The sequence below is a fragment of the Epinephelus lanceolatus genome, chromosome 12 (genome assembly GCF_041903045.1).
Source record: "Epinephelus lanceolatus isolate andai-2023 chromosome 12, ASM4190304v1, whole genome shotgun sequence".
In the NCBI taxonomy this organism is placed as follows: Eukaryota; Metazoa; Chordata; class Actinopteri; order Perciformes; family Serranidae; genus Epinephelus; species Epinephelus lanceolatus.
In genome coordinates this window covers 28,414,030-28,469,226 of record NC_135745.1, presented here as the reverse complement: position 1 = coordinate 28,469,226, position 55,197 = coordinate 28,414,030, and the positions used below count along the sequence as shown (strand labels likewise).

At 41.1% G+C, this 55,197-nt stretch overlaps 4 protein-coding genes across 4 annotated transcripts; 2 read left to right on the top strand and 2 right to left on the bottom strand.

The window, feature by feature from the left end:
* Positions 1 to 8,275: 8,275 nt before the first annotated feature.
* pif1 (PIF1 5'-to-3' DNA helicase homolog (S. cerevisiae)) lies at positions 8,276 to 22,459 on the top strand. Its single transcript, XM_033650403.2, has 13 exons — positions 8,276 to 8,410; positions 8,617 to 9,177; positions 9,295 to 9,418; positions 12,095 to 12,220; positions 12,905 to 13,058; positions 14,189 to 14,303; positions 16,006 to 16,112; positions 16,382 to 16,521; positions 16,892 to 16,998; positions 17,099 to 17,186; positions 18,402 to 18,547; positions 21,588 to 21,779; positions 22,127 to 22,459. Exons 2-13 carry the CDS (start codon positions 8,629 to 8,631, stop codon positions 22,175 to 22,177), a joined length of 1,899 nt encoding a protein of 632 aa, XP_033506294.2. The 5' UTR covers positions 8,276 to 8,410; positions 8,617 to 8,628; the 3' UTR covers positions 22,178 to 22,459.
* A 1,683-nt stretch (positions 22,460 to 24,142) lies between these two features.
* On the bottom strand, positions 24,143 to 27,289 carry LOC117271885 (cytochrome b-c1 complex subunit 6, mitochondrial-like). Its single transcript, XM_033650408.2, has 4 exons — positions 27,145 to 27,289; positions 26,662 to 26,739; positions 24,750 to 24,911; positions 24,143 to 24,564 (listed from the first exon to the last, which is right to left on the bottom strand). Exons 1-4 carry the CDS (start codon positions 27,190 to 27,192, stop codon positions 24,532 to 24,534), a joined length of 321 nt encoding a protein of 106 aa, XP_033506299.1. The 5' UTR covers positions 27,193 to 27,289; the 3' UTR covers positions 24,143 to 24,531.
* A 155-nt stretch (positions 27,290 to 27,444) lies between these two features.
* Positions 27,445 to 36,026, top strand: nsun4 (NOP2/Sun RNA methyltransferase 4). Its single transcript, XM_033650404.2, has 8 exons — positions 27,445 to 27,562; positions 29,584 to 29,803; positions 29,884 to 30,055; positions 30,378 to 30,532; positions 30,638 to 30,798; positions 30,884 to 31,008; positions 31,148 to 31,280; positions 32,761 to 36,026. The coding sequence occupies exons 1-8, from the start codon at positions 27,470 to 27,472 to the stop codon at positions 32,902 to 32,904; spliced, it is 1,203 nt and encodes a 400-aa protein (XP_033506295.1). The 5' UTR covers positions 27,445 to 27,469; the 3' UTR covers positions 32,905 to 36,026.
* Positions 36,027 to 45,206: 9,180 nt separating this feature from the next.
* On the bottom strand, positions 45,207 to 53,971 carry LOC117271884 (diencephalon/mesencephalon homeobox protein 1-A). The gene is made up of 5 exons (XM_033650407.2): positions 53,721 to 53,971; positions 49,875 to 50,044; positions 49,449 to 49,627; positions 47,507 to 47,909; positions 45,207 to 47,395 (listed from the first exon to the last, which is right to left on the bottom strand). Exons 2-5 carry the CDS (start codon positions 50,026 to 50,028, stop codon positions 46,956 to 46,958), a joined length of 1,176 nt encoding a protein of 391 aa, XP_033506298.1. The 5' UTR covers positions 50,029 to 50,044; positions 53,721 to 53,971; the 3' UTR covers positions 45,207 to 46,955.
* Positions 53,972 to 55,197: the final 1,226 nt, after the last annotated feature.

The window sequence follows — 55,197 nt, the reverse complement described above, 5'->3', positions numbered from 1 at the left end:
TGAATCATCTTCAAACTGCTCATGAGTAAAAAAGGATGGATGTAGGTTCAGTCGGAGAGTCTCTGCTGCTCAGAGAGGATTTATAGAGTCCGCAGGGCTGGAGGTGAATATTAAGTCTGACAGATCAGAGATATTGCTTAAGGCTTGAAGGGACAGTTCACCTCAAAATTGAAAATACATTTTGTTTTTTTTTACCTGTAGTGCTATTTATAGATCTGGATTGTTTTAGTGTGAGTTGCTGAGTGATGGAGCTCTTGGCCATAGAGGTATCTGCCTTCTCTCTGGTATAATGGAACTAGATGGTGTTCGACTTGTGTTGCTCAAAGCGCCAAAATACAGCAATGTCTCTTTCCAGAAATCATGACCTGGTTACTCAAGGTAATCCACATGTTATTGTGACGAGTTTCATGTAGGAACTACTTTCTTTCTACCCAACTACAACCATCAACTGTATCACCATGCAGAATTGTGCATCCACTGCTAGCTCACCTAGCACCTGAGCTAGCTAATGTTACAACACAGCTGAGGAGGACGCCATTAGTGTTTACATCTTGGGCTGTCACGAGCCTCTCGTCCATGCATGCTTCCTCCTGCAGGGTGATACACTCGGTAAGTGTAGCTCAGTAGAAATAAAATAGTTCCTCCATGAAACTACTCACAACAAGGTCTGTGGATTATCTTGAGTAACTGCATCATCATTTCTTGAAAGAGACTTTCCTATTGAGTTTGGGTCCAACAACTAAAAACTTTCACCCAGGAGGCCGGTGTTTGCTTCCCGTAAGACTGTAAAGCCAAACCCTGTTCTTTTTTTCTAAATCCAACTATGTGTGTGTTGGCAAAACGTAACCATGTGCATGTGTTCTTGAAGGAAAAAAAACATCAGTTTGTGACGTTGTTTGACGTAATGCATTTATTTTGAGAGGGACTTCATGCAAATGGTATGTTTTCTGTGAAAACGTGAGCGTATTTTGAAAGAAGACAATGCATGTAAGAGGCAGAACTTGACACAGCGTCCCAGAACGCCAACAACCAACACACCCAGGGTACCTTTCGCATTGAACCTGGATGTGGAAAGTCCATGACCAAATGTGGATATGTGACAAGGTCGGAGTGAGAATGTTCCCCAGAGGAACATGAATGAATGCATCCTTTAGATTCAGATGAACTCGAGAGTCATGTTCACTGTCTTCTCATTTAACTCTCTGCAGTAAGTGTAATTCCCTGATGCCAAACCATTCCTTTAATCAGCTGAGTAAATTGTCTCTGTAATGATGAAGCTGCTAGATTAACCCTAGCCTTGTTGTCAAGCTATCCTCAGTAGTAATATGTCAAAGCTTTACTGTCCATGTTGCTGGTAATCCTCCCACAATGCTTTGCACCTGCAGGAAATACTAATACCTGTCTGGCTGAGTGGCTTTAATGGGCACAGGAGATTGAGCAGCTTACCTCTGTCTTTTTCAGGAAACGAACTGAGCAGTAATTTATATGTATTGTCTGTAACTATGTGCTTTTCGATGTCACAGTGCTTGCCAGCGATATTGATCATTCCCATGTGTTTTCTGAGTCATGGAGTCTTGTGTGAGTTCGGTCACCCTTACAGCTTTTTCTTCAGGAACAAATGGGAATATTAAATGTGAGGGATCGTTTGTTTTAGTTCTTTAAATTCACTTGATTGATTTTGGTCTCAGACTGCATCCTCTATTGATACATCTTCTTGTCTTGTAATTTTTTTGTAGCTGTGATGAAGTGACGTCTGTCTCTGGCGACCTCTCATCCACAGTATCTCTATCCATCCTAATTTATGGACCTTCCATCCCTTTACAGATACATCCCTTCCCTCAGAGGATGTAATTGCCCGAGATGGTCCAGGATGTAAGGAAAGGATTGGCTTATTACTGTACCGGCCGCAGTGTCACAGGGTGCATTTGCAGACTCAGATAAAAACAGAGTGAGTCATAAGTCGTATTGTTCCTTTTCTGAAATAATGAGCCACTATTCTTTTAAAGGATCTTCTTCAGGCGCTAATATGCTTCAAGATATAGCATGTAGGAGAAAATATGAATTAGTATTATAATCCATTATAATTATAATCCATTCTTGCTCTATGCACTAAGCCACCGATGCCCCAGGACTGAACATTTAAGTGTTTACTCATGAGAAAACCAAAGAATTAGTACATCATGACAATTTATAGTGTCTGACAAACAAGCAGTATCAGTTAGCACACCTACAGCATCCCAATACACATTAAAAGGTGTTTCCCGTCACTTAAGCTACTGTTTTCCTGTTTGTCAGACAACCAGCTCCAAGAACAATTGCTTCTCCTCACATAACTGCAGCTGATGATGTCAGGTCACGCACACTATACTCATTGGTAACCTGTCCATCTACGTAGTGGTACAGCCACCTCTTCAACTACCACTACACCACTGATTGCTATGCTTCCACAATGCCAGCATCTTGATATAAGTGACAACCGTCGTTGTAGTAGTAGTCCAGCTCACAGAAAGTAGACTGTGGGTATAAGCATTTCACTGGCCGTCTATCTCAGACAGTGAGACACTTCCTGTATGTTACTGTTTTCAGACCAACCTCAACACTGTGTTTTAGTGCTGTGCGTGAAACAACTTCCCAGCTAGCAACCTACATGTGAAAACATCTTCTAATGTTTTATGTAGTGTTTTCTTTTGCTGTTTTCTTTTGGGGGGAGTTAGCCAGGTTATTGCCAGAGCTTGCAAACATTGTGTGGGTCCTCAGATCAGGCTCCAAATATTGCTCAAATTTTCCTCGATCATGGAAATAACACATTAGAATATTAAATTTAGGCGGTGTTCCCCTTTCATCTCTGCTCAGAGCGCCATTATTCCACTATATTTTTGCACAGCAAATAGTTGTTTGCCACTACATTAATGTTCTGATTGTAAAGTAATTGATAATTGTAGCTGTTAAACGAATGCATCAGAGTGTAAAGTACAATATTTCCCTCTGAAATGTAGCAAAGCAAAAGTGCAAAGTAGCATAAAATTGAAATACTCAAGCAAAGTTCAGGCACCTGAAAGTTATACACTTGAGTAATTGTAGAGTTATTTCCCACTACTGCAAAAGAGCAAGTTGATTGAAGCTGAGAAAATAACTTGCGGCTGTTGTCTCCGCCTGAGGTGTGGAACGTGTGTTCTTTCATATGTATGTGATGTCCTTATCGAGCCACCTGCATCTTCACTTCTTATTCAAAAAAACAGATTATAGCTGCTTCTTATATAAAGAATATCTGGCATTTAAAGAGCATGATTGAGGGAAACTCAAACCAGAGAAAAGAAAGGATCACCCTACATCGAGTGAGTCATAGACTTAACTCATTTGATTTAATTAACAAACTCTGGAACATGAAGAGTTTGCTGAAATACAAGAGTTGGTTTACAACTTCCAGATCCTCTCCCTCTGCATAAATAATTCAAACTGAACCACACACAGACCACATTACTTGGTCTGCAGCTGCTCTTTCTGCCTTAGAGTGCACATTAAAGAGCGACACATAATTATCTGCTGGAATGGGAGGTAGCTATGTGGACATTAGTCAGGGGGCACGTGTGTGTGTGTGGGTGGATGTAGAGGTGAACGGTTGGGTGGATGTGCCCTTTACTTTGACAGGGTACAAGTAAGGACTGTAAGCTCTACCGCACAAAGACACGTCCTGGCAAAGGTACTGCGAGAGAGAAGAAGAGACGTAGGCAAAGAAGAAAAATAAAATGAATAAAAAAATTATGCAAATGCTGCTCTTATACAACATCATTTCAGCACCTTTGCTCTGCGTTCAAGGCCAGAATGAAACCTTCATTAGCTTGTGCAAGATGGGCCGGCAGACTAACTCAATACACTGTAGGAAACCGGTTCAGCCTTGGATTTATGTCAACAGCGCAATATCAACACCCACAATACTCAACACAAAAAAAGTGCATTCATCTTGAGAGTCATTGTTGTTTAATAATATGATGTCAACATATATTGCCCTCAGGTCATCAGTATTCACCGTCTGGCCATGATGTGTGTTAAAGGTCAGGTGGAAGTTGCAGATGCACCATAAAACAGATCTCACTCAGCTTTAATGAAAATGTATTCAAATGCTGAGACATGTTGTGCTTTATGTATTCCTTTTAATATCCCTTCCGGTAACACACATTAGATGGAGCTTTCCATTATGCTGGGAAATCAGTGTTGCTGCTGTTCACTTTCTGTCTGTCTGGAATACAGAGTACTAAAAGTTGTTGTGGTTTTGACAAAGCCATGTGATGTGTTGTGCTCATAGTCACCGCACAGGCTGGAGTATCTGCGCTAAGATCAAAAGCTAATGTTTACTATAAATGTACCCTCTGCTCAGATCACACAAGCACAGTCAACTTAAAGCCCACATACTGAAACTGGCAGCCCGCAGGGGAGCGAACCACCTCGGATTTCAACTCAAATTGAACTGTTGTGCGAGAATGGCCTGACGCAGGATGTGTTGCTTTTCATAACAGTAGTGTTCTATCCACATGAGTAATCCCCGAGATGGAAAGTTTTTAGTGCGTTAGAGGAGCAGTGTGTAAGATTAAGGGGGATATGTCGGCAGAAATGTAATAAGATACAGTAAGTATGTTTTCTTCAGTGTAAATAGAGCCATTTACACTTTTTACCGTCTATCACTGTAGTTAGCAGCCCCTCTGCGACAAAAGCGTCATAAAAACATCAATTTTGTAACATGAAACTGGTTTACTCAGTGCTCCTACTGGTTTAAATCACCCGGCGTGTTTGTTTTTGGAGAGACCACTGTGGATAATGCAGCTCCAGTAAAAACCTCCTGAACATCCGGATTGTAAATTGTGAGAAAAGAAAAGGTGAGCATACATTAGCAGTTGCTGAGCTAGCGGCTCACCGCTGACATGCCAAACCATCCGTTTGTTTACCTCTGCAGATAATTCAGCTCCTGTTAAAAACCTCCTGAATAATGAACACTGAAGTAATTCTAACAGAGAAAAGTGGCTGCAATCTGCAATCCTCACAGCTAGATGCCACTAAATCCCCCTAAACCTTGCACATGGGACCTTTAAAGGAGCAGTGTGTAGGATTTAGTGGCATCTAGCAGTGAGGGCTGCAGATTGCAACCAGCTGAAACTTCTCCCATGTGCCAAGCATGAACTCCTGGTTAGGATTCCTTCAGTGTTCACTGTTCAGGAGGTTTTTACCAGGAGCTGTACTATCCAAAGGGGTCTGTTACTTCCCAAAACAAACAGACCAGGGGTCTCATTTATAAAACAGTGCATAGGATCCATACTAAAAATGTATGTACAGACAAAAGCCAAAAATTAAATGCGCCAAAAAAAGGTTTAACTATTTCTACTATCAGGCTTCCACCTCGTCATCTGTGTCGCCAATTCCCTGTTTCCAAAATGTTCGTAAGCATGGGTCAAAGTTTCTCCCATCAAGTCTGTTTCTATAGATCAGAACTTTTGCGTGGGAAGTGGCGTACGCCTCTTTTCAGGCCTCATTTTGTGAGTACGCAATGTTTATAAATGAGACCCCAGGTGATTTAAACTGGTTAAACACTGAATAAAACAGTTTCAGGTTACAAATTAGTGTTTCTTTGATACTGTTTGACTTGTTGCAGACAGGCCACTAGCCCAGCACCTGCTAATGTGTGCTCACGTATTTTCTCTGATAACTTAAGATCTGGACATTCAAGAGGTTTTCACTTTCACTGAACAGTTCCCTGTTCAAATCTGTGTTTAGCCAGCACTGTTTGGCAGAAAGGCTGCTAACTACATTGGCTGACACAAAAACTGTGAATGGCCCTGTCTAGAGCCAGTATTTGGTTTGTCCATTCTGGGCTACTGTAGAAACATGGCGGTGCAACATGGACCAGGTGTAGATATAAATGACTCATTCTGAGGCAATAACAACCCAACAATTCTTATTTTCAGGTGATTATGAGCTAAAGATGCACACTAATATGATATTTAATTTCTCCCCCTAATCCTTACACACTGGACCTTTAAAATGGCCTCCTACAGGCAGAAAGATCACCAGTGGACATAATCCCATCTGTGAATAGACCATCTCTTGCATTTAAAATCACAAAAACAATTGAACTTTTTCTAATGTTAAAATTAAAGTACAAGGGCTGCATTTATAGCTGTTTTAGGGGACAGGCTCACAAGCTGAAGATGTGGAGTCTAATTAGCGAATGACTCAGCAAGCCAGAACTCTGGGGTATTACGCCTGACTTGTGTTTTTCACTTTAACACATAATTTCCTTGCAAGAAGTTTCACGTCACCCACCAAAACCTTTACAAATATCAAGGCAGTGATGATATTTTAAAAAGACTGAGGAAGGTAGAGATCGTGTTTTTCCTTATTACAGTAATCACCTTGCCCTCATTAATTTTTCTTCCCCATCACCTTGAGACTGGTGATTAGAGTGTGTGTGAGATTCTTTAGTCTCACACACTGATCTGTGACAGTTATTGTCCCCCCAGCTGACAGATCAGGGTGTTACTCACCTGAAAATTTATTGGGTGCAGTCAGCCTTGTCTAATGACAGCTGCTTGACTGGTGACGTTCATTTTCCCGTCTCATCAGTTTCTGGGAAGCTTCACACAGTTGCACAGAAAGTGCAGATATGTGAAAATGATGAATGGTTTGTTGCTATGCTGGATGCATGTGTGTGTGTGTGTGTGTGTGTGTGTGTGTGTGTGTAAGTGGGTGTATCAATGAAAGATAATGACGTCGTGATGAAGCAAATCAATGAAGGAGAACCCGCTCGTTGATATTTGATTGTTTGTTTGCAGCCCATTTTGCATCATAATCTCCATAATTAATTTTCATGATCACAGCAGAATACAGCTGCAGACCTTGGACTTAAGAGAATAAAAGCCACATTATTTCACCTATAGCACTGTTACTGAAGGCCCGTTAAGAAGATCCTGTTTTCTTCCATTTCTCCTGAGGGGAAAGAGTTGACCTCTAACAATTTACATAAGGTTACCTCAACAAGCACATTCTTACTAAAAATGAGATTTCATTTTGAGGTGAATAATTGTGTGTTTTGTAAATGGAAAATTGAGTTTGGAACATGTGAGTTGACAGTGAGGACAGTCAAATTTAGTGTTTGTGCTGATGACAAGAACCTGGACTTTGTTCTCAATATTGTGTTTTTATCATGGAAGGTTTTTTTTTTAATATATAAATGTAGATGATGACATGGTGGTGCAGTGGTTAGCATTGTCGCCTCACAGCAAGATCGTTCCTGGTTAAAACCCGGGGTGGGGGAGCCCTTCTGTGTGGGTTTTCGTCCTCCCACAGTCCAAAGACATGCAGGTTAATTGGTGACTCTAAATTTTCCATAGGTGTGATGTGAGTGTGAATGGTTGTCTGTCTCTACAGTATGTGTCAGCCCTGTGATAGTTTTATTCTTATTTCTGACGTTGTGGTGGTTGATTTTGATGTTGCCCAACCTGAGGCAGAAAATGATTTTACAAAAAGAAGGAAAAATAAATATGACAGAGATGGGTTTGCCTTTTTCAAGGGCATATTTTGCAAATGGCACTGTTTTTAAATTAATGAGAGTTCTCTGAAAACAGGTATATTTTTTAAGGTGCACTGTCTGTATTTACACCTGTTGTTTGTATTTATGAGGGAGATGAAACAACACATCAATGATTTCTGTCACAAATGCTTTCAAAACAATGAACGTATTCAGTAGTTTTACAGTTTTTATGTGAACCATGAATCACTCAGGTCTTTATCTCTGCTGTATTTCACCTTGTATTTGTTTTGCTTTCATTGTCTTTTTCTGCTTGGCACTGGTTTCGTTTTCTCAGTGATTCATTTGCATGTGTATGAATTTGATGATTGATGATGATGATGACACCGTATGTCTACAGTTTGAAACAAAAAGTTCACTACTTCCGGTTATTTATTTAGAGCTTTATTTCTTATAATAAAGACATATTAAAAACTCAAGGACGTTTAGCAGCACATTAATTTCAAGAGACGAACCCTTAATTACGCCTTTTCTCCAAGTACATGACGTGTTGTTTAAAAAAAAACACGTAAAAAATAAAGTATGTTTTTAAGGCTGGAGTTTAACGCTGGAGGGACTACTTCCGGATAGCCATGTGTTTTTCACACAAATATGATGTCACCAGTCATAATAGCAGCGATTGGTCAGTGCAGCAACGGGGCGTCTATTCTTGCGCTCTCATTGGCTGCGATGTTAAATCCCCTCCTCCTGATTGGTCCGCAGCTTCGCTCAGCTATTGGCTGAATTCACGCCCGAGAATTTGAAAATCGGTGCTCGCCTTCACACAGAAGGGACCAGCTGCTCGGGGAGAGGAAGAAAGACAAAGATTAGGACGTAATCTGTTTAAAAACAAAGGTAAGAGGTGAAATAAAAGTTTTTACGTAGCTAACACACATTTAAAGTTTGTTTGGATCACGCGGTGAAGTTAAATTGTGCACAAGATCACGGTGTTTGTGTCGATTGGATGAAGCACAGCTGCGGTGATGTTATATTGTTGTAGTTCAGGGAGTTTTTAAGCAAACAGCTGTTCATTAATAAATTTGAACGCCTGTATTTGGCAGGAAGTCGCAGCCATGTTATCCGGGGATGACGGTGCCGAGCTGCAGTGCTGTGTGACGGTGGAGCAGTTGAACCTCTCCGGTCAGGCCACCCGGAGGCAGGTCATCCGTAAAGCCTCTGTGATCCTGGGCCGGAATGAGTTCCAGGAGATCATCCTCCGGGTCAGCGACGGGAAAGTCCCTCAAAACTACCCCCTTAAAGACTTCAAACTTTTCACCAAGTTCGCCAGAGACGGGAAGTGCACCATCAAACTGCTCCCTGAGAACATCCAACTGCTCATCTCCAACTGCCCCTCTGACCGGCTGCACCTCTTCCTCAAAACCCTGAGCATCAAACACCAGGCCCGGCTGAGCTGCAAGCCTCTGAGCGGCAGAGAGAAGCTCAAAGCCGGCCTGCCCCGCAGCTTCGAGGCCATCAGCCCCCTGCAGCAAAAGGATATCCAGAAAGTCAATGAGCTGAGGAGTAAAGAGGCGCCTAAAGGCCTGGCAGACCGCACCAATAAGACTGTGGCAGGGACAGGACAGCAGGTCAAAAGGTCGAGGAGTGAAACTAACTTCAGCCCAGTGAGTTGAATACACTCAAAAAAACATTTTAAAAGTGTTTTTATCTGTAGCACACTGCTGAGTCGACCACCATCTTTGTATCCGGTCTGTTAAGTGGCTGTGTATTGATTGTTTCAGGTGAAGGCCAACCCAAGCAAAAAGCCCATCCTGTCTCTGCCATCACGGAGGCTGAATAAAGAGCAGGCGGCTGTTCTGAGTGCTGTGCTGACTGGGAAGAACGTCTTCTTCACTGGAAGTGCAGGTAATAAATCAAATTGTGTTTTGACAAAGCCAAACACTGTTCATCTGCACACACTGCGATGCCACACAGCTGGTTCGATGTCAGCAAAGTTTCCCTTTATATTCATTGTCTTGTGTGTCGATCAGCAGTGATGTGGTGGTTCACTTTTACACTGTGATCTGTAGCCTATAGTTCAGCTTTAGCTTCTAACTATCTTTGTCTTTTTAACCTGTTGTTGCTGCTGAGTCAGTTTGACATCCTGGATATATCCTTCAAACACAGACTGTAGACCCCTCTGTCTGCTTCTCTCTGGAATCACTGTTTCATTTTTCCAAAAATATGACCACCACAAAGGGGCGTGGCTTAGCGAGAGGTCAATTAGTTATGAGCAGCTGGTACATAGAGAAACAAACAAAGGAGCTAAAACGTTGACCAAAACCCATAAATAATTAATGCTGGGAAACACCCTTTCATAACACCATAAAAGATCAGATAACAATATATTAATAATAGTGGAGCCCAGGTATGGTTGAAACACCTTTTGGCTCAGCGCCTGTCACTCAAATTTTGACGCAGTACTCTCATTTGTCTACCATCAAATGTCAATGTTTTCACCTTCTCCACCTGCGTCACAGAAACTTTTAACTGATGTCAAAGACAAGGAGTTCCATTGTTATTACATAGGAGTACAACAAAATTAGTTGTGACACTCAAGTGATGCATTTCAACAGATAACATAAAAACACAAGACATTAAATAGATAATTATGAAAGTATTTAAAGTTCAGCAAAGGGCTGAGTGGGTGGCAGAATGGCAGTGGTAAATATTATTTGATTTTTGTTTTATTTAGTGTGCTGATGGCAGTGGGGAAAAGAAACTGACTCGGAGTCTGGTGGTGCGTGTTCTGGCAGCTCTGTAGCGTCTGCCAGATGGCAACAGTTTTAAGAGTTGGTGACCAGGATGAGAGGGGTCGTAAATAAAGTTTTTGCTCTGCTGATGTAGCATGAAGGGATGAGTTCTGCAAAACAGGTCGTGCACCAACGTGCTTAACAGACACAGACACATGAGTACAAATACAAGCACAGAGACATAAAAGTGCACAGATGAGTCGGACAACATCAAAATAAAACAAGTTTAAACCCAGGTAACCAGATTGAATGAATAGAAGAACAGGTCAAACACAATTAAAAGCCAGAGAATAAAAAATGGGTTTTAAGGTGCGTCATAAAAGCATCAACAGACTCAGCCTGTCTAATGGCGGCGCTGTAGAGAGAGCCTTGTCCCCGGCCTTTCTTCTCCATGAATGGGGCACAGCCAACACACCACGGTGGGTGGATCTGAGTGGTCTGTGGTGGCGTACAGGGTAGAGCTCTGAGATGAATGTAGGGGCGAGAGCATGGAGAGATTTATAGACAGTTAGACGGATTTTGAAGTGTATCCTGAAATGAACGGGGTGGCGGTGTGAGGATGGAAGGATCTGGGCGATGTGGTCTCATTTCTTGGATCTTGTTAATAACCCGGCAGCAGCATTTTGATTTTGTTGTAAATGGGATATGGTAGCCTGTCATAGCAAACTCCTCCCGTGTGCTGTATTCAGAATACAAAGTGCTCCCATCAGGGATCCTGTTTAATACAGGAGGAGAAACCTGAATAGGTATAAAATCTTTCCTCCCTCCTCTAAACTCAGATGGTGTTGCATTTATGTGACTGCACTTTATGTTTGCACTTGCCTGCTCTGCACTTAATGTCTTGTGTCTTATGTGGCAGCCTTTATGTCCAAGACAAATGTCCCGAGGGACAAAAAGTAATCTTGAATCTTTAAATTCACACGCAACATCCTGACACAAAGAAGCTGCTTTCAGGACCATTTGTCTAAAACAGATACTCTTGCAATATTACTGTCTGACTGACTTATGTTATGTCTCTCTGATGCTGTCATTTAGGTAACATGTTTCAGGCATTTTGTCTTTAATATTTCCTCAATAGATCTGATTTAAATCTCCTTTTTGTGACACGTTTATGGTGTTTTTCCTTGTGAAGGTGTCTATGTTGAAAGATATAGGCTACTTTGCAGGAATTTCCTTAAGACCAATGTATAGACTCATAGAAGTAAGTCTGTCACACCATATTGGCCTGTGTGAAATGCTGCAACAATCAAGTACAAAAGGCCACAGACGAGACGATAATAAAGTCCCAATGTCCTCAAACAAAAACTTCCTAATTAACAGTGTCTCAGCTTGTTACTGTTGCTGAAATTGGTCAAATTTGTTGCCGTATCAAACAACAAACATTATTAATCCTAAATAAACAAGCTTCAACCCTAACATGTGATCAGGTTTTGAACTTTGTCCACTTTTGTGTCAGGATCAGCTGCAGACTGACTTGGCAGAGATGGCTGCCATCTTGTTTTTACATGGATTAGTGTGTTGTGCTCGTACTACCACTAGATGGCACAAGAAGTGTCCACAAACAAGGACAACAGGTCTAAGCTGAGCAGAATGAATTACATGGTGCAGCAAAGCCAAAATGTGATGTCCTCGTATGAGGCTGTAGGGTCTCAGGAGGATAAAGTGAGGTGACACGCTGATCTGAGGTTGGATTTTACTTTCACTTTCACTGGCAAGCGTGTTTGCAAACATTAACCATCAATCCTGAATGGTATACCCTTTCAAGCTCTTTTGAATGTGTGTTTTCCAGGTACAGGAAAGTCCTTCCTACTGAAGAGAATCATGGGGTCTCTTCCTCCAAAGAGCACCTTCGCCACCGCCAGCACAGGAGTGGCCGCGTGTCACATCGGAGGAACGACGTTACACAACTTTGCTGGTCAGTCTCCAAGGAGACGGAAATTGTTTGTTACAAAACACTGACACAAATGTGTCTGTAAATAACACATAATTAGTGGGGAGAGATGTGCAGAGGGTTTTTATCCTCAACATCAACAAGACATATTGAGTGGTACCCAAATAATTAGTCAATTTGCTGTTTTCAATAACGGCCTCTCCTGAAATTAGTCATTGCTGACGGACACAAAGCATGAGGCATAATCTTTATCAGTAGAGAGGCAAATAACACGTCTTTTCATTACCAATTAAATCTGCAGATTATACTCTTTTAATTAAAGTGACACTTTGCCAATGTGGCATCTTCAAGCTGCTTGTTTCATTCAACTGTATTCAGTTTACAATGATACAAAACGGTTGAAACTGGACTATCAAAACACAATTGTGTTCACAGTCCTGTTCCTTTGGTTGTGCTTACTTTGTCAAAGTAGAGCTGCAGCCTTTGACGGCGCTATAATGTCTGTGTGATGGCGTTTTTCAGGTTATGAATCTTTAATATAATCAAAGCAGAGGTGTCAGATGTCTCTCCACATTAACAGATGTCTTTTAATTAAATCTTAATAAACAGTAGAGGCCGTGCATTGAGTGTTTGCATTAGGTGTTATGCATTTATGTTCCCTCAGACCATCTGTCTTCCCATCCTCCTGTCCCCGCACGCTCTCTCCAGGTATCGGCTCCGGCTCGGCCCCGCTGGAGCAGTGCATCGAGCTGGCTCAGAGGCCCGGGGTGCTGCAGCACTGGACCAGCTGTCGACACCTCATCATTGATGAGGTCTCCATGGTGGAGGCTCAGTTCTTTGACAAGCTTGAGGCAGTGGCCAGGTGAGACGACCATGTAAAAATAAAATCACTTCATGCTGCCACAGTATATCATAATAGAAATCTTTAGTGAAGCAGATTGTAGATTATTTTTCCATGTTTTGTGTCTAAGTGACAAATGGAGACGACAGTTTTTGAAATTGGTCCAGGATTGAAGAGACAGCAGCGAAACAGCCTGCTATATAAACACAAGCATCATCAGTTTATGTCCACTAAAAGTGTTTGTTTTTGCCACTGACAGGCTCAGATTGTTATTTCAAGTGTCTGACAACATTATGAAAAGGATCCCTACAGAGACAGATCTTTTTCTTAAAGAGTAAGATCCTTTTTGTTTAACCAGAAACGGCTCCATAATCGCTGTCACCACATCCACCAGACTCCATTGAAATAAACAGTAATTTTAGCGTGTATAGAGCCAGCATATTTTCACATCTAACTGGGTGAATTTCATTTTTATTTCAACCAAACCAGAGTTGGTGATTGTTGGTACAGTGGAAAGATGAACCACGGCGTTTTTTGTGAATTTCATTTTGTTTCTGCTGACTATGAATAAAGTGTGTTTTATGATGTGTAAACAACTATTCATTTATAATTCGTAAAAACAAAACTGTATGTTGAAAGGTTAAAGAAAAATAAGTTTCAGCTGTGTGTTGAAGAGTGAACAGAGAATGGCAGACGTCAAGGTTTTAAATGGTCTGTAATAACCTGCTCATAATGTTTGATGCTCAAAATTCAAAGTTTCCAAACACACTGTGGGGACACTTAAGATTTACACACCCCTGTCAGAGACTCCCATCACCTCCTAAATTTCACTGTGATGCTACAGTGACAGTGTTTGAGCACAGTGTGACTTCAAGCAGGAAGGATTTTAACACAATTTGATATGAATTTCAGTGTGCTTGTGTCTTATGGTTTATGGCTCCAGTTAGATTGGACCATATCCTGGGTTTTAAAGCTCAGCGTTGTCTGATGTGAGCTATATTTTGTGACACACTGCATTGCAGATTTGATATGAGATTATAAAAAAAAAGCATGGCTGTCAGATAATCAAAAATAATTCAGCCATGTATACTTTATAATCACTGCAGGCATTTTTTGTGACACACATGACGCTCTTTGTGATGCTCTTGTAGGTCGGTGAGGAGGTCGACTCAGCCGTTTGGAGGCATCCAGCTGATCGTGTGTGGCGACTTCCTCCAGCTGCCTCCTGTTTCTAAGGGGAGGGAAAAGGCCAGCTTCTGCTTCCAGGTCAGATCATCCTGGATCTTAGAGCTCCTCCATGTTTATGCCATTGTTTTGGTAATGCTGTGGTCAATGAGCTGACAGGGCATTAGAGCGATTGGGTCATTAACACTGAAGTGTTCTTTCAAGTCTATGGTGTATTTTGAGTTATAGTTGGAGATGGAAATTGTAATATTTTGTGTACTCACTCATGTAAATTGTAGTAAAGACTGATAGACCATTTGACACTTCCACAGTCACAATACAAGACTGCTTATCTATTATTTCCGTGCATGTGCTGAGAGAATGATCAGAGTTTATGAGTCAGTACTGTTCTGAGTCATCTACTCACTTCCTGAAGAGCACAAAAGAAATACTTTTCTCCTAAATTATTATTTATCAGTTACTCACCCCATATTGCATTGAATTCATTAAGAAAACGTTGCTTTTTTCCCCACATGCCTCCACAGTGAATGAATAATCTAAAAATAGAAAATTCTTAATTAATAAAGTAAAAGGGGTCTGCATTTAACAACAGCTGAACTTTATCAAAACATCTGCTTACAAACTCCAACAAAACTCGTGCAGTATAATCCAAGTCTCAATTATCCAGTCGTATGCTCAGTATTTCCCAGACAGACATTTTCGACAAGGAACTGAACGGTAAATTTACCTCACTGAACACAGGAGCTGCTGGTGTATGCTGCCTCAGTCTATTAATCAGGATTTATACTTGTGTGTCAGCTCCATGCAGAGCCTCTGCCATAGCCTACACATGTGACCTACGCCGCTGGGAGCATTTATGCTTGTGTGGTGGTGTGTCTGTGTCACTCTGCAGTTACACCTCCAAAACACTAGTCAGCAGCGGAGGTTTCTGTGAAGTGCTGTAAAGTGTAGTTGATTCAAAACACACATTAAACACACATTAAACACACATTAAACGTGGCTTAATAGAGACCGTTTCAAACACAAGTACACAAATCAGCTTCACTATAACTCGCAGCATTCACAGACAAACACTTGTCTTTATCTGGACACATTTTCCCCACAAATACAACATGCTAACGTTATTAGCACAAGCCTATGGCATTTTACATTATATAAATTAACCTAGCGAAGATGTCCCCTATGCATATGAAGCCAGGAACAACAGCAACATTTAACAAAGGTAACGTTACAAAATTCAGCTCCATTATAACTCACAAGGTTCACTGACAAAACAACTGTCTTATACTAAACACGTTTTTACAAACAAATATAACATGCTAACGTTATTAGCACAAGCCTATGGCATTTTACATTGTATAAATTAGCCTAGCAACTAGTGAGATTTCCTCTGCTCATATGAAGCCAGGATAAATCACACACAAGACTTAAAATGTTATTTTTGTGGAGGCTTTATTGGCTTCACTATTTATTGTTTTTTTTATCTGTGAAATTAAAGTAAATAAAAGCTTTGTTTCAACTGGGAGGGAAATGGGTTCAGCTTACAGAAACAGACAGGAGGTCTGCGTCACCACGACGTGTAGTTACATTTCTGGGGAGGTGCATGTCAGGCTACGGCGTCTTATTTATCCAGTCATTGGATTCTTTGTTCACTGTGAAAAACAAAGTTTTCTTTACAAATTTTATGTAAAACAGGGTGAGTAATTGATATACAAATTAACAATTTATAGGTGGGATTTTCCTTTAATGGATGTTATTGAAAAAGACCTCTTCCCTTTTTCAGGCTAGGAGTTGGCGTAAGGTCATCCAGGTCAACATGGAGCTAATGGAGGTGCGGAGGCAAACTGACCAGTCATTCATCTCCCTCCTGCAGGCAGTGAGGGTGGGCAGGTAAAGTAATGGGTTCTGTCCTTGTTTTTCGAGCCATGTCATTGACAAAGTGTGTTTTATTACAGCTAATGTGATCCTCACACACACGTATTAGTCCAAATGTAGAGCATCATGTGTTGTCTAGTTAAGAGCGTTGCATAAATGCCTTTAGAGCTGTTTGAGGCTTTTTAGGCCTAGCAGGTCATTTTTTTACTCTACAGAACATTTATTCTCTGCTGCAAAAATGGCTTTGCTAAATGAAATGTTCTGTCTCGATTAACACCATTTAGGGTGACAGAGGAAGTCACTGCTAAGCTGATGGAAAGCGCCTACCATAACATCGAGAGGGACGGTATTCTAGCGACCAGGCTGTGCACGCACAAGGACGACGTGGAGCTCACAAATGAGAACAAACTCCAGCAGCTGCCGGGTCTGAATTCTTCCATTTCCTTTTTTCCTCTTCAACTTGAAACAGGTGTTTCTTCATCTTGATCCAGGTGAAAATAGGCAGGACGGTTGACTGTGTTGAAACCTATTTTCAGTCTCAGCCAGACACCCCTTACTTTCTGACTCCTGCTGTATTCTGTTTAGATATACTTCTATTTTTGTAAGCCGTAACTGCGTCAGTAAACTGTGAGGAGTGTTTTTAACCAGCAGTTTAAACATTTTTTAGATTATTTTTTGGGCAGTTAAGTCTGAACTAACAACATTTGTGATGATTTTTAACCATTTCCTTGTTTGTGGTTTCATACTCAGATATGTTAGGGTTCTTATATAGTGAATCTCTCCTTGTCCTGCAGGGTCAGTGCGTGCGTTTGAGGCTCTGGACAGCGACCCAGCCCTGGTGAGGACGATAGATGCTCACAGTCCTGTCAGCAGGCTGATCCAGCTCAAAGTGGGAGCTCAGGTGAATGTACTTTTTATTCTCCACAATCTACTGCAGTTTAGCATGCAGCAGTGAACCTGTGATATGTGTTTGGGTGAAGACCTTTTTTGTGCTTTTTAAGGTCATGCTAACAAAGAACCTGGATGTTGCCCGAGGACTGGTGAACGGAGCACGAGGGGTTGTGGTGTCTTTTGAGACTGGAAAACATGGTCAGTATCTCTTTTTATCAAATTATCTCGATACATATTGTAGACATATTTGCTCGGAGGAGCCATATTTTATACAAAATCATAAAAATGTAGTTGTAAATACACCCTGAGAATTGCAGAGGATGCAATGGTCACAGAAGGATATTTTATGAAAGACGAACTTAAAGGGTAACATTGGTATTGTTCAGGCTGGACCCTATTTTCCCACACTTTTGTGTCTAAGTGAGTAATGGAAACAACAGTTTTTGAAAATGGTCCAGTATTGAGTGAGAGCACTGCGGACGGCAGATGCAAAACAGGCTGCAGTGTAACCACTTGGGGCATTTGTTCACCTCTAGTGTACATTCCTTAAAGTACTGTTTTTTTGTCACTAACAGGCTCAAATTGTTATTTTAAGTGTCTGACAACATTACGGAAAGGATCCCTACAGAGATAGACCTTTTGTTCAAGAGTAAGATCTTTTTAGTATAACGAGAAACAGCCCCCAAATTACTTTCACCAAAGCCACCAGACTCCATTTAAATAAACAGTAATTTCATTATTGTGACACACAGTTCATATAAAGCTGAAAGAAGCAAAATGAAACTCACAAAAGCCATCTTGGTTCATCTTTTCACTGTTCCAACATTTACCAACTCTGGTTTGCTTGAAATAAACTCTTAATTCAGCAGTCAGGTGTAAAAAACATGCTGGCTCTATACATGCTAGAATTACTGTTTATTTAAATGGAGTCTGGTGGGTTTGGCTATTGAGCTTTCAGGGCTGTTTCTAGTTAAACAAAAAGGATCTTGCTCTTTAACAAAAGGTCTATCTCTGTAGGGATCCTTTCCATAATGTTGTCAGACACTTAAAATAACAATATGAGCCTGTCAGTGGCAAAAGCAAGCACTCTTCAGAACAAAAATTGATGTTGCACTCATGCCCTGAGTGTTTACATTGCAGGCTGTTCCTCTGCTGTCTGCTGTGGCAGCCTTGCTCAACTGGACCAATTTCAAAAACTGTCTCCCACACTCAATTGGACACAAAAACACAGGCAAATAGTGTCCAGGTTGAAAAATAGCAAAGTTACCCTTTAAGGTCTTTCATGTTGTATCGGTAGGTCAGGCAGAAACAAAATGTCATATTCCTTTAAAATGCCACAGATTATGTCTTTTCAGTAATGATGGTGGTAAATTTCAGTCCATCCATGCACTGACTCATCCTCTGTTGCCTCAGGACTCCCACGTGTGCGTTTCCTGTGTGGTGTCACAGAGGTGCTGAAGCCCGAGCGCTGGGTGTTTAAGTCCGGCGGTGGGATCCACCTGAGTCGACAACAGCTGCCACTCAAGCTGGCCTGGGCCATCTCCATCCACAAGAGCCAGGTGAGTACAGGTTCGGCCACACTGGCGACAACTCGCGCAGCAATACTTAGACAAAAGCTCTCAAATCACCATGATGACATCCGTTTGTCTTTGTGGCAGACACTGCTCAGTGTTGCCATGGGACACCAGTGTTTTCTGTGCGTTCCTCTTGAACGCGTGACTCACATGACGTGATTTGAATTCAGTCAGTCTGAAACTAATTCATTTTTCTTTTTGTGCGGCATTTGTAGTCAGCCGATGGCTGGAGCTGAGTCACTGTCTGCATTACTGCTCTTCAAGGTTAAGATGAAAAGGAGAGGGCAGATGAGAGCGATGTCAGAAATATACACCGTGTTCAGATAAAAATAATTGTCTCATTTAACCCAGGAGAAAAGTCTAGTCACTAGTAGTAGTGTTGTGTTATCACTGGATTTATTAAGTGTGAGGTTTCTCTACATCTTTTAGCTGTTGTCATGAAATTGACAATAGCTAGAAATGATCATAGAATTTTGTACAGATCTTCATGAGCCACAAAGGATCAAGCAGAGTTTTTATATTCCTTGTCAGCATCTACTGTACAGGATGGATTGGCACAAATTTAGTACTGACGTAATTGGTTCCCAAATGATAAATCTTAAAGGCTAAGTTGAGTATTTTTTAATCTGGACCCTATTTCCCCATGTTTTTGTGTCTAAGTGACTAATGGAGACAACTGCTTTTGGAACTGGTCCAATACTGAGTGAGACGGCTGCAGTTTGTAGCAGCAAAATAAGCAGCAACGTATCCACTCGGGGCATTTGTATCGTTATGTCTCAAAAATTGCCACTGACGGGCTCATAAGTGTCTGACAACATTATGGAGAGGATCCCTACAGAGATAGACCTTTTGTTAAAGAGTAAGGTACTTTTTTTTTAACCAGAGATGGACCCAAAATTGCCAGACCATTAAATACACATTCATTTTAGTGTGTACAGAGCCTAATGTTTTCACTTCTACCTGGTGAAATAAGGGTTTATTACAACCAAACGAGAGTTGTTTAATGTTTTTATGTCTAAGTAACAGTTTTTGAAATTGGTCCAGTATTGACGGAGACAGCAGTGAAACAGCCTGTGATGCAAACACTTGGGGTGTGTTCGTACCATCAATTCTGTTCGCAAAAAGTGTTTGCTTTTGCCACTGACAGGCTCATATTGTTATTTTAAGTGTGTGACAACATTATGGAAGTGATCCCTACAGAGATAGACCTTTTTCTTAAAGAGTAAGATCATTTTTGTTTAACCAGAAACAGCCCCGAAATCACAATTCCCAAACCCACCAGACTCCATTTAAATAAACAGTAATTTTAGCATGTATAGAGCCAGCATAAGTTCACATCTAACTGGATGAATTAAATGTTTATTTCAACCAAACCAGAGTTGGGGATTGTTGGACCAGTGTAAAGATGAACCAAGATGTTTTCTGTGGGTTGTATATTGTTTATTTTGACTTAAAATGAAGTGTGTTTTACGATGATAAAATCAGTGTTTATTTAAATAGAGTCTGGTGGGTTTGGCGACGGCAATTTCAGTTCATTCTGGTTAAACAAAAACGATCTTATGCTCTCACCACAAGGTCTATCTCTGTAGGGATCCTTTCCATAATGTTGTCGGACGGGTATTATAACAATCTGAGCCTGCCAGTAGCAAAAACAAACACTTAGTGGACGTAAATTAATGGTGTGTGAACATGCCCCACGTGTTTACATTGCAGCCTGTTTTGCCGCTGCTGGCTGCACCCCAGGTTGAAAAATATCAGTTACCCTTTCATACCTTTGAGGTTAGCACTGCGGCAGCTTTGGCTCAGAGGTAAAGTGGGTTGTCCCCGTGTTGAAGTATCCTTGGACAAGATACTGAATCCCAGTTGCTCCCGATGGTTGTTCCATCAGTGTGTGCGTGAATGGTTACTGAGTAGCAGGTGGCACTATGTACAGTAGCCTCGGCCATCAGTGTGTGACTGTGTGTGTGTGAATGTGACATGTAGAGTGCAGTCCATTTAGTCCATTCACTGTACTACCAGGCTGGCTTGAGACCTCCTGAAGGGTCTGCCTAAACAGTATGATATAACCAGCAGGTGTGCAGTATTGGACTACTTAACACTGTAGTATTTGTATGCAATATGGATTCTGACCACAGCTCTAGTTCCTCTGCTCAGTATTCACACTGCTGTTTCTAACACTACTTTTCCCATCCTCCTTTTTATCGTGATGGATGGCGAGGTGCTCTCACTCGCTGTGCTATTAAACAGAGTGGCAGCATGTTAATCTGGTTAACTGAAAACAGATTGTTCTTGGCTGGTATTCATCAGGTTGCCCTGATTTGCAATCAGTCTTTTTGTAAACCTCTTAAATTGAACTCCACATAAACACCACCGAGTTTTAAAGCACTGTTTTGTAGTAGTGAATGATGAACAAAAGAATGGCACAATGAAATCAGAAGTGTTGTATTTCTTTCATAAAATCCATTTCCATAAAAACATTTCCGAAACTCAGTCTCAAAATCACACAGCACGCAGAGAGACTAGGTGAGTAAGACCAGGTGCCACAGTGCTATTTAATGTGGGAAATTGCTACAGACACCCTGAGCACCAACCCCGGTGTTAGTGCTTTCCAATAATGAGCTGTTATCACCGATCACTCCGCTGCCTCACCGCCTGCTTCCACAGCAAACTACATCCTGACCTGAGACTGTGAAATTGGTTTGAGGGGAAAATGGTGTCCCTCTGGGTAATTGAGTTCAGTGGCCACGACCGATGTGTCACCAATGTTTGATTTACAGCAGAGGAGCCGAAGCACGGGGAGATAAAGGGAATCCCACACCTGGATCCCTTCAGAGGAAATAAGCGGACATAAAAGGATTTTAACACCTAGGAGTAACAGGATTGGGAGGCGCAATATTGGACACACCTTATGTCAAATACTGCAACGTCCATCCATCAATTTTACTACAAAATGGATTCAATTCTGGGTTGTAAAATTGCTTTTCTGACCTGTAACCAGTGTTTGTCTCCTCTTTGTTTACTTTAGGGAATGACTCTGGACTGTGTGGAGATCTCTCTGGCGCGGGTGTTTGAGAGCGGCCAGGCCTACGTGGCCTTGTCTCGGGCTCGGAGCCTGGAGGGTCTGCGGGTGATGGACTTTGACCCCCGCGTGGTCAGGGCGGATCCAGATGTTCTCGTCTTCTACAGCAGACTAAGGAAGGAGAGGCTGCTCATGCAGGTGGGTGCAGAGGTCTCCCTCGTGTCATTGTCATTACCTACAAGGGTGCAGATTGTGTTTCACCATCGGGCGGTGACATATATAAAATGGCAGAGGGGATTTTCAGCATCAAACACTTAATTTCCTGTATTCTAGTGAATATTTCTGCACCAATTTGTTGCTTTTCTGCATAAATTTACGGTGGAAATGTCAAAAGTCGTCACACACAATCAAGACCTAAAACCATATTATATTTTGTAGCAGTCACATCACATGGTAGATTTGCTGACGATCCTCATTTGATATACATTTCCACACACCCTTCAGTCTCATTAAACACCTTCCTCTGTCTCCGCTGTCCTCCGCAGGCCTCCATGGATGATTATCTTGGCGGCAGCAACAAAGAAAACTCCTGGTGAGAAGATGAATTCATCCACATCTCCTGTGACATTATGCACTGTGTGCATGTTTTATCTGCATGATATCATCATGTTTTATTCCTCATGAGACAATTTGTTTTTTAAATGACTGCAACAATCACAGACATCAGCGATCACAGTCTACCTCACGGTTTTAACTGGCAGCACTTTAAGTCACACTGCCCCCTCCTGGCCATTTTTAATAGCTTCTTTTTTATGCCTTGATTTTTAATTTATTATCATGATTGTGGCATGTGTTTCAATAAAGTTTTAGTCAATTTATTTCTCTGCGTGGAGTGCTGTTTTGTCAGTGAGCCTTCTGAGTGCTATGCCATCACTAACTACAACACATAATAGTGGAAAGTAGTGTAATATAGTATACTATAGTGTTGTTTTTTTTTTGGTCCTTGTTAACAATTTTCCACAAGGAATGCACAAAATAAAGAATAAATAACAACAAGGCATGGCATTACAAGAAAAAACAAAACAAACAAAAAAATAGACAAAGGTTTAGGCTTAAGCTTGTAATACCTACCCTTTGAACTCGTTTACTACTAGGTTATATATTAAAAAAGCAAACTAACAATACAAAACAGAAAACAAAAAGAGTAACATAAAAACATACACAGTAATAATACCCCAGTTTCTCACCATCCCAATAGTTAATTCCCTTGACAGGTGTAAATCTATTCTTTGCCATTACCTTTTGTTTTGTTTTTTTAAACATACCTGTTCCCTTAAGTTCATACTGGCTCTGTCTAATTTCAACCAATTTTAAAGCTGCCACTGATGATACTATTTAAAGTAGTCGCTGTAAAGCAACGTATGTCTGTTTTAGACTTTTTTTTTTTCCTAAATATCCCCAACCTTAATTTTATGTCATTAGATCTAAGAAAGGCAGCAAAACTACAGGACATCATTGCGTGGAATTGGCCCAAAGCATCCTCTGATACCATATGATCACCTCTTAAGACTGTGTGATAATCCAGTATTTATCATTGCATCATGTCAATGGACGATATATTGTCCCAGAAATAATTGTGATAGATATTATTGTCATTTTAGGGCCATATAGCGTCATAGTGTTAGTGCGTGGTATTAAAATTGTGTGGTTAGCACCGTCACCTCACAGCAACAGGGTTCCTGGTTCAAACCCAGGGTGGGGGAGCCCTTCTGTGCGGAGTTTGCATGTTCTCCCTGTGTCAGCGTGGGTTTTCTCCAGGTACTCCAGCTTCCTCCCACAGTCCAAAGACATGCAGGTTAACTGGTGACTCTAAATTGTCCGTAGGTGTGAATGGTTGTCTGTCTCTATGTGTCAGCCCTGTGATAGTCTGGCAACCTGTCCAGAGTGTACCCTGCCTCTCACCCAACATCAGCTTCTTATTCTTAAGAACATTTAGACACTGGAATAGAAAAGTGAAAAACAATTAAGATATCCTTAGTAAGCAAGACATAAGAGTGTGTGTGTGTGTGTGTGTGTGTGTGTGTGTGTGTGTGGAGGAGCCTCGCCCAATGGTTTAACTCTGACAGAAGCAGCTCAACCAGAAATGATAGTAAAACATGTCTCAGCAGATTTTTTTTTCCATTCATGTGGTGCTATTAAAAAATGCCAAAACCCAAGTCTTATAATGGCTGGGAGAACCCTGCTGTTTATTCTGGCATCATGCTGGTGGCTTTTTTTTTTTTTTATGCAAACAAATATACATGTCAACACAATGGGCAATATCATAGAATATATGGATATGACCTAATTTTTGCAGACCTTGAAAGTGATAATTATCGTGACAGGCCTAATAGTGACTTTAATGTATCCCTATTACTCAACTGTGTTCCCAAATCTGACACATTTTCTCTCACATCAGATCCATAACCACTAGAGACAAAGTTAAGTATACAGTCAGTCACTTCCACGTGTACCACAGAAGAATCAAATGTGTTAAAATGATGTGACTCAGACAAACTGGAAACCAAAGTAAATCTTTATTTCCCTGTTAGAGTGTATCCGTGACCAAACCTGAGGTAAATATGCATTGCCAGAGCAGCCTACTTGCTTTTGCAAATGAAGTGACCACAGTGAGAGTTTGAGCCTTTTCTCTGCACGACCCTCGACAACTTCAAAGCACTCATTACTAAAACAAGCAGCAACTCATATGTTACATGCTGCGTCTGACCCCATCTACACACGTGAACACTGTACACAGAGGGGGGCATGTAGTTAGTGCAGGGATCTCAGAGAAGAAATTTACATTAATACACAGGAGAACAACAACAGAATGGCCCTGATTAATTATTTTACAATTTTAGCAGATAAATAGATTCTACAGCTGGAAGTGGTGGAAGCTGGACTGGATGTTTCATTTCACTTTATGGAACAGCTTGTGTGCTACCTGTAAACAGAGAGGAGACACATTTAGTATGTTCACTGGTCAACAACGACACAAAAATGAGCTCTTTCAAAACTCAATTCACATGTAGTCTGGTTTCTTATATACTTTGGGCACTTAAAGAGAAAAAAGAAGTGTACATCGTATTTTCTCCACTTCCACCCTCTTTTTGGTTCCAACACACTTACACAATGGTCCCGTGCATGCAGGAAGTCGAAGAGTTCTTCCGTGCATTCCTCCGTGGTGTTGGATCTCGAGCCGACTCGGGCTTCACACGTCTCCAGAAGCTCCTTGTAGTGCACACAGTGTTCGGTCTCCTCACACTTGGCTCGTATCGCATCAAGAGGGTCCTGAGGGGCACAAAAAGCACATGTGGCTATCATGGTTCTTCATCATCCCCTATATTATTATTCCCAAAAAAATTAACCAGTCACATGACTGACGATTAAGTGTTGACACTACAGCTGCTGTCAGCAACTTAATTCGTTGTCTCCACTTGTGATACTGAAGCCCAATTTTTCAATCTTAGGCAAAACATTTCTTAAAGTCTTTGGCAAATCAAGCTTGATGCTCAAACTGATATTTAAGCACAATGCACAGAATGATGATTGTTGTTAATGAGGGTGATTCTGGATGAAGTACTCATATCAAGTTTTACTTAACTAAAAGTACAAAAATATTGTCATCAGAAACTACTGATACTGCAGAACTGTTAATTTCAGAATGTGTATTACATTTTCAGATTATAATTTTAGACAATACGTATGTAACTTGTTGCCGCTTGTTAAGGGAGGGCTAACTGTAATTACACAATGCTGGGTAGCTTGTGAATTTCCGCCTAGGATCAATTAAGTCATATCTTAACCTTTAATAATTCATTGTTAATTTTATTTTGTATTATTAATCTGATTCTGAAAAGTAAGTAAAGATATCAAATGAGTGTAGTGAAGTATAAAGTATAATATTTTGGCTCTGAATTAAAGTGGTGTAGTTAATAAAGTTAGTAAGTTCAGTATTTCAGTAAATGTATCTTACGTTCCACCACTGACTGAAACACAACTACAGTGATGTATGTATGGAAAAAGTCAGATTCTGTACTGTCTTATAGCGGAATATACAAACCTAATTATCACATAACTTGAATGTGAGCTCGTGTCTTCTCTGCCCACCATGTTGGCCTTTTTTTATTTCACTCATTTCTGTCCTTAAAGGTCCCTTATCATGCTCATTTTCAACTGCTTTTTAACTAGAACATATTAACATGCTTTGACGTTCAAAATACACTTTATTTTCCTCATACTGTCTGCCTGAATATACATGGATTCACCCTGTAACACTCAGTTGTAGCACCTGTTTTTAAGCCCCAACTCTCGTAAAAGCCCAGTTTGCTCTGATTGATCAGTGTTTCCAGGTCTTCAATATCATTGCTCTGGGCATCTTTGCACAGTCACCGAAGCAGGGCAATGACTGTAACGGCACTGTTGTGGCACTTTCTACTTTTATATGGTATAGTTATGCAAACTAGCTACTGCTCCACCAGCTCAGTCTTGACAAAGTGCTGAAAAACATCAATGAGTCCAAAATGGTATAAAATTAAAAAAAATTCCGCACACTTGCATCTATGCAGTGTTTCACTTTATTTGTTAAGCTTTTGGTTTACTTGACCTTTGTGTGCTCTGACGAAGGTCAAGCAGACCGAAAGCTTAACAAATAATGTGAAACACTACATAGATGCAAGTGTGCGGAAATCTTTTTTTACCATATGGTATAGTTGTGACATCATAACTTCATGGACATCCTAACAGCTCGTTTAAGGGCACAGTTTCTGAATATGGACTGTGGATGAAGCATTTTGATACCTTCCCTGTATTTACATAGTTCCTACCTACTTTATAATAAAAATAAAGACCTGGAAATTTGACTTTTTCCTAATAGGTGACCTTTAAATATCTGTCAATACCTATACAGTTATTTAAGGTGACTAGTGTCTATACTTTAAACATTTCTGTAGTTTATTTCTGAGAGTTTTGAGTGTGATGGCAGGTGAGTGTTTGGGTTGTACTCAAAGATATTCATCCGTTATATGAAGAGCAAACTTACCACCATGTCTTCCTCTTCTTCCTCTTCCTCCTCTTCCTCCTCTCCCCCCTCTTCTTCCTCAGCTGGGGCATCTTCCTCCTGATCAGTAATGAACATTTAATTACTTTAATTTTTTAAAATCATACAAGTAAAACACTTATTACAGTAGCACATGTTTTAGGTTTGAGGAGCATCTATAGTTTTGTAGCTATACCAAGTGATGAACATCCAAAAAACCAATAGCAACCACCTGTGTTAACTCTTACATATATTTGAGAGGTACTCTGGACCTACCGCAGCAAAACTGCGGAAATATAACGTTATGTGAAAAAATAGACTAATGTACAGTTTTATAATTTAATCAGCCGTCCACGCTTGATACTCCAGGTGAAAGGAGGACACGACACTCGTTACACCGCTTAACAGACCAGCAGAGTTGAGTAACATAGCCAAACACACACACAAAAAGCGGCTAAAAATACAAATAAAAGTCTTTTTCAGTACCTCGTCGTCGGGGTCGTCGTAAGTGATCATCTTCCGCTCAAAAACCATGATTACAGCTCTGAAATTCACCCAAAAACCCCGACAGAGGACAGCTCGACAGCGGCGCTGCTTTTCGTTGAGGACGTGAGGTCGTTCACGCGCAGGAAACAACTAGAAGGATCACCGGACGTAGTTTTCTATTGGTTAAGGGTGATTACTCAACTCGCTCTAATCCAATCAGCGACTTGGATTTTGAGTAAGGCCCGCCCACACATGGGCAATACATTCGGAACGTTTGTTTCGGGTGTAGGAGCGAAGACGGACTGAATACCTGTCGCACAACAAGATGGCGCTGCTCTTGGACAGCAGGCTCCTGCTGAGGAAAGTTAAAGATTTAAGGTGTTTCACGCCAAGACGAAACCGAATGAAGCAGAAATGGGTATGTTGTCAATTTATTAACAAATAAAGCAGTTGATAATGGCCGCTAACTGTAAAACAACTCCTCAGACGTGTCAACGACCTTTATGTTTGGAGCTGAACAGAATGTGTGGCCACACAGTAAAATCGAGTAAATATTTAAAAATAGGTTTCACATTTGGATACTAACTGTTAAGGCCGTGGAAATGTAATAGACGAGAGTTGGACCGAAAATGTTAGCCCCTTAAATTTAAAAGTAGTGTGACAATAAATGACAGTATGGCAGACACAGTCAACTAATGAAACTGGCAAGTATACAACATACATGAACTTGTTGAACTCGCATAACCTACAGTGTAATAAGATATATATCTTTTTAGCAGAATTTGCATTGATTAATATAAAACTGTACACTGACATGGTCTTTGAGTTACCCATGATCCATGCACTTTCATTTACATGTTTCATTTAACTAAGTGAACTATAGAAACAAATGAGAACATCAGTGCGAGCAAACATTTAAAATCACTGGTTTGACCTCCTTGCTCCCAGACAAGCAGTAGTGGGATGTAACTAAATACATTTACGGTAGTACTTAAATCATTGTTGCACAGAGGCCCATGGGACAGAGGGGCCCGTAAAGAGAGCAGGCCCTCTAACAGCATGTTAGCCAGAGAACAGGCTCTTGTAACTCATTTAGATTGCCACCTCAAAAATACACCCATGTTCAAAGAAGAACTCGTGTTAAATTAAAAAAAGTGAGGCCAGCTGCGACAGTAAAATTCTAAGTATACTTTACATACAACTATAAAAGTTTTGTAGTTGTATGTAAAGTATACTTAAACCACAAATAAACCATAAATAATATCACATTCTCACTCTGACCTCGTCACATATTGACGTTTTGGTCATGGGCTTTCCACGTTCACATACGACGTGCAAGGTACCCTGGGTGTGTTGGTTGTTGACATTCTGGATTGCCGTGTCAAGTTCTACCTGTTACATGCATTGTCTTCTTTCAAAATACACTTCTGTTTTCACAGGAAATTTAACGTTTACATACACTGTCTTTCAAAATATTCGCACTATGTCGATACAACACTGCAAATGAACTTTTTTCCCCTTCAACAACACACATGCATGGTTGGGTTTAGGCAAACGAAAACACATGTTAGGGTGAGGAAAAAAAAACAGGGTTTGGCTTTAGAATCTTAAAGGACGCGAACACCTTTCTCTGGGGTGAAAGTCGGTGTTTGTTGGACCCATCCACCACTCCTCCCGTTCGCCCCAGTTGGACTTTCGCTGCCTTAACCTTGGTCCTTGTCCCGGCGTGTTTCCCCCTGACGCAGCTGGGCACTGTTAAACTATACGGCAACCAGCCATGTATCATGCCGACGTTAAAGGACACCTTTTTTCGTTGGTTTCTGATGCTGCAAGTCACTGCCCAAGTGCCAGATTTCGACGACTTCAGAGTGAGACCGGGCTCAAAATATTTAATTTAATGAATACTTTCTTATTTTATTTGGTATTTTTGTCATATACAGATTTGTGCTGATGATTTCTGGGTAATGTGAATGTTGATGTTGTCCGATGTCAAGTTGTAGCTAGTTTAGACTCAAATCTTGCACTGGAGGCCATTGTAATAATGTGCAATGGTGCTCGTCCTAACTACCATACGCCACTGACTCAAGTACAAATTTGAGGAACTTGCACTTTATATGAGACCTCTGTTTTATTGCTACTTTATACTTTTACTCCACAACATACTGTGGGGATTATTGTACTTTTTACTTTACTACATTTATCTGAAAGCTTTAGCTACTAGTTACTTTACGAATCAAGATCTATGCATAAAAATTTAATCTAATCTTATTTTTCAAATTTTTCTAATACCCTAAGAACATTTTCCAAGTTATTCCTCCTTTTACTTGAGTAACATATTTGACACAGAACTTTAACTTGTAACAGAGTATTATCACAGTGTGGTATTAGTATTTTTACTTAGATAAAAGAACTAAATACTTTCTCTTCCTTTGCCAACAGGCCACCACACGTACCAAGCACCCTCCCACCAGTCTGGCCCTGCAGCACTTTGATGCCACCTACGGCCCCCAACTGGGGCCGCTGTGGCCATCCGTCCGAGTCGCCTTGCTGTCAGAGAGGAAATACGGAGCCCTGATCAATCATTTCTCCGATAATGCAGCTCTGGCGGACCTGGAAGCCCAGGGATGCAGAGACTTCCCCAGTGACACAGATACAGTGGGTAGGTGTGGATTTCCCAAGGCTCACTCTACCTGCTAATGCTATATCAAGCAAATTTAATATTCCTCTTTGTTTCTGCAGCTCAGCCGTGCTTGGAGCAAGAATCTGAGGTTGCAGCCAAGGAGGGATCTGGTGGTGTTTCTTTGAAGAAGTCTGACACTGTTGGTCAGCAGCTTTCTCCTCTGCAGCTCAGTCCGAACATCAAGTGCTTTGTGTTTCCAAGAGGGAATATCACAAGATTCAAGCCTGCTAGGTGAGCTCATCTGTTCGTGGACAAAAATTCAAAATCAAAAATATTTTGATATGTGAACTCTGGGTCTAAATATTTCCTTCAGCTGTTAGTTATCAGAAAACACAGACATTAGCCCTGTTTTAAAATCCTTTTTCAAGCCTGGTAGATTTTAAGTTGATAAGTTGATCATATTTTTTAGTGTTTATATATTAAGTTTAAAAGTGGTTTAGTAAGTCAAAGTGGTCCAACATTTCGAAGACAGTGCTCTCCTTCAAATGAGAAATGTGGCAGTTATTAACTGAAGTGTTTAAAGTTTGATTCCTTGTCCTTGTGTCCCCTAAAGCCCCGACATGTTTGGGTTGTTGAGTTACTACCTGATGGACGCAGCATCTGTGCTGCCTTGTCTTGCGCTGGATGTGCGAGAAGGTCACAATGTGCTTGACCTCTGCGCTGCTCCGGGAGGCAAAACCCTGGCTTTGCTTCAGAGCCAGTCTGTAGGTAAGAGGACTGCTCTCATCTTTCTGTGACACCATGTAATGTTGTTCTGTCTGTCTGTCTGTCTGTCAGTCAGATGTACTTAACCCTCCATCGTCTGTGTTAAAGGTTTCTTGTGTGTAAATGACAGCTCAGTGTCTCGGACGTTACGACTGAGAAAAGTGCTGCACGGCTACATTCCTAAGCCGTTTTTGACAGACGGCAAACTGCGCATCACCTCCTTCGATGGCACCAAGTGGGGGGAAATCGAAAGGAACACTTTTGACAGAGTAAGCCAGTGTGGTGTAATTATGTTTCAGTGATTATCCAAATAGCAGCACTTTGTCCACCTCCTGGTTTCCTCTCTGTCTTCAGGTCCTTGTTGACGTCCCGTGCACCACAGATAGACACTCACTGATGGAGGACGACAACAATATATTTAGTAAGAGTAGGACCAGCGAGAGACAAAGGCTGCCGCAGCTGCAGCTGGAGCTGTTGCTGTAAGTTTTAGTGAAAATAAAAATATAGTGTAGTTATTTATGTGGTTACCTTTGTCACATCAATGTACAGCAGAGCTACAAGTGAACATGATTATTCTTGATGAAGTGAACACACCCTCTCTTCATCTTCATCGTGCAGGGCGGGAATCAAAGCAGCTTGTCCAGGTGGGGAGATCCTCTACTCCACATGCACACTGTCTCAAATCCAGAACCTGGGTGTGGTGGAGCAGGCTGTCCACTTGGCTCGGGAGAACCACGGCATAAACCTTCAGGTCAGACACACACACACACACACACGCACACACACACACATACACACACACACTGTCAGTGTCAACGATATATCAGAGATTATACCATGGTTTGAGTGAATGCTTGATTCTGATAGGCTGCATGGTGTCCATTAAAACCTAATGACGGACACCTACTAAATAGTTTTGGTGCAGCTGTCTGTTTACTGTTCTAAATGAATGTGCTGACTACATAATTGTATCAGCCGGTATCTATTATGAGTAACCATAGCAATAGGGATGCAGCCAAGGCCTTTTTTTATAATTCATATCCAGCACTGAGTGTAGTCCTTCAGTGCCTCGTCCTCTGAGCACCACAGGATGGAGACTGTAACACACAAACTGGCCCTCTGAACTGTGTATCACATCAGTGATCATCTCATAACTATTCAACTTCAGGCTGTGGCCGACAGAAACACTATGATGATGATGCACATATTTCATTTATAAAACTTTATTTTATAACTTTACATACTAGTTTTATACATTGCAATGTTGCATAAGGAACATATTTTTAACACGAAGTACATACTCGGCATATTACACATATTTTATTTTTAAATATTTCACATACAGGTGTGAAAATTGAAGCATGATGCACATGGTTTTATCTTTTTATTTCTACATACTTCTTATTTCTTCTTTCTTTAATTCTGAATTCTGATTCTGTACACAGTGTTACTGACTGTGTATCTTGCTAACGTTAGCTTTCTGGCTCACAGCTGAACCCAAGGGTTCTATGAGCTGAGCAGATTAGACATGTCTCCCATTGCCAAGTCATATCGAAGGTTAGTCCTGTTTACTAGAGAAGTGAATAACATTTTCATTTCATTTATTTGACTCATGACCATATCACACGGTATGGAGAGCAGGCATTACATACAATAACAAAACAATGGCACGCTGTGTGGCTAAAGTACAACCAGTGTTACTTAAACAGAGGAAGGACATTCTTAAAAAAAAGCACCTAGTTCACAAATTACTTTTGGCTTATCTGATCGTAATGACAAATTAATAAAAACACAGATGGACGATCTAAATAATACTTTGGCAAATACTTTTCTCTGTAAGAGAACCCCTGAGGTGTTACCAGTGAACCTGAGTTATTACTTGTGAAACGATTTTGATTGTAAAATGCATGAAAAGATAAATGAATATATATGTATTTTTTTCCTTTGGCAAGTGACCATGGTGTAAGTGAGGTAATGCCCTCTGAGATGTCCATAATCAGGATGCAGCCGTACTTTGCCCCATTCCCCATAATGGACACCTCAAAGGGCCCCATTATCCCTTACTTCAACGATATGACTCACCAGTAGTGGAAGATAAACTGTCATCAGCTTTCTGACCTCTGGAATATCAGGTCTTTCTTAATATAAATATATGAAACCAAATTACAACACATAATTTCACCTTTTTATTCTCCCTTTCCCTCCCTTGTGCTGGTGATATATACATTCAGGTTGTTGATCTGCGACCCCTCACACACATGTTTAGGAAAACCTTTCACTTCGCCCCCGACCTTCACCTGGGTGAGATGGTCGTCCCGCACTTAGCCGCTAACTTTGGCCCCATCTACATGTGCAAGCTGAGGAGGCTCACATAGACTGTGTGGACTGATGGACAACTTTGCCTGAAAGCTTTTGGACATTTGAATGACTCTTTTTTTTTTTTACTGCTTTATGGACTAATGAGATGATCCTCGTTTCTATATATAAACTGTAAGTGTTGGAGCACAGTTGAAGGAGATGTTTTCATCGCGGTGAAGGACTGTTGAAACACTGGACGACAGAATGTGACAGAAAACGCAAAGAATCCTGTTGAAGGACCTGGACCGTGACATTACTGTGGACAGCACTGAAGTACTTTTTTTTTTTTTAAAGCAGACTTTTGGACTCAACCAACAATGATGGCCTGTTCAGTATAGAGTATTCAATATTTTTCAGCCTGTGTCTGTGTGAGTAATGTAGACCACAATATTTTTGAAACTGATTATAGTGTTGAGCGAAACAGGTTGCAGTGTTATATTGATGGATAATTGTGCATCGTCAATTTACGTCCAATAAAAGTGCTTGTTTTTGAAACTGACAGGCTCAGGCTGTTGTGTTTTTGTGTCACAGTGACTAATGGAGCTTGGTCCAGTATGAAGCAAGATCACTGAAGTTAACAGGCAGCAATATAAACACTCGGGACATTGGTGCAACATCAATTTACATCCACTTTAAGTGTTTGTTTTTGCCACTGACAGGCTCACACTGTTATTGTAAGTGTCTGACAACATTATAGAAAGGATCCCTACAGAGATAGACCTTTTGTTAAAGAGTAAGATCCTTTTTGTTTAACCAGAAACAGCCCTGAAATCACCATAGCAAAACCCACCAAACTCCATTTAAATAAAGAGTAATTTTAGCATGTATAGAGCCAGCATGTTTTCACATCTAACTGGGTGAATTTTCAACCAAAACAGAGTTGGTAAATGTTGGACCAGTGTAAAGATGAACCAAGACAGTTTTTGTGAGTTTTATTTTGTTTCTGTCGGCTTAAAATGAACTGTGTGTTACAATGATAAAATTACTGTTTATTTAAATGAGTCTGGTGGGTTTGGCAAAAGTAATTTGGGGCTTTAACAAAAAGGTCTATCTCTGTAGGGGTCTTTTCCATAATGTTGTCAGACACTTAAGAAAACAACCTGAGCCTGTCAGTGGCAAAAACAAGTACTTTAATGGATGGACATTGATGGTGATCAAATGCCCCAAGTGGTTACACTGCAGCCTGTTTTGCATCTGCTGGCTGCAGCGCTCTGACTCAATACTGCACCATTTTCAAAAACTGTCGTTCCCATTACTCACTTAGACACAAAAACATCAGAAAATAGGGTCCAGGTTGAAAAATACCAGAGTTACCCTTTAAGTTTGTCTTGTATAAAATATTCTCCTGTGACTGTCATTGTAAAACACACTTCATTCAGAGTTGAAAGACACAAAATAAAACTCACAAAAGCCATCTTGGTTTGTCTTTCCAGTGTTCCAGCAATCACCAGCTCTAGTTTGTTTGAAATAAACCCTTAATACACCCAGTTAGATGTGAACATAAGCTGGCTCTATACACGCTACAATGACTGTTAATGAATTTAAATTGAACCCTGGTGGGTTTGATAATGAGGAATTTGGAGCTGTTTCCAGTTAAACAAAAAGGTCTATCTCTGTAGGGATCCTTTCCATAATGTTGTCAGACACTTTGAATAACAATCCGAGCCTGACAGTAGCAAAAACAAGCACTTACGGTGGATGTAAATTCACGTTGCACCAATTCCCAAAGTGTTTCCATTGCGGCCTGTTTACTGCAATGATCTTGCTTCATACTGGACCAAGCTCCATTAGACACTGTGACACAGACACATGGAAAAGTAGGGTCCAAGTTTAAAAGTTACCTTTTTTTAAACCCTGATTTTAAAACATATTTGGACTAAACCAGCTTTGCAAAGTGTCTCTTTAACTGTAGTTGTATTTCCCTCCTGTAGGAGGCAACAGTAGCTAAAGATTCACAGCATCCTGTACAGTGTACTCTGCTCCCACTAGAGGACACTTGAGGATGTGTCTGTAGAGGTTATATGTTGACAGGAGCTCCAGTACGGAGGTCCTCAGAGATCACATTACTGAAACACACATTTCCATCAGAATTACCTGCTCTCTTTAACTCTCCACTGGAAATGGGTTTGGCTTGTTCTATGGTTATTCATCAGGTTTGATGGCTTTGCCTAATAACGCGATATGTGCGGAAGGCGGCCGTAATGAACAGGCAGGTAATGACTTATTTGACCATTTGGCTTCTCACATCTGAATCTGTGCAACTTTCATTATAATAGCTGGATTGACTCCGTTTTGCATTGACATCACTCAGAGGTGAAATGTTTCCTCTTATCACTGCCTAATGTGAGCGCAGAGGTGCCTCTTTTTACCATCACACCGCCGATGACCCTTTATGTTGTCCTGGCCAGGCAATGTAGCGTGAAAAAGGTGTGTGTGTGTCTAACGAGTCCACCATCCATACCCACTGTCATTAAGCTGCTCCAAGTGCAGGAGCCGACTCCCATCCCCGTGCAGGGATGGACGGCAGCCATGCGGCTCCCAGATGAACATTAAAGAGGCAGCAGAGAGCTAAAATGGGACGTCTCGCCCTGTTTTGCCCCTCCGCTTTTTTATTCCACAGATGAGTGCAGATAATTTCCTGTGCGATTGTGAGTGATTACTGTATTACTGCGGTAAAAGGGGGATGTATCTGGGAATGCAGAGGGAATTAATGACACATAAAAACTATTTTTGTATTGACTGCTTTCGTCTCCAGGGCCTTGAATGCCTCCTCGCACATCTTGTGATTACCTAAACGTATTGTAAATATGTGTTTCCTATGGGCTCTTACATAAATTTACATGTTTTAACACTCAGGAGACGGCAGACTGTTAGAGATGAGTTACTCTCCATTCTGCCTGTCTATAGACTCCACCGGCTGTCTGCTTTATTATTGAATTAGCCAATGAACCGCTGTGCATTTGTGTCCCTGTGTGTAAGCCTGTGTTAGGGAGACATATGCTGTGTATTAGAAAGATGAATATTATGGATTTAACTACACAACCGTGCTTCTCTTGCGCCTTCAAATACAATTTAAATGTTGCTTTTTTTGCTAATAAACATGCAAAACACTGTAATAGTGTTATGTTCTCACCTCACACCTCACAAGTTGCTGAGTGAATGATTATGTGTCATTAGTAACAACCTCCATATATATTCAAACTGAGCAAAATGACAGCTACTGAAACTTGCATGTCTTCAGAGAAACAGGTGTTACAGATCTTTATTGTCTAAATGTGTTGAGTGGAGATGAACATTAAGGTGTCTTTATGCTTTGTAAAAACACACAGTGACTCAGGTGAGGTGTGTGTGTATTTAAAGCAGATGCTGCTGTCCTGCTGTGGTGTTTTCCAGCCCAGAGGTGAACATCAGACGTGTGTCCCAGTTGGCGGTGGGAGAGGGGATTTCACCGGTGGGGGTCTTTGTGGCAGATGCACTGTGTAGACTGAGCCCAGCAGGATGCTGCTGCTCTCAGCCACAGGGTGCTACATACTGTAGAGTTTTTTTCCTTGGTACATTTATTTATTCATTTATTTTATAGCTGTATCTTTGCCTTTTATTTCTGAATTTCTATTTACCTTTACATGCATCCAGTCGTCTATTGACATTGAGTGAAAGGATGATATGTATGACATGTTTCACTGGTACTTGTATCACAGTACAACAACAGACTGAGGAGCTGCAGGTGACATGCATATGATGACTTCTCTCTTTTCCCTTCAATTTGGTTTTCTTCTTCTTTTTTAATTTGCAAGTGCATACTATTGCATAAAATCCAGATAGTTAAAAAAAAAAGCGTCAGTAGAGGTAAGGAAGCCACTGGCTTAAACAACAGACCCCTCAATTTAAGAAGAAAAACATAGAAGAAGAAAAAGAAGAAAGGAAGAGAAAAAAGTTTTTACATAATTCATAGTTCAGTTTTCCAGGAATTTGCACAGCAACAATAGATCTGCTACCACGAGAGTGAAGCTCACAAATAGATTTGCAGACTTACTGGATCTCATACTGTACTCTAGGACCATTTACATTCTGTTATGATTGCATTTAGTGCTTCTAATAAATACCTTTGTTCACAGTATGGTTGAGCTATACAATAATCAACTATTGTTTCCTGTTTGTAAACAGGCTCACTAGCGAAAGTAAAAACCAACCCCAGATTCACTCTCCTGTGTGTTTCGTCTCGCTACATTTGCATTTTTTTCAGTGCTGTGTCTCTTGGATGCCTGCTGCTTACAGTCCGGCACCTGGTCGCTACTTTTTTATCAAGTCCAGAACTCACCTGAGGCTGAGCACGATGAGGGTACACGCCCATAAACGTCCTGAACACAGAAAACAAGAAAATGCAGAGAGGTTGCAGAGACTGCAGATAAATCCGCTACCACACACACTTAAGTAGGTCATGACATAAGTGATGAATGAGAGGGATTAATTCTGTTTGAGTCTATAGATTGTTTTTTAGGAAAATCCTGCATTGTCTATCTTTAAGCAACTGCGGACAAAGTTGCACATCAATCTTTGGGCACTATTTTTGGCAGTATTGTATTTTATATGATTTTCTAGAAAATAATGATGCACCTTGATTTGTCAAATGTTTAATTTGTCTATCTAAACATTTTTTTTCATGAGCAGTTTTTCAGTGAATTTTCCAATAGGATCATTGTATCACAATAGATATTGATATTGAGATATATATTAGGTATTACAAGAGATGAAACATTTACTGATTCCATGATAAACCAAGGTAAATTCCTTATTTTTTATTTTCTTTCTTTATTTAATTTTATTATTCATTTCTAAGGGATGGTGCATATTGCAAAAAAATTATCACCTGTTTCCCAGACGCATGCGCAGCATGCAATGTGGGTTCGTTTTGCTCTTCCCTTGTTTCTAGAGTGGGTGTGCAGCAGGCAAAACCAGTAAGCTGCTGGTCTCCTGTCCTCCGCTAGAGTGACACAGACACTCAAGCACGCATTTTAAAGACAGGCTGTCTTTCATGATAATTAATGCACATTTGATATGGTTTTTCATAAGCTTACATAAGGCATTTTTATTATATATGCAAACAAATATGCTGCTAATTTTATTTGTGGTTTGTAATATAAAACTTGGTGAAATGATTTTAGTGTGTTTTGGTACTTTTTGGACATTTTCAGCACATTTTAACAGCACTGATAACCTGTGATCATGCTGATAACCATGATAAATTTGGTCATGATATGAGATTTCTATACCGTGTCATCCCGACCTTTGACCTTCCTAATGTGTGTTTTTCAATGCCTCTGTTCCGGCAACAGCAGTGGCCAGAGGTGTTATGCTTTTGGGTTGTCCATCCCTTGCATTCTCATGAACGTGATATCTTAAAAACAACTTGAGGCAATTTATTTAAATTTGGCACAAACATGCTCATCAATCAGGTGATTAGATTTTGGTAGTCAAAGGTCACTGCGACCTCAAGTCTGCCTCATTATTGTGAACGTGACATCTTTAAAAATGCCTTGAGGGAATTTCTTACAATTTGGCACAAACACCCACTTGGACTCAACAATCAGCTTGATTTGGTTTTGGTGGTCAGAGGTCAAGGTCAGTGTGACCTTGAGTCTGCCTCATTCTGGTGAATGTGATAACTCATGAAGGTTTTGAGGGAATTTCTTACAATTTGGCACAAACGTCCATTTGGACTCAACAATGACCTGATTAGAATTTGGTGGTCAGAAGTCACTGTGACCTCACAAAACATGTTTTTGGCCATAACTCAAGAATTCATATGCTAATTTTGACAAAATTTCACACAAATGTTTAATAGGATATAATGATGAGATGATGACATTTCATATCCAAAAGGTCAAAGGTCAACTTCGCTATAACTCCAAGACAGAAGGGGGGACATTTGGTCTGCCAATGAATGATTGGATCTTCTGTGCTGCTGTGTTGAAGATTTGTGTGAATCATCCATGTTTTAGAATTTGTAGCTTCTTTGCAGAAACATCCGTATTTAATGCATTGTCACCTGTCATGGCTACATAAAAGTCTTGACATACATGGTTGTTATCTCTAACTACAACTTTATTAGTTCATGGAGGCGTACGACCACAAGGCGGTCATTCTAGTTTTATTTCTTACGCACAAATCTGGAGAGAACAATTTGGTGACACAGGCCTAAGAACATATAGTACATCCCATATTGTAGCTCAGTCTTACTTTTGTGTAACATTTGATGATGTCACATGAGATATTCACACAATTTTTTGTTGCAGCTAATAGCTAAAAGTGTTTCCCATCAACACAACTGACTGTCCTTTGAATCACTTCAAACAAGTTTTGTATACCACACATAAACTCCATATGTGATCTAAGTATTCTGCGATAGTCTTCATGAACTGGCTGAGAGCACTCCCGTTTGGTTCAGTGAGGCCCACATTGAAAATGCAACCGTAGGTTTAGGCTGCAGCCAGATTAAGAGGAGAGAGAATGGGGGTTTTCTTCTCTCTAAGAAGATTACCCGGGGAGGGGCGAGATGGCAGTCAGAGTATTTAAGAGAAAAAGGACAAGAAGAAAATGGAAGATGAAGTGGAACTAAAGGAGTGTGGCCCAGGATACACAGTTTAGCCACCTGTTGTCTGCCTCTTGATATCACTCCTCTCGATGTTACTCTATCTCTGTAACCATCTATCTTTGCTCCGTCACTTGGCCTAGTCATTGTTAAATGTATTACAATAAAGGTTTAAAAGGTCACAAAAGGGTTTCACCATCTAGCATCATGCGTGAGTTGAATTCGTTTGAGCATTATGTTTTCAAGCCAGTTTTTTTTTTACATGTGTGTGCAGCTGTGAGCCTGATTGTACTTGTGCTCCCCTCTCCTTTAAGTTCCTGCTGGTGGTTTCCAGGAGGGCTTTGATGTGTATCTGGGCAATGCACTATTAGAGGGATTTCCCTGGGCCTGACAGCTCAGAGAATATGCGGCGAAATGGCAATGCCAGTGGGCTAAAAGAATGCTGGAAACAGGATTAGGATCATATTCTGGCAGACCCTGTCACCTCCTCAATGGGCCGAGGTTTCTAACGCTGGCACTTTTCATTCTCGCCATGGTTAAAACCTTTAAGAGAACCATGGAGAGGAGGGAGGGGAAAAAAAGCACTGATTGAATGGTACACTGTGATTTTTGTGTGGGGGGCTTGCTCCGGGGGCTGTGTGCGTGTGTGTGTGTGTGTGTGTGTGTGTGTGAGTGTGAGAGAGAGGGAAAGTCAAAGCAGGAGATACAGCAAACCAGTGGGTCTATGTAAATCACACACAGACCTTTCTTGTTTGGAAATATGTAAAGCTTTACTTTCTGCAGTCATGAGTCTGTGATACAAAGACAAAATGTGTAATGTGTTAGGTTCACACATTACAAAGACAAAATGTGTAATGTGTTAGGTTTACTTTTATAAATTACTTTCTTGAGATGTTAAGACAACCAAACACAACATTCAAACTTGGTCCCTCCTCTCTACACTGCTTGTACATACTCTGCAATCTACTACTGTAGGAAAGTTGCATTTGTTTTAATGGAAAGACCTTCAGCATGGTGGTTCTCAAACTTTTACACCATGTACTTACCTACTACTTACTTACTCCTGTTCTGCCCCTGTGTTGCGCCTCTCCCCATGACGGGTTCATCTTTTCCAACTCTAGTGTCACAGTTCTACACCAGGTGGTTTTGGGCCTTCTGGGTTTTCTTTTGCCTGGTGGTGTCCATCTCAAGGCGACTCTCATGATCCGGCCCTGTTCTATTCTTAGCACATGGCCTAGCCATCTCAAACAAACTGGTTCCCATTCCAGCAGGGTTTTGGCTTTCTCCTTTGAGATTATGACGCCCATGCCGTGTGTGGGTATTCTCATGGCCTGAATGGAGGATGACAGATCCGTCATGCAACACTTGGTGTCGCCAGGCAGGCTAGTGACCTTCACTTATCCCCAGGATGTCCAGGTGGTATCTTTTCATCTCACTGAGGACTTGTGTTGTCTTGGTAGTCTTGTACATGGTTCGGATATTCCATGTTCCTAGGCGGATCTTGGATTTTGGCCCGAGTAGACCCTCTTTCACACTTCTGATTTTGGCTTTCCTCAGGAGCAACACATTCTCACTCCAACCTCGTCACATATTGACATGCTTAGTCATGGACTTTCCACGTCCACATACGACGTGCAAGGTACCCTGGGTGTGTTGGTTGTTCACGTTCTGGGACACCGTGTCAAGTTCTGCCTGTTACATGCATTGTCTTCTTTCAAGATACATTTCTTTTTCTGTTTTCTCTGGGACGTGGACACTGCTCTCTCAGGTAAAGGTCGGTGTTTGTTGGGTGGTCAACAATCTGGTTTTATACATCCAAAGAACTTCTATAAAAATGAACTGCTTGGCAGCCGGACCAGGACTCTAATTGAGACAGGCCTTTATTCGTCAAAATGTGTAGCTTGCATAACCTCAATACGTGTTGTAGTTTTAAAACCAGCTTTAGCAAGCTAACTATGCTAACCGTTGGCATCTAGTGGTTCAACAGAAAACGGGCCAATTCTGCATCATTGTTCATCCTCTCCTTCAGTGCTTGCTAGTAAAAGTGAGAGCCAACCTCAGATTCAGTCTCGTTTTGGAACAAGCTTTGTCCGCTTGGTGTTTCACCTTGCTGTGTTTGACCTTTTTCTGCAATGTGTCTGCAATTTTTGTAGCTTCCTTTTGGATGAGTGCTGCTACCACCCAGGTTACCAGGAAGTGTATCAGCTTTGAAGGCAATTTCCGTAGTGGCCAAATTCTGGGTCAGTCACTTGATGACAGTGGCCCCCAAAAGACTTTTTCCCACATTCATCAGTTAGGACTTGGTGTTACAAACCTTGGAGTTTCAGCACGCTTCATGCCAGAGCAAAGGTGTTTCAGCCATGACCACCCAGCAGAGCCACCCCCCCGACACATCATCAGCTGTGCATCTCAACATCATCAGGTTTTGGTCTTTCTCACAAGACACCCTCTGTTGAGGCAGGCCCACCACAGGCTGATCAGGCCTGGGTGTGTGTCAGAAGGATGGCTCTTCCGTGGTCACCTAGGGGCCCAGACGGGATCCTTTGCCTTGAGGCATAGCCAGTGACTGCACCTCTCAGCTGTATTGGCCAGATCCTTGACCACCTTCGTCTGGGCCTGCCCATTAATCCTGATTTCCTTGAGGAGCCTAGTGGTAGATCTAGCGACGAAGCCTCTGCAGCCCACCTCAATCAGTCGCACCTCAGCTTTCCAGGCTCTAGTTGCCGCTTCAGTTACGAGGCCAGCGTAGCGCAGTCTCTTGCGTTCGTACGCCTCCTCTATGGCATCCTCCCAAGGGACAGTTAATTCTGTGAGGAAAGCGTGCTGACTTATGTTCAAAAGTGATATCTGTTAATCGGAAGATACAACTCCTGCAACTTGTTTCAATATCAGGATTTGATCCATTCATTCTGATAACATTTCGAGAGTCTAGGAGAGCTGCACATTTTATCCCCATTCAGTTTAGCAGAGGGCTAAACCAGAAGATAGATGCAAATGATCTGGATCATTTTACACTTGGGAAGTCGAACTTTTGGGTTCATGAGCAAATTTCATAGGAATGAATGAGGGCCTGCTTCTATCGCAGTATCCAGGTCTCCTAAAACATCCATGCTATGACTGGTTCGCTACCTTTTCGCAAAGCCCTGACCTCACCTGCACGCTGTTATCGACTGGGGGCTACACATGCAGTAACAGCCTTACCACAGCAAAAAAAGGACAACAGTACAGGCAGAGAGGAAGGTCTCTACAGATGAATATACCGCATCACACTTGTAGTGGTTAATAAGTGAATGAGAATTACTTCTGTATGAGTCTATACTTTGTGTTTTGTTGGATAGTCCTGCATAATATACCTTTAAAGTTGAACTGTCTGACATGATTAAAGCGTTGGGTTCATGTCTTCATATGGCTGCCACAGTTTATCGGCTATTTGGGCGAGTTCTTTTCAGACCTCGCTCTCACACACACACAAATACACACATGTCATCACTTGCTTAAAGGAAAGTAGATGGAGATCTGGGTGGTTATGGGGGTAAAGTGGTGAATATACAGCCCTGAGTGTTAGAGATGGAAGCACCTGATACAGCATCAGGGGCTCAACACACTTGACCCTGCAGCAGTACAATCTAGCAATCCCTGTTCAACCCCCAGGCCGTGTGTGTGTGTGTATGTGTGTGTGTGTTTGGGGGATGGGTGTTAAGAAAAGAGAGAACATTCGGAACAAGAGTATTGTGTTATGTTCTCTGCTCCAGAGCCCCATGGGAGGAAATCCTGCCGTGTACCTGGACAGATTCGTACCCCTGGATAACAAGGACATTCACTCCTGCTGCATATCCAACACCACAATCTTATCAGTCACACGATCAGGACGCCCTTGGCTGAGGACACACACAACACATATGTGGTGTAATAAAACACAACAAGGTTAGGGTGAGGTGTTACACCCACATTAACGCGGCTAATCTGGTGAGATCATTATCCTCTTCTATCCGATTGTTGGGTCGTGGTCATTCATAACGGTCGCAGAAATTGCTCAATGCGGCAGCCGGGGTGCATTTGTTATTTACACACACACTGAGGGGGGAAATATATGTTAAAGGCCGACTCAATTAACAGCAGAGCAATGTCACACAGCCACATAAAGTTTACTGTGGGAAGAGCAAGGGCACATTTTGGATGTGAGACGCCCGATTGCCCCGTGTGTGGTTGAGTGTGTGTGTGTGTGTGTGTGTGTGTGAGGGAGCAGGGTTGGGGTGGGGGTCTGTGCGTTTTGACAAACCATGCTGTTAAAGATATAATAGCAGCATAATCACCGCCCCAGGCCGTCATTCTTCAGGATAATGGCCTGCTTATTCATTGGGGATGGCTTATGTCTCCATGCGGCTTTTTTATTTTTCAGATTACGTTGTTCTTTTTCTGTCTCTTTTGCTCACACACTCTTTGTCTCCCTGAAAATTCTCATGCATTTTTTTTATTGTTGTCTTAATTTGACCTTCTTCCCGTACCTTCATTGGCTTGATGCTTGTCTTCACCTTGCAGATTCTTGTCCTCATGCCATCACATATTTTACTATACTCTAATTTTTTGAGCCTTTACCTGCATTACACTGTATATATTTAATGGGAGCTTAATGCATTTACTTTAGAAAAAGATTTTTGCCTCGTTTTTCTGAATTGGTGAGATTATTATCTCAGAAATCTAGGAAATATTTTATGAAAAACAATTTGCTCTTTTTTTCTGAATTTAAAAAAAAATGTATTGTCATTGTATCATTTCATGTATCTTTTTCATAATGAAGCTCATGTAATGATGACATTTCTTTCTTTTTTTAAGTGAGACATTATGTGAATGCTGTGTCACCCAGTCATACATCAGACTAACAAACTATTGGTACACAATGATACATAGTAATAGATTACAATAACAGTTAGCGTACAGGTTTGAATTTTAAAGTATGTTATTGTAATTTTGGTGTCATAGAAAAATATCTTTAATTCCATTTCATATATCATGATGCATAATCACTGAATTGATTACTGATTATTATTGATGATTATTTTCTTCTGAATGAACAGGATGATAATCTTGTAAGTTCTTGTTTTATTATTATTTATTTATTTTTATTTTTATATATTTAATTTATTTTATTTATTCCTCTTTTATTATTACTTATTCTTTTTTAAATTATTTTATTATAATGTCATAAATTCTCATTTTATTATTGTTATTTATTTATATATTTTTTGTATTTATTTTTATTTTTATATACTTTTTATTATCTATAGTATTATCTCATTAATTCAGAAAACAAAAACTGTTTTTTTTCCCCATGAAAACTTTTCTCACAATTCTGAGACAATAATCTTATTAATTCAGAAAGACAGCATTATTTTTTTTTCCGAGCGAATGCATCATGCCTCTGTAATATTTTACTTGCTTTTATGTATATTTTACTTTTGCCATAGGAGTTTAAACCAAATTTGTTCCTTGAGAGTTCTTTTTGTGCACTCAATCAAAAGGTTTTATAGTTTGTATACTTAAAGTCAGATAAAAAAACATCATTAAAACACATGATCGTAAAGCATTCTTGTTAATATTTCTAAATTCATGCACTTTTTGACATTTCTGTTGCATATTTTAACTGTAACACACTGCCCGTGTCAGTGTTTGGCCCTCACCACCTTCATACTGTGTAAATACGCAGCACAGATAGTCGTCATTATAAAGATCTCCAAGCAATGTTTTTATTTGTGATTATTTTACAACAACACTAGTTCAAGTCTACATCGTTAGGGAGGAGTAAAGGAAACAACACTGCTGATGGTCCACTCACTCTCTCCTCCACCATTATAAATCTATCTACCACTGGACCAAGTAGTTTGACAGACACAGTAGGGGGGCAGCATTAGAATAATAGCAACAACAGAACTCAAATAGAGTCAAGACAGCAGTACACAGAGGACTCAGGTCAGTCGACTCAAATCGGTTCACTTTCTTTGACGTTTCTGTCTGGATACTGACGCTGACAGTTTTCCAGCAGTTTGTTCGATCGCTCCTTTTAAGCCAAATCCAGAAAAGAAACTGAACACATTTAAAATTCAACCCAGGATCGTTTCACAGACAACCGAGAGAGGAGGGGTAGACAGGTGCTGCCGGTGAGCTCAGCAAATACAATCTTACAATCTGACAGCTAAAAGGAATTTCATCTGAGACAGAGTCCATTATCAATTATACAACATAATAGGAACTTTACAATTACCTTACCAGTAAACATTAATAGATAGACTTTTTTGTATTTTACATATTAAAATAATGTGCATTTTTTTTCATATGAAGACATTAGCTTCCAGAACACATTAACGGAAAACATCGTGTGTGTGATTCTCCTCATCAAGTGCTAACAGACGTTCTCACTTTCACTGACAAGCGGCATGTTTCCTCAAGAGAATATTAAGGCGAGAATAACTGCTGACAAAATATGGGTCGGGACATTTATCCAAATTTGTTTACCATATCATTTTGCATTCAAAGGAAATTGATCAACTAAAGTGATGTCAATCTTGCTGCTACCTTAATTGACCGTATTAGTGCACAGACCTTTTTTGAATTTCTAAAGGCGGTCTTAAATGGTATGCATGTTCATAATTGCATTTGCCCCAGCTCCCTCAGCCCAGGGCAAAATGTAATTAAAAGCTTTGCGAATTTAGTCACTGAAATCATTTTCTCATTATCAAGCCAGCCTCTGTACAAAGTGGCACATTACTGGCCATTAAACTGGTAAATTAGTCACTTTTAATTATGCTGTTGAGGACAACATGGCTTGAAGTTTATTTTTATTTATGTGCTGTTATGTAGTACATGCTATGTACATATAACCACGCTGCTTATTTGAAATGTCAATGGTCCTGTGACAGAAATGGTCGCTTTGCTGCAAGAGCGATACCTTTTCCCTCCTGGCCAGCGAGCCTAATCCGTCTAAAAGTGCCTCATTTATTCACATTATTCTTGTAAACATTGTTTGCATTGTCTTTTTTAAACCGAGTGCATCCATCATCAGCTGTGTACGTCACTGTCTGTGATTATTGAATGGATTATTTCAGATGTTTGGAAGGTCCAGTATTATGTGTCTGTTGGGAACATCATCATGAGTCAGGAATATGTTCACTGTCCTCTGAGTCGGGACATTCAGTTAATCCGTCGCATAGCAATGTTCAGTGTCTTATTGGTTCTCTCTTCACAAGGTTTTGGACCTTGAGCTGCAATGGAAGCGAAAAGAAGTCAGACCAGCTGGTGACGTATGGTCTGCCTTGAGAAGCTGTTAAATGGAGTTCTGTATGTCCAGTGCATGTTGGCATGTTTTACTTTTGGACATCTCTGCATGTCCTGCTCCTAAAGAACTATCACAGTCACACAGAAACGCAGTGGGATGTGATGATGTGTAGGCCGAGGCTCCGGCCTATCATCCTCCGAATCTGATTCTCAGTTAGACATTGTGTCCAGTCCCAGCGAGGCAGCGTGCTGTTTGGCCCTCAGACGGAGGTTCTCGATGCTGGTGGTCTTGCTGTTGTGGCTGGTGAGGCCGCCCGCGGCGGACGCCTGCAACAGCGGGCTGTTCCACACCTGCTGGGCGTGATGGGACAGGGACTGGTAGTAAGACTGGCAGGGCAGAGAGCCCAGTGGCGCAGGGGGCATGTTAACATTCATCCCCAGGTAGGGGAGTGAAGATGGGGCGGAGAGGTCGAAGGCAGGGTAGTGCACCAGATTGTTGGTGGCGGCCATGTGCTGGCGGAACTGCTCCTGCAGACGGAACAGGCTGAGAGGGGAGGAAGAGTAGGAGTGGCTCTGAGAGAGAGGAGCACTGCTGGCCAGGCCGCTGCTGGAGGAGGAGGGGGTCACGGACGGAGAGACCAGGGGAGAGTCTGGACAGAGAGAAGAGGGGATAAAGACAGTTTAATCATCAGCTGATGAGGTCAGTGCTGTAGATGAAGGATGCTGAGGATAAAATAAGAAATCAAGTATCCTGTTCTCACCTGGTTTGGGGCTGAGTCTTTTGCACACTGGTGAGACGTCCTCAGGAGTCACCGCTCTCTCACACTTCATCTCCTCCCTCTGAGATTTACTCTCGTCCTCCTTATCTGTGGCGTTGTCCTCTGTCGCCGACTCGCTGCCAGAGTGTTCCGCTGATGTTACATTCAGCTCCATGTCCAGCGGTATGGGACGGACTACAGGACCCTCCGTCTCCAGAGAAGAGGAGGAGGAGGAAGAAGAGGATGAAGGAGGGAGCTGGGTGTCGGGGAGGATAGTTGTGGAGGGAGGTGCGTCCTCTTTCTCGCTCCCTCCTTCCCCTGACGCCTCCTTCTGCTTCTGAAGCTGCTCCTTCTGGAGGCTGCGCTGCTTCTTGCGGAACTTGGCTCTGCGGTTCTTGAACCAAACCTGAAGGCAGAGGAGAGAAGAAGAAGAATTACATTAGGAACGTAAAGATAGATTGATACATTGACGATACTTCATTCATCCTCTCAGGGAAATTCGGTTGTCCAGCAGCTGACATATAGATCAAACACAAGAATTACAGACAATAAATAAATCTGTATAAATAAGAGAGTTAAAAACAAAGGATAAGAACAATATATCAAGTATAACAAAGGCCCAGTTCAGCTTTTTCTTTTTCTACTTTTTTGATTCATTTTATTACTTATGTAGCCATAATTACTGCACACATATTTTGGGTTACTTATCAATGGGTACATTATTTATACTTAAGTAGTAATAGATTCAGTATTATTGAGTTACTGGGAAATTATTATTTCATTGTCATTTACAGCACTGTATATTGTTCTATTTGTATGCAGTGTTTAGTCATTGTGTTCCCTTGGTTTTGAGCTCATTGGTTCCTACCTGCCCTTGTTTTGTTGGGACAGGTATGAGCGATACTCAGAGAGAGTAGTGAGTGCCTCGTGCTTGACAGTGATAGGAAGTTGCTGTACCCCTGAGTTGGAATGTGTTAGTGCTGTCTTGCCATGTTGTTAAAAATTAAACTAAGAAGAAAAAGCAAATGTTGTAGCCCTGAAGAACAATCAAGAAAAGAGGGTGACACTTATTTACAGTCAACAAAAAAGGAGGTCCTATCCCAAAAGAACTGGGGAGTCCACCTCCTTAAATTTAGGGCGAAATAGGTGTAGATTTCAGGGGGGACACAGGGGACATGTCCATCTGCCTCCTATAAGTATTTATGAAGCATTTATGTATGCAGCTCCTTATATGTGGACTCTTGTGCAGATGGACTCAAAGTTGCACTCACTGGTTTCTCTCGGCGGGTTTAAAGCTCTCCTGTACATAATCATATATGCCAGTGTCACAGTGTGTCTTATCTGGTCTTTGTGATCATGTGTAGTTGCCCTTTTTTGCGTTTTAATGGTTCTCTTCTAGCGTACATCAACATACTTTTAGGCTTGTCTTTGTAGTACTCTCATTTTGTGTTTTATATTGCTTGTTTTAGAGCTGCACATTTTTATTCTGTAGCGTATTTTTGTTCTATGTTTCTTCCGGACAAGCTTGAATAAATAAAAATAAATAAAAGTACATGAAAGTAGTAGAGGACTTTTCATTTTGACAAATTTAAAGATAAAGATGCTTTCAATCGATTCAAAAAGGCACAAATTGCTGAATAAAAATTCACCAGATTGCAGGAAATAAAGGGTTGGATGCTCAAAATTTGTGAGGACCCCCAACCCCCCTGTTTCATATGTAACATCCCCCCTCCAATGTTGAAACCAAACCTACAGCTCTTAGACTGTATTGACATTATAGTACAACGAAATTTGCTGTGCCATGTCTGAATATAAAATAATAGATTGTAGTTTGGTGCTACACAAAAACATAAAGTACCCATAAGATACAAGAGCCTGCATTAAAATCACAGACATAACACAACTATAATTAAGCATTAAAAGCCACTCTAATCTCCTGCCGTACCTGCACACGGGCCTCGGGCAGGTTGGTGCACATGGCCAGCCGCTCCCTCATCACCACATCCGGGTAGTGTGTCTTCTGGAAAGTCTTCTCCAGCGCCTCCAGCTGCTGCGCCGTGAAGGCCGTGCGGCTGCGGCGCTGTTTGCGGTGCTGAGAGCCGTAGCGAGCCTCCAGGATGATGTCTTGAAATGCGCAGCCGTTGGAAAGGAAACACACGGGGAGTTTATTATACTGGGCGTGATGGGACCATGAGCAATTTATATTCAAGTTTATGCAGCTTTTATTATTATTATTTCATAAATGACTAAAAAAATCATAAATGATGTCACTTTTATTTAATTGCATAATAAAAAATCAGTTAATAGTTTGGAGGCAGGGTAACAGCCTGCGCACCGGAGTGTGTGTGTGTGTGAGCGTGCACTCAATTACCAGCCAGTCTCTCTGCCAGTGTGAGCGCGTGCACGGATGGCCGGTAGTCGGGCGCGTGCTGCGCCTGTTGCGCGGCCTGCTGGTGCAGGTTGTACATGGCGCTGAGGGAGTTCATGGCGTGCAGAGAGTAGCCGTTCACCCCGTAGTGCTGCATGGTGAGAGGTCACTACCTGCGGAACGGAGACAGGATGTGATGAGGATGATGATGATAAAGGATTTCACTCAAGGACATTTGGACATTAAGGGCGCGTGGCTGCAGATGGACACGCATCTCAAACCAACCCTCCGCTTTAATAAGAGGAATAAAATCATGCACAAACACACAGGAGCTTTTTATGAGTAAATGACAGTAGGTCCTCGCGCTCAAGGGCCAATAGATCTTAATGTGCGCACTCAGACAAAAGTGTTATCCATTAACATCCAATTATCGCCCTGTTCAATCCATTAATTATACAAAAGACTTTTAATTGGGGTAATTATCACTCGTTCCCATAATGAACCGTGACGGATGCCTTATTCATGAATTTATTCACGTCGTTTTCTGTGATCCCGGAGAAGCCAAATCCCCATTGAAAACATTGCTGTGACAGATCAAGGCGTTGGTGAAATGTGTTGGAAAATGAAATAAGGAGATTTGTTCCGGGTCTCGGTGGCAAAACCTGCAACCGGATAGCGGGATTATTTTCTAATAGGCTATGATTACTGAAATGCTGTTCAATTTTTAGTGGCTGACTTTTTCCACTCCTGTAAAACTCATTTTAACAGCAAAGCAAAGCATTTATTTCTTGTAATTTTGCCTCATTTATAATTAACATTTAGATACTTGCAGGTTGTAATGACACACACACAGACTCTTGCAGTAAAGCAGACCATGTTAGAGCGTTTCACATGGGAGCAATATCCCAAACTCTATTTTGTAGTTCTCCTTCACGACCGAGATTTTCATAGATGAAGCGCTGCAGGACACGATTAGATATGTATTAGTACGGAGGAGGCTGACAGGAGGGAATATCTCTGAGGCCCAAACAGTTATTATAACTAGAGAGACCACAGGGAGAAGATATAAATCTTTCTCTTGTGTGACAGGTACAGTGTCCATGAAACTGGGCAAGTTATTGGACCTATAGGCCTACAGATATTTTTCAGATATTTCTGACAAAACTTCCAGGTTATCATTTTAATTATTTAGTTTTTCTTTTATTTAATTTTGCTATTTCACTAATTGTAGAGGCCTTTTAAATGGCAGGAATTTAATAATAAATCAACATTTGTGAAGTAATTCCAGTGTATTATATTGTAAAAATTGTTTAAAATGATCCATGTTTTGTTTCAACATAAAAAGATTTTTTCTAATTTTATTTATTTATTTATTTTATTCACAGACACATATTTCCGGCGTTCTGGTGATTTTTTAATGCACCTATTACATGTGCCTTGTCTGCATTAATTCATGGTGTAAATGCCTTTAAGTTTGTCAGAATGATTGTTTTATTGAGGACAAATGGACATGTTCTAAATATTAAGGAGGACACGTCCCCTGCGTCCTCCCACGAAATCTACACCTAAATAATGAATTATATTAGTTGAAATTTGAGAATTAATTGACGTTAATTTAACAAATGTCACACTCTTTTAGGCAGCCTCATCTTTTGATTAAGACCTGATCGTTCTTGCAAATTAAATGTCAGTTTAAAGCATTGAGTTTCAGCATAAATCAATAAAATAAATAACTTAATATTAGTAATAATAATAATAATAATAATAATAATAACAGGCCCATTAGGCTGTTGTATTATGAGACAGAAAAGACTGGGTGGTCGCTCTTGTAAAAGGCATTTTTTTTCCTCTACCCATTTCTCAGCTTTTCAGTGTGTGTGAGTGTGTGTTCTTGAGCGCGCGCGCGTGATGCCCGCAGTGCCCATTCCCAGCCTATTAAGTGGCTGCGGCGGCTGATGAATGTGATCAGAGGGCAGTGGGGAATAGTTTAATTCGCTGGGACAGAAGGTGCTTCGCTAAACATTTACTTTACTCCCCCAAGTATTTGAATTGAATGGGCCCCCCCACCCCTACACCCTCCACCCTCCCTCCCGTCTCTCCCCGGCTCCCCCTCCCCTCCCCGTCCCCTCTCTGGCGGCCTCTTATCCCATCGCCCCGGGGCAACGTTTTGGCTGAGATGTATGGCCTCTCCGCGGGTAAAAATATGCATGTTGATCCCCATTTGGCTCCCCGTCTAATGGAAGTGCAAATAGGTTTCGACTGCGAGGCCCTCCATTTATCATCAACGCTGACACGGACGGACGTACAGTGGGACTCCGGTGGGTAGCTGCGGGTTGGAGTTCCCGCGTGTGCGTGCCCGCGTGGCCAAGTGGGCGTGCGTGTGTGTTCTAGTAATAGGCCAACGATTTTTTTTCTCTCAACTGCTTTTCTGTTTTCTCTGAAAATGAAGCTGCACATTTTGTCTCAAATCACACAAAATACAAGGGAAATAAATGCACCATGTATCTATAAATAATTTTTTATTTGTTCACACCTGCAAACACTGAGGAAAGCTGCCATTAATTTTAATCTCACATTGTGCACAAAGCATAATCTCATCTCAAACTTTTTAACTCTCCCCCCACCTCTCATATTCCCCACCACATCTCTGGTTATAGCCTGTATCCTCCTGCCCATATCAAATCCAGCACAATAGCTCATCACCGTGAGCCTGTCAGTGCTGTTATTGTCATTCATAAGCCTCTGTGTGCTCCAGGCGCTGGGCCCTCCTGGCAGCCCCCTGCTCACTGCTTCGATTATCAAACCGTCATTATGTAAATTGGCGTGTACAGTGCAACTCTTTGATCCGACTAAATTAGGAAAAATGTTATTTGCTAACAGCCCTCAGGGGCATGAGTCGACCTGACAAGCTGCTCTTTGCTGTGTCACAGTGTCAACTGTCAGAGGGTTAGAGGGAGCATGGCTCTCAGTTTCTCCTCGCTGTTATTATAAAGAAGTAATTATTATATTGGAATTAAATTATATTTCAGTGTCTATTTTATTGTCTATTAAAGCTTTTCAGAGGAAGTACACTACTACTACATTATTTTTTGATTTTGTAACAAGAAAGCAGACAAGACATAACCGTAAAATTCTGAGAAAAAAAAATAAGATGAACATAAATTTCTTTAGTGTGCATCTGTATATTTGTGTCACTTTATATTCAGATTTTTAAACCCTGAAAGAAAGGAGCAGATGCGCGTAACCAAAAGGATTGCCTTTTATTTTGGGTATGTCATATTGGTCTTGTGCGTAAAAACGCAGCTGTCAGGCTTTTTATTTTTAATTATTTTATTTTTTTGTATTATTTGTAATGAAATCATTGTGGATTTTAGCTCTAACTTCCGGAAGTTGGATTTTAGGCTGCACACTGACACTTTAAAATATTAGATTTATCATAATAAATACATTTCCATTTAAGGAACTGCTTTCGTCATATTACTTTTCATCATTGCGTCACTTTCGTTACTGTAGCGATATATTTTGTATTCTTTTTATTATGTGGTTGTTTGGCTGTAACTTTTTGTGTGCTGCTGTCTCGGCCAGGTGTCCCTTGTAAAAGAGACCGGAACACACCTGGTTAAATAATCTATGGGTTTAACAAAATAGCTGAATAAAAAACTCATGTATTAAATTTAAATAAAAAATAAAAACGTGATTTTTTTCCACTTAAATATATAAAATTCATCCCGTTTTAGAGGCAGCGTCAGTTTAGCTTGGTTTACTTAAACGACTGAGTTATAAAAATGCAAATATGAACACGAGCACTGTTTTTAAAAGACGTTATTCAAGATGGAGAAAACTTCGTACCTCTTGTGTAGACAGTTGTTTTCCGTCAGCACCGAGTATCCGAGCTTCTTCTTCTTCTTCCTTTCCGGTTGCTGTGTGTAGTTTTTTAACACCCACTCTTCTTCGTCCTTTTGTCCGACACTGAGGCACCAACTCGGGCCGATATTAAACTCCTCCGCTCAGTCTGTTGCTTCACTTCAACTCCGTCCGCTCGCGCTCCACCTGCTCCTCCTCTCGGTGTCTGTACTCGCCGCGTCTCGCGCAGAAGTGGGAAGCCGCCATCTGCTGGTGCGCGAGAGCCCGGCGGAGGGATTTAAGGAGAGCCTCGCGGGGGTCACGCTGGCTTCCTATTGGTTCTCCGGGCTGTCGATCAAGCAAATCAGGGACGCTGAGTCCGGCGGCGGACTGTGACTCCTGGAGTTATTTTTCAAATATGATCAATTTAAGCACATTATGTCCGCTGAATCCCTCCGTGTCTGTCTACACGGGGTTGTTTTAATTATGAGAATTTATAAACACTCCCTCAATGTGAAAATTTAAGCTTTTTAATCGCCAAAATGTGCAGATATTAAATTAATTTTATTTATTTGCAAATTTGCTGTAATATAATAAATAATTCTTGTAAGGTTTGTCCTTAAACACAAACTTTGACTTTAAACTTTCACGTCAAGGCATTTTTCTTTAATATAAATTATACAATAAAATCAGGTAAACATAGGCCTAGTTAAACGACACTTTGTCAGTCTCATTTAAATTATTTTATTTATATTTTTTTAACCTACTATGCACTTGGATCATGAATCCTTTCCTTAGTTTTCGTGTTGAAAAGCAACCAACCTTTAGTCTGTTTGCTTTTCGGCTTTCTCCCCCTCCATGCCACTGGAGCAGAGAGAGACTTTAGAGACAGAGATGGCTAATAGATGCCAGGGTGCTGCCTTTAGACTCTCTCCCGGCCTCGAAGGATTTGGGATGGGATAGGGAAGACAAGACGCCATCTCAGCCTCCAAAAACCCCTGTCTTAAAATGACTGCGGGTAAGAGGATTAGGGCAATAATGCCCTTCTCTTCTTGAAGGGTTTTTAGAGAAGATTTCTTCTCCCGGAGCAAAACCGTTTAGGTAGGGAATTAAGGGCAGCGCAAAGTAGCCTTTTAATGTAAAGCTTGCATATTTTTGTTGGGGAGATTCTTTTGGGAAAGTGCTTGGCCTATAACGCAGTTTTATCTCTGACCATGTTTCTCAGTCTGAACAGGAGACAAAAGATTTCATGGAGGAGAGAATATTTGTGTCCGTGCGTTTTGACGCATGAAAACACAAGTGCACCCAAACGCACCTTGTATAGACAATCAGTGATTTGTGGACATTATTAATAAAGTTGAAAGTTATGTGTGTCTGACCGCTGTGACGGATCAGAAACTGAGAAAGACAGAGACTCAGTGATCACAGCCTGGACATACAGAGACTGGCAGACACAAGAAGGCTGTGTCAGCTGTGTCCTCAG

Coding starts and splice junctions, on each gene's coding strand:
- pif1 (XM_033650403.2), top strand. CDS start 8,629: ATGTTATCCGGGGATGACGGTGCCGAGCTGCAGTGCTGTGTGACGGTG. Junction 9,178..9,294: donor GTGAAACTAACTTCAGCCCA/GTGAGTTGAATA, acceptor TGATTGTTTCAG/GTGAAGGCCAACCCAAGCAA. Junction 21,780..22,126: donor AGGAGAGGCTGCTCATGCAG/GTGGGTGCAGAG, acceptor TGTCCTCCGCAG/GCCTCCATGGATGATTATCT.
- LOC117271885 (XM_033650408.2), bottom strand. CDS start 27,192: ATGGTTTTTGAGCGGAAGATGATCACTTACGACGACCCCGACGACGAG. Junction 26,740..27,144: donor ACGACGACCCCGACGACGAG/GTACTGAAAAAG, acceptor ATTACTGATCAG/GAGGAAGATGCCCCAGCTGA. Junction 24,565..24,749: donor TGCATGCACGGGACCATTGT/GTAAGTGTGTTG, acceptor CTCTGTTTACAG/GTAGCACACAAGCTGTTCCA.
- nsun4 (XM_033650404.2), top strand. CDS start 27,470: ATGGCGCTGCTCTTGGACAGCAGGCTCCTGCTGAGGAAAGTTAAAGAT. Junction 27,563..29,583: donor ACCGAATGAAGCAGAAATGG/GTATGTTGTCAA, acceptor CTTTGCCAACAG/GCCACCACACGTACCAAGCA. Junction 29,804..29,883: donor CAGTGACACAGATACAGTGG/GTAGGTGTGGAT, acceptor TTGTTTCTGCAG/CTCAGCCGTGCTTGGAGCAA.
- LOC117271884 (XM_033650407.2), bottom strand. CDS start 50,028: ATGCAGCACTACGGGGTGAACGGCTACTCTCTGCACGCCATGAACTCC. Junction 47,910..49,448: donor TGCCCGAGGCCCGTGTGCAG/GTACGGCAGGAG, acceptor CTCTGCCTTCAG/GTTTGGTTCAAGAACCGCAG. Junction 47,396..47,506: donor AAGACTCAGCCCCAAACCAG/GTGAGAACAGGA, acceptor CTCTCTGTCCAG/ACTCTCCCCTGGTCTCTCCG.